The sequence below is a fragment of the Euprymna scolopes genome, chromosome 23 (genome assembly GCF_053919585.1).
Source record: "Euprymna scolopes isolate OS-2025 chromosome 23, ASM5391958v1, whole genome shotgun sequence".
Lineage (NCBI taxonomy): Eukaryota > Metazoa > Mollusca > Cephalopoda > Sepiida > Sepiolidae > Euprymna > Euprymna scolopes.
In genome coordinates, this window is record NC_136504.1 from 44443642 (window position 1) to 44515730 (window position 72089).

Here is a 72089-nt window from a genome sequence, read left to right on the forward strand (position 1 = left end):
TTATTATTATTATTATTATCATTATCATTATCATTATCATTATTATTATTATTATTAGTAGTAGTAGTAGTAGTAGTAGTAGTAGTAGTAGTGGGGGGGACTTACAAGGAGCTTTCACACAGGTCTTCAGAGATCTTTCCTTGAAAACAGCCTGTGGTGCTCCCTGGAAGCTGAGTGACAACAAGTCTCCCCAGGTTTCCAGTACTCTCCACCTCTTTCGATAACATTTACAAATAAATTTGCATTGTCGCAATAGCTGCCTGCCATTGATTTCTTGTTGGCAGCAGCTTATTGGTCTTTGCTGGGATTTGAGTGGCAATAAGCCTCCCCAAGGTCCCAGTTCTTTTCGTACTTATTCGGCTGAGGTCTGGTCAGTTCCTCGGTCTTTCCTTCCTCCGTGACTATTTGGTTATTTGGTCTCGCTCTTTTTATTTGGGGGGGGGGAATGATGTGTCAATAGGGGTAGGGTTGGGTTAGAGAACTTATTGATATGCAATTTTACATTGTTTTTATTTATATTATTTATATTAGAATTCTTAAAAATGTAGCATGCAGAAATGTAAAAAAAAAAAAAAAAAAAAAAAACTGAAATACGAAAAGGACCCTTCGTAAAATGCCGATAGATTATTTGTGAGTTTTATTATTTGAAATGAAGAAAAAAGTAAAACACTTAAGCGGCACGATTTTATTTATTTGTGACGCAAACTAATTTTTTTTTAAATTATTTTCAGTTTTATTTATTTATATTCGTTTTGTTTATGAAAGTAGTGTAGAAAAATAAAATGTATAAATCTATTTAAAAAATAAATAAAATAAGAAAAAAGACAATCTCTAAATTGCCGCTTAAAAAGGGCATTTATGGCTTTGTTTTTATTTATTTACGCATGCGCAGAATTTTTCAAACCGGAAGCTGTAAACTGGATGGATAGTTTCAACGCCCAAACAAGACGATTTGAGTTTTGTATTATTGTAATACGTGTATACATATATATATATATATATATATATATATATATATATATATATATATATATATATATGTGTGTGTGTGTGTGTGTGTGTGTGTGTGTATATGTGTGTGTGTGCATGTATGTATATATATATATATATATATATATATATATATATATATATATATATATATATATATATATATATATATATATATAAGTACGTTTTACTTACAGAAGATTAAACAAGGCAACTTTATTATTACTGCATACTTGTGGGCCTAAAAGTCCTTCGGCATTCTTTTCTGGAAGATTCTAATATATATTTAATAAGTAATTTTTTTTTTTATGAATCGTATGACTTTTAACAATTCCATTTATTTCCACCAGCTTTTGTTCTATTTAATAATAAAAAAAATTAAACATTGATTTTTTTCTAAGAACATATATAAATTGTCTCTGATGAGTTGTTTGGTGTTTGTCTGCCATTCAACGAAACACGCGTACGACAGGATAAAATATTATTAAAGAAAAAATGTACATGTATATTTGGCTTTGGAATGCTTAAAAATTACACTTCACAGCGGCGTTTCTTTTGGTTATCCTTCAATTCGTGAAGCACCCATTTATCAAGTTTTTTTTTTCCAAACTCTCTCGGGTAGTTGGAAATCGTTGTATACGTTACATCTAATTCAGAAGCAAGTTATTGAACTGTTGTGCGTGGATGAGCTTCAACTATGGCTTTTAATTGATTGTTGTCAACATCCGATGGCCGACCACTACGCTCATCATCTTCAAGACACTCGTTGCGCTCACGAAATTTCTTAAACCACCATTGCGCTTTGCATTCATTAGTGGTTCCTGTGCCAAACACTTCGTTGATATCACGAGTAGTTTAAGGAGCTTTTCGGCCTAGCTTGAATTGAAATTTTAAAAAAATGTGCGAATTTGCTTTTTCCCACCTTGTATTCAATGTTCTTAAAAGAAAATATAATTGTTTTACAACGATTGTAATTTAAACGATCAGATAGAGCGAAAGACGATTGGGTGACTATCAACAAGTGTTCCACCGTAAATAAGATTTACATGCCTTCCCGCAATGACTTAGTTCACAATACATTGTAGTCTACGTTGCACTGTTGAGAATCTACTGTTGATTTTATGAAATTATCTGTAAATAATGGCTTCACTAAAAGTTTAAAATGCAAAAGTCAAGTATCACGGTTCAGTTGTGGTCTAATGAGAAACATGCATTTCGAACGCGCCCATGTCTTATCAAAGAACCAATTGTTTATTTTGTGAAGTGTTTTTTTTTTCACATAATCACTTGAATTAAACTTAAACGTACAAAAGTCAAGTCTCATGGCTGAATTGTGCTTTGAAAAGACACATTCATTTTGAACGCCCTCCTGTCTTATAAAATAATTTACAGTTGATTTAATTGGATGATCCTTTCTACTTCTGCGATGAAAAAACCTCTCTAATGCACTCATATGGTTAGGTTGTATAAAAATGTTAATTTTGGTCAAAATCGGACTTCCTTCTTTAATCGACTTTCGATACTTATCAGATGCATTCCGATACAAAATCTAGGTAAGAAAATTCGAAGACACATCATGTACATTCGTGTTTTTTTTTTTTTTAAATCGACCCAGCTGTTTCGGAGTCAATCTCTCTCTCTCTCTCTCTCTCTCTCTCTCTCTCTCTCTCTCTCTCTCTCTCTCTCTCTCTCTCTCTCTTTCACCACTCCCCACACAAAGTTCGTTTTATATAATAGATAGATAGATAGATAGATAGACATAGTCGGATGAGCGAGCTTTTCATAATCATAAAGAGGTCTCTCTCTCTCTCTCTCTCTCTCTATATATATATATATATATATATATATATATATATAGAGAGAGAGAGAGAGAGAGAGATAGATAAATATAAATGTTATCTTTTTTTGTTTTTGTTCGCAATGCGTTTTGCATGTGAATGAATTCAATTATTTATACGTAAGTGCATTTTTTACCTAAATGCGAATTGGGAATAATTTTTCCCCTTTTTACCAATATATATATATATATATATATATATATATATATATATATATATATATATATATACTCCTATAAATTTTTTTGTGTATATTGATATTCATATTTATAATACTTTTTCCTATTTTGTTGTTGTTGTTGTTGTTGTTGTTGTTGTTGTTGTTTACTTGCCTCTCCATGAGGGCAGAGTTAGACATGAGATCGGTTTTTAATGCTCCCCAAAAAGGGGAACTCTGGTTAGTAACAAAAATAAAAAATATACATTGTATTTTGATTTTAGACAAAAAAAAAAAATAAATAAATGTTAAGGCGTCGAATTTAAAAAAAAAAATGACCTCTGCGGTCTCAACGAAATTTCACAGACAATTTTTGGTCTAAACATTTGAAAATCTTACATAAAGTGTATTCACGCGTAGGGCAAGTTATGAACAGTACATAGGGCCCGAGCAAAGCTGAGCTGAACTGCTAGTATCGACAAGTCTCCTAGACCTGCCAAAAACGCTGAGAACCCGAGTTCAAGAACGACCTTAGATCTAAATTGATTCTTTCAGAAAGTGAGTAAATATTCGGAATAATTCGTGCTATTTTATTTTTCCTCTTTTTTTTTTCTTGTAAGTCGTCAATTCAGGATTGTTTATATAATAAATCTGCGTAACACAAACAGATCTGACAGTTTTCGAAAGTTCAATCCAAACTTGATACAAAATAAACTTTATATGTTTTATTTGTTTTTATTATTTCTGTCTGTCAACTACTTCATCAGCGGATTCCGGTTCTCTGCCTTCTTAGGCATGAGGCCGCGTTTATCCCAACCCATTCCCGAACTAAGCCGTATTAAATAATAAAATGATATAAAATATCTACATACTAGCAGGAGGACACAACGTTGTCCTGGATTCAAGGAGGAACCCTTTAGCATAACATTACATTTTTTATTCTTATTTTTTTTTAATATACTTATTCTACATGATAAAGTAAAGTCAATCGGGATCTCAATTTTTGTCGTCGACGTTTCTTCCTGCAAAATCGATATTTCATTTTAAATAGCCAATTTTTCTTGTGAATCGTGTCACCATGTTCTTCAAAACAATAACATGAAATTCAGTTTTACTCTTTTTAGAAAATACGTTAACTGCCTAGGAAAATTCTCAAAATGTTCTAATAATAACCTAATCAATAGCATTTTCTTGCAAATGAAAAAAATAAAAATAAACGTGCTATATCTATTTCCGTTTTGTGCTGTTTTTATTTTCTAAGTCCCGTTCAGATTTTATTTTCGTTCTTATTTTTAATTTAATTTCAGTTTTTATTTGTGTTCCGTTTTTAATTCAGTTCATGTTTTAGTGTTCAAGTGATGGGATAGGGAAAATATATAGACTATTTGTGCCGACCGTAACTATAAAAGAGGGTTTTTTTTTAAGGTTTGGGAATTTTCCAACTAAATTTCCAACCCTAAAAACGGTTATTTTATTTATTTTTATTTATTTTCATTTTATGTTTTTGTATATGTTTGAAATTTAATTTACTAATAAAAACTGGTAAAAATCATAAAATATTCATTGATTTTTAAATTACCAGTAAAACTAAAATCTACAGATCATAATACTGAAATTAGGTTAAAAAATGGTACGAATGGATGAATTGGAAAATAATGACACAATTAAAAAATACTGATGGAAATCTCCAAATTTGTTTATCAAAATCTTGAATGCAATACATAAAAAGAGAAAACGATTAACAAGTGTGTTTTATTAAACATAAAATTATATCGTCAAGAATGAGAGTTCATATAGAAACGCTGTTTTAATTTGAATAAAGTGCACTTGAAAGCCAAATCACAGCGTAATATAAGAAAAATAAACATATATTTCAAATTTTAAACAAGTAAAATATTTGTTTATTTTCCTTATATAACGTTGTGATTTGGCTTTCTCTCTCCTCTGATTTTGAGCACGTAGTACAATGGGGAAAGGCTGGTTACTTTTAATGCATCTAAAACCAAGCTTTTATCTTTACATCATCAATATTCTGATCCACATCTGGCATCAATTGAAATGAATGGCTCTCATCTTCAGGAGCCCTCAAGCTTTGACAAGCTTCTGGGCTTGACCATTACTCCTGATCTTAAATGGAACACGTACATCAAATCTGTTGCCAAGGCCGCTGGAAAAATGGTGGGATCTTTCTATCGATCCGGTAGATATCTCACTGCTGATGCAATTCTCTATCTATATAAGAGATAGGTACGTCCAAGGATGGAATACTGTTGCCACATCTGGGCAGGAGCTGCTAGAAAGGACTTGTCCTGCCTTGATAGAGTTCAAAATAGCCTCATAGGAGATGTCCTTTTCTCTTCCCTGCAACCTCTATCTCACAGAAGAGATGTTGCGAGTTTGTCTCTGATGTATCGTTATTTTCAGGGAAAGTGTTCGACTGAGCTTCAGTCTATGGTCCCCCTCGCCAAACTTTCACAAGAAACACTCGTCTAGCTGAAAACACTATCAATAATTCCCCCCACTCTTTATATGTGCCTAAACCTAAACGTAGATTCCATGAACAAAGCTTCTTTCTTAGAACTGCACGTCTGTGGAATTGTCTTCCGTTTTCCTGCTTTCCGGCTGACTACAATATGGTTGTGTTCAAGTCTAACGTAAATAGGTTCTTGATTCCATATAAGATATCAAATCTACCGAATTTTAATTACTAATGATCACTATATTGTCCAATTTCTACTGTACACTCTTTAACCCTTATCCTTGAGTGGCCTCTTGGCCTTGATAATGTGGTGATGCCTACGTAAAAAAAGAAAGAAAAAAAGCGCACTTGATGCTTATTTTATTTTATATAAAATTATATCTACATTTGAGAATAGACGATCACACTCAGTTATCCCCTTCCTGATAAATAATCTGGTACGGCATTTTTAAGCAATGAAAAATCTGAGAAAAAAAAAATTATTTAAGAATTTCGTGTAAAATGATCACTCATTTCCTGGCCAATATCTAATAATATAGCATTTAAGAGTATATAACCAGATTTTATTTTTGGCAAAGATATAAATAGTGTGTATGAGAAGGGGGATAAAAATTCGCCCTTAAACGTACTACTAGGTGTGTCAGAAACTTCGTGAAAAATATTGAATAATTCCACCCCGTCTTTCCAAGCTTATAACTCCACGAAAAATGTAATTCAAGCCCTAATTTTTTTTCAATTAAAGGAGCAATGACCAAGGTTGCATAAAAAAAAAACAACGTGGATTTAAAAAAAAAAAAAGGTTTTAAACTTCGAACTTTACAGGTAAATTTCTAAAAAAACACTACTTTTTTGTTTTAAATTTGAATATATTATTTATTGACCTTTTATCTTCAATTTGTGATACATAAAACTTTGGTGAGTAAATTAATTATTTACATTTTAAATAGACATTTCAAAATGGGATGCGTGAATTAATTCGACCCCCTGTCTTTCCAAGTTTATAACTACTCGAAAAATATAATTCAAACCCTAATTTTCTTTTTCAATTAAAGGAGCAAGGACCAAGGTTTCATTTAAAAAAAAAAACAAAAGAAAAAACAAACAATGTGTTTTTTTTGTTGTTTTGTTTTTAAAAAAAAGGTTTTAAACTTCGGACTTTACTGGTAAATTTATAAAAAACACTACTTTTTTGTTTTAAATTTGAATATATTATTTATTGATCTTTTATCTTCAATTTGTGATATATAAAACTTTGGGGAGTAAATTAATTATTTACTTTTTAATAGACACTTGAAAATGGGGGGGCGTGAATTAAAAAAAACGTTTGTCTAAAATATTATATTCGCTTTATTGGAAAGAGCATAAAATTTCCCATTGACCCTGAAAATATAAAATTTGAATCAATAAAAAACTTTTGATAGATTTTTAAAGTTTAAAAATTGAAAAATACTGAGCTCGTAAAATTCAATTAATTTCATAACTGTTTTTTTTTTTTTAAATAAAAAAAAATATATTTCTATTATTTTAAAACAACTTTAATAGTTTATTTTGGAAGTATAATCCATAAAGAAAATAAAAAACCCACTTTTAAAAGAGAAATTACGATTTTTTTTTATATTTTATTCGCAGTTTCATGTTAGGGGTGTCAAAAATTCCTACAAAAATTCTGATACACCTAACGTACTACTAATCATGAATTCGGGCGGAAGTAGTCCTTCCTCCAAATCTTTTTTTTTTAAAGCACAACATTCTTCTCTTAACTTTACCAAGTTTGTCGCTTCAGCGGCTACTGTTGCTGCTAATTCGAAAAGAGAAGTAACAAGTGAAACAGAGAGTATGAAAGCATGAAAAGGAGATAATTGGGGAATTTTATTTAAAGCAGACGAGTGTCGTACATTGTTATTAAATATATGTTTATGAGGGCAACAAAATAAGACTGAAATTAAACAAAGAATAAGTGAATTTACTGGAAGCCTGGAAAAATCATTGATTATAATAAAAGAAATGCGAGCATGAAAAGAAATATGGTTAAACTTAAACATGGAAAAGTAAAGGACTAGTTGTTAAAAATGGAAAAGAAAAGGATCAGATATTCAAGTAAAAAATATAATAAATTTATAACTTAAAACATTGCAGCATTCAGAATTTTTTTAAATTCAATTTATAACGTGATATAATCAATTCTTAATGATGCGATATGTTAAGTTATAAATTTATTATATTTTTTACTGGAATATCTTGCCATTTCCTTTTTCGGTTTTAACAACTAGTCCTTTACTTTTCCATGTTTAAGCTCTACCATATTACTTTTTATGCTCACATTTTTCTATTATAATATATTATATTCCATAATTCATAAGTTGAAAAGTTTAAGATATTACCAAGCGAATAGATATTATTGACGTGCGTGCACCAATTCTCTTAAAAATATAATTCGTCATTTAGAACCATTTTTGCGGCAAACCTGACTCAAATTTAGCAGCAAACTCTCAGATGTAATTCTTGATAAATAATTCCTGTATTTCGTCGTTCACTCTTCTAGTTTATTATTTTTGTACCCAACCTTCCCAGAAGGTACATACAGCGCCTAGCCTTCCCAAATGGTCACCCATTTGTGACTGGCCAGGCTCAACGTTGCTTAACTTCGGTGATCTGGTGAGAAGCGGTGTGTCAATGTGATCGTGCCGTACAAAATTAATGATGATTAGTTCATAAAAAATGAAACTAAACGGAAAAAAAAATAGTAATGGGATGATTCTGTACTAATTTCCCGATTCCGATACAATTACCGATTCCGATTCTTTATATATCTGTAAATATTTAAGTATGAAGTTATTTTTCCCGATGATCGTAAAAACACGTGTTAAATGTGGATATATTTTCTCAAACTTGTGTGGTGGAGTGATCTATAGATTTTAGTTTTACTGGTAATTTAAAATAAAAAAATATTTATTATTTCATTATTATAATCAGCAGTGGAAGATTCTGTTTTAAGTAAAATATATATAAATCATTACTATAATAATTTTTACATACCTACAGACACTAGTGCTTCATCCTTTCGGAAACAATTAGTGCAGAGTGATACGATTACTGTCGGTCTGAATATTCCAACATGGTCACGAAGCTATCTCTGACTTCGTTAGCAAAGAACAAACTACACGGCTTATATATATATATATATATATATATATATATATATATATGTATGTATGTATGTATGTATGTATGTATGTATAGATAGATAGATAGACCAGACCTTTTAGCAATTTTATAAATTCCAAATCTCAGCGACTATTGATCAGAATTTAACAAATGAAGGCTGGTTGGAAAGGTAATAACCTAAATTGTGTAACGGGCTATGTGACATTTGCTCTTAAGGTCGCACATTAAGGGGATCATTCATCATCCATAGCCTATTTTGAGCACTTTTTTTTTTTAATGTATCAGACATTTGTTTTCCTAGTTTTGCATATGAATTACAAAATATGTGATATTTCCTCAAAACCTCTGGCCTTGATGGAGGAAGACTAAAACTTGCTGCTATGGTTTCAAATGATCTGAAATAACAGCAAGGGAAGACTTGATTCCAAATATTTCTCATTTGTTATATCTCCCCTCTTTTGGAAATAGGGTATAATTATTAATATCTCCAGTATCAAATAATCCTTATACACTGAAATTTTATTTATGTGTAAAAACAAAAGAGGGGAGGTATTACATATGAGAAATATTTGGAATCAAGTCTCCCCTTGCTGTTATTTCCGATCATTTGAAAGCATTAATGCAAGAGATTTTGGGTATATATATATATATATATATATATATATATATATATATATATATATATATATATATAAGATTAAATTAAAAGCCAAGAACAATGCGAGATTTTTTTTTATATAGAGTAAAATTAAATGCAAACAAAAGAAATAAATTTCTTTTCTTTTGTTGTTTGTTTTTTCTTTTTCACACAAATTTTAACTCTAAACAACAGTAATATATATAAGATTAAATTAAAAGCCAAGAACAATGCGAGATTTTTTTTTATATAGAGTAAAATTAAATGCAAACAAAAGAAATAAATTTCTTTTCTTTTGTTGTTTGTTTTTTCTTTTTCACACAAATTTTAACTCTAAACAACAGTAATTTGTTCTTCTCTTGAAAATGGACTAATAAGTCTGAAATATATTGAGATTTACAACACCATTGAATACAACAGAAAAAACAAATTACTGTTGTTTAGAGTTAAAATTTGTGTGAAAAAGAAAAAACAAACAACAAAAGAAAAGAAATTTATTTCTTTTGTTTGTATTTAATTTTACTCTATATAAAAAAAAAAATCTCGCATTGTTCTTGGCTTTTAATTTTATCTTATAATTTTCTTCAACAATGCTTCAAGCAAACTACAACCTAATATATATATATATATATATATATATATATATATATATATATATATATATATATATAAAGCTTAATGTGTGTGTGTGTGTGTGTGTGTTCACGAATAGGCTCCTATATGGTTGACTATTTTAAAAAAACTGATTACATATATTGATAGAAAATGTATCGAGACACGGGAATGGGTATGTTTGATCTGGCATAACGGTGGTTCATTAAAATTGTGGGGTCTGCGTTCGCGCCTGGTCCACAAAGTATGGAAATAAAAAATTGAAAAATTGAAAAAAAAAACGCTTACAAGTATTTTTTATATAGATGTACTTTGATAAGTATGTTTTAACTTAAATAGGGATAGTATAATAAAATTGTGGGATCTGCGTTTGCGCCTGGCCTCCATAGAATGGAAATAGGCACACACTTTAATAAAGACTTTTCATATCTATCTGCGTAAGTATACTTTAATAATCATGTTTCAGTTTGAAGAAATATGGTATAATAAAATTATGGGGTGTTCGTTCTCACCTGACCTCCATAGAATGGAAATATGTCACATAGTTTCACAAGGTTTTTTAATATAGATCCACAGAATATTGTGATAAGTGTTTCAGTGTGAACAGGTATGGTATAATAAATTATGGGATTTATCTATTTTATTTTTACTTTCATCATACTTTGCTTTGGTTTTGATACCCCCAAATTCGAAGCTATCTCTTTATAACCCTTCCTTTTCATAACCTATCATACTTTCATAGGAAGACGAATGAACACATTTCTAAAGAAATGGCAGAAACACTAGAGGAAGACCTCCAATCTGTAGTGGAATGGGGACAAAAGTGGTTGGTCGCGTTCAATGCTGCCAAGACTAAACTAGTTTCATTCAATAATTACAAGAAACCCTCTCTACCACCAATAGCAATGGCCAACGACTCTTTATCTGAGAGTCCATCTTTCAAACTCCTTGGCCTAAAGTTCACAGGAAACATGAGTTGGAACAATTACATTGAAGGCATTGCCAGGGCCGCTGCAAGAAAGGTAGGCTCTCTCTACCGTGCTAGAAAACTACTAACACCCGAAAGTATCCTGTACCTCTATAAGGCCACCATTCGCCCATGTATGGAGTATTGCTGCCACATCTGGGCTGGTGCATCTGCTACTAGTCTCTCGCTCCTTGACAAGGTTCAAAAGAGAGTCGCAAATCTGATAGGCCCTGAACTGGCATCTAAGCTTCAGCCTCTGTCCCATCGACGAAATGTTGCATCCCTCTGCCTGTTCTACAAGTATTTTAGTGGTGAATGCTCTGATGAACTGCAATCACTTGTGCCCCCACGACGCGAGCACCCTCGACAAACCCGACAGGCTACTAGATCCCACCCCCACACTGTAGAGGTCCCTAGATGTAAAAGATCTTTTTACTCCAATAGTTTCTTCCCCAGAACCGCAAGACTCTGGAATTCCATTCCAGGTCCCTGCTTCCCCAACAGTACTGACGTGCAGAAGTTCAAGTGTAACGTGAACCGACACCTTGCTGCCCAAATCCCTACATAGTACCCCAGTAGTTGTTGCCCCTGATAGTAGCCCCCTACACCAAAGTGGCAATTTGCCTTGTTTGGGGTGAAAATGTAATAAAAAAAAAAAATAAATAAATAAATAAATAAATAAATAAATAAATCAGAGTCCATTTTCTGTAGGCTGTTTTTGAACCTAGTCAACGACGGATACGTTTGTTAGTATGTATATATATATATATATATATATATATATATATATATATATATATATATCTGTATATTGGTTCGTTCCATATCGACTACAAAACGGCTGAGCCGATTTTTGGAAATTTCATACAAATTTTCTTCATGTGTCTGGAAGTGTTATTAGATAAGTTTTGTATCGCAATAATCCAGATAAATATAGAACATCAATAATCGAGAAAATCCGATTAAAGAAGGAACAGTGCGATTTTGACGAACGTGAACATTTTTATGCTGAAGGGTCCGGTGTGTAAGATCAACAGTAGGTTTTTTGATACAATAGGGGCGCGTTTGATATGAATATCTATGTTTAGAGCATAACTGAACTATGATACGATACTTGACTTTTGCATTTTAAACCTTACGAAGTGCCATCAATATGTTTCCAGACTTGTTTTATTCAGGTATTTAAAATTGTCGTAGACTCTTGAAAATTCATTATGTTATTGCTATACATCTTATGAGATGACTGACCAATCTTTATGATTTCAGGTTCAAATGAACAGCTACAGCAGGAATTGGAGTACACTCTACTAAAGCCTGATTGTCCCGGGTCGTGAATTTCAAAAATGCAATCTGGGCGTGAGGATACTTTACAAGAACGATATGCAATAAAATTCTGTTTTAAACTTGGAAAATTATGCCAGAGAAACCTATGGAATGCTTCAGATTGCTTTTGGACCATCTTTCATGTTCTTGAGTGGCTTAAGAGATTCAAAGAAGACAGGGAGTCTTTGGGGGATGGTGAGAGATGTGAGAGGAGTAAAGAATCCGAAACACCAGAGTTGATTGGCCAAATAAAGAATTTCATGGATAGGGACTGTTGTGTCTCTAGAGACAATAAGTGCACAGTTTTGATGCCAGTGTGGGAACTGTACGCCCAATTATTCGCGAGAAACTGAAGATGCGGTACATTTGCGCGAAGTTTGTCCCAAGGGTGCTCAGAGAAAATCAGAAAGAAAGGCGTTGTCATGACAGCAGGGAGATGGTCGAGCTGATCAATTCAAACCCCGCAGTTCTTAATGCTTTGGTGACCTGCGATACAAGTTGGATCTACTGCAGAGTTCCCAGTGGAAGCATGCTGGCTCTCCCAGACCTAAAAAGGCCAGACAGAGTAATCCACTCTGAAACTTATGATGATCTGTTTTTCTTCATTTTATTTTTATTTTTATTTATTTATTTCATCACGGGCATGATCTACACGCACTGGATTCCCACTGGACAGGCAATCAATAAAGAATACTCTGTTGAGGTTTTAAAGGAGCTCAGAAAGAAATTCCGTCGAAAGAGATGAACACTCTTCAAATCGGATGAGTGGCATTTCAATCAGAATAATGCACCCATCCACAACTCCATCCTTGTCACCAAGATGAGCATCAACAAATATCCAGTGAACTGTTTTTGAAATATATTTATTTCCTTTTATGAATGTATTGCATATACATTTTTTTCAAATTAATATTTATTTAGGTATTTTTTTATTTTTTTACATAAATTAATTAAAAAATATGAATATTTCACATATCTATATATATAAGCGAAAATTATGTATGTATGTATGTTTGTGTGTCTGCTAAAAACTTTTGACTGACGGAACAAAAATTCGTAAACTTGGTATCATATTAAAGCCCCACCCTTCGGACGACAAATATCGAAAAATTAGCCCAAAAAAAACCATCAGAAGTGTGTCAACTGATCGATTTTTTGCAGGGGGGGGTCCCAAAAAAAGTGACATTTTAATGTTAAAAATTACATATTTTTAAATCGATTTATAACTGCCCCAAAAAATACGGGCGCCAACTCTTCTACATAAAGTATACACGGGCCGTTTATTTTGGGTCAACTTGTATTTAAAACCCGCTGAGTCATGTCACGTGATCTTGACGTCAGCAAGCTCCAATGGCAGTCTGAATTTAAAAAAACATGTTATCGGTAACAAAAAATTTAACCCTTACACAAGCTAAACTATGAACTTCTACGCTATGGCAACGTTACCAAAGTTATTAGCACATTAAAAATAGTTAGATACGATAGTTAAACGAAAAATAACAAGCCAAAAATGTGAAGTGAAAAAAATACGCTTACAAAAAATATTAACGATCGAAGTTTTTACAAAAAAAAAACAGCCAGACGCCATTTTCTTTTTTAGTAACAGTCTTTAGAGTAAGGAAGACAAAATGAGAGAGAGAGAGAGAAATAGAGAGAAAGAGACATACAGAAACTCAAATATATATATATATATAGAGAGAGAGAGAGACAGAAAGACAGACAGACAGACAGACAGACAGATAGAGAGAGATGTCTAGACAGGAAACGAAATACGTAATTTAATAAACGCTAATGTGAAGTAAAACAAAAGAAATAAAATACTGCTACGTTATCTCGTAACGCTCCCGCGATGACCTCATTTAGTGGCTATCTGTCAATCAAACCTCTTTCACTCGCTTTATAAGCCTTATTTTAACACTATAATCAATTCCTCTTACTCTTGGCCTACACGGTTAAGTGGTTGGAGTTTGTTTTGCCTCCGCGTCAAGGCTCCCGGGTTCAATCCAGCCTTACGACCAAAACTATTTTTTTCTTTTACATCTTTAGACACGTGGGCAACGTTTCTTTCTTTTTTTTTTTTACTTCGCTTATTCTTTACTTTACTCCCCCCCTATACACACAGCGGTTGTTTTTTTTCGCTGTTTTTTTTTGTTTTTTTTTTTTGGTTTTTCCGATTTTTTTAACATCGTTTCAGGGTTATTACTTATCCCCCCCATACACACACCTACAAACACCCGGGCAACGCCGGGTACCCCCCCCCCCGCTAGTATTAAATAAAATTGAATTTAAACTACATAATAAATACGAATGCATAGTTGACATTGCCGATTCTTTTTTAATTGTCAGCGCCCAAAAAATCCATCTAAAGTTTACGAATATTCTTATTTATTATATTTACAAGCAATATTTTTCATGAAAAAATTGTGGGGAAATAAACATATTCATTTTGAAAAAAAATGTTTTATTAAATATATTTATTAAAAAAAAATGATATGTGATACATTCATAAAAGTAAATAAATGGGTACTTTTATTTATTCTACTGAAATGAAAAAATAATAACTAGTGGCACTTTTTTCCTATATGTATATCACGGAGCAAAGGCCCTGGGACTTGTAAGCATGCCTTTTCACAAGCAGTCACTGCTTACAACAACACGTTTGTCAAGGTCAAATAAATATCTGACGAAGAGATCTTTCTCGAAATATTATATTACACGGACATACCACCAAACCGACTTTCCCAGGTAACCACTGTGCAAATATAAATATACTGCGTATATGAAATATGAATATGTACACATGTATTTATAAGTTGTATTAATAAATTTCTCACCTGCTTCAGCTTGTGTTTTTCCGTTACTTCTGCATTGTACCGCCTTCTACAATTCCATTTAACTAAATAAAAATAAGTTTGAGAATTGAAAAATTATAGGGAATTAACAGCGCGTAAGTCACCATTTTCCGGAGTGACAAACATAAACAGAGGCTGATGAGAGTCCATCACAAAAGACCAATTATGGGTCTCCATTTGTTTAGCCTTGATACCGACGGTACCGATATTGCCCTGATCTCCAGTAACGCGCACGCGCGCACACACATATGTGTATGTATGTATGTATGTATGTATATATATTAACTGCCACTGCCTGAGAGATGTAGATAACGAACCCGCCGTTTGAACCTGGGCATATCAGGTTTTCAGCACCAGAATAAATGATGTATAGGCAAGACTTGATATATACTCCCACATCTGCTTAAATTTATCTGCGTTTTTTTTTTTTAAATTTTTTTTTTTATACGGTTTTATTGCCAAGACCGACTGGTGTGACGCGTCGAATGCAAATGAAAATCGTTTCTAAATTTGGGAAGAAATTTGGTAACATTTCACCGTTTCAAAACCAATTCATTTTGATAGCGCCCAAAAAAATGTGTGCATGCACCTTCTTGATAAGGAAAGAAAAAAGAAAAGCCTGACTTTCGACTATTCATTTACTAGCAAGCACACTCGACGTTGCCGGGGATCGAATGACGATAAGCGAATGTTCCACACTCCCAATAGTTTTACTGTCATCTAAATCTGTGAAATCGTCCATTTTCCAATCAAATCGATTGATTGACTGATCTAGTCAGGGACTCATCACGGTACATTGGGAGTAATCCTCACATGCCTGTCCGTAATGACTTAGTTCAAAATACATTATAGTCTATATTACATTGCAGAGAACCTAATGTTGATTTTATAAAATTATTTTTATACAACGGCTTGAATTAAAGTTTAAAATGCAAAAGTCAAACTTCATGCTTCAATTGTTCTCTAAACAAGAATATTCATTTAGAACGCACCCCTGTCTTATCAAAGAACCTACTGTTTATTTTATACACCGAGCCCTTTTTTCTTGTGCGACGATAAAACTTCTCAAATGCACCTGTGATGTTAGGCTGTATAAGGGTGTTAACTTTGGTTTGAATCAGACTGTTCTTTCTTAAATCGGATTTTCTCGATTATCGATTTTTGATATTTATCGGAAGCATTCCGATGCAAACCCCATCTAAGAACACTTTCAGACACATCAAGTACATTTGTGTGAAAATTTTAAAAAATCAGCCCAGCTGTTTCGTAGTTCTTAGGGAACGAACTGGCACACACACACACAAACACACACACACACACACACACACACACACGCACACACAAGTGCTTTTTATGTATTAATATAAATTTATTAAAAACAATGCGCATTAATGCGCATTATCCGGCGTTGCCCGGGTCCTAATTTCCGTAAAATATGTAGATAACAGAGAAAATAAAAGTAAAACAAAATAACCAACTTGCAATTTAAAAGTATTGTAGGTCCATATCAGAGTACAAATATTATGAAACATCATAGGAGTTGACTCCTATAAGTTGACGATAAAGGTAGTCTGTTGTATGATTTTGGAAACTTCAAAATAACGTTTTTCAAGGTTTTAATAGTTTTTTTTTTGTTTTTTTTACACAGTAATCACCACTTATCAAGGCCCGGAAGCCACTCAGGGATAAGGGTTATTGCAAGTACATTACGTTAGTGTGGAGATTTGATGAAGTGTTTACTTAAGGGGGCGGTTAATTAGGAGTTTGTTAACATTGGACTTGAAGACATCCAAGTTGTAGTTCGGTGGGAAGCAGGCGGACGGAACAGAGTTCCACAGGCGTGCAGTTCTAAGAAAGAAGCTTTGTTCATGGAATCCGCGTTTTGATTTAGGCACAGATATAGAGTGGGGGAAATTTTTCACAGTGGATTCAACTAGACGGGTGTTTTTCGTGAAAGATTGGCGAGGGGGGACCAGAGATTGGAGTTCAGACGAGCACCTGCCATGGAAATAACGATAAAACAAGGAAAGCCTCGCAACGTCTCTTCTGTGGGAGAGAGGTTGCAGGGTAGAGAAAATGGCATCCCCCACTAAGCCACGAAGTCTATTTTGTACTCTGTCAAGGCAGGATAGGCTGTTTTTAGCAGCTCCTGCCCAGATATGGCAACAGTATTCCATCCTTGGACGTACTTGGCTTTTATATAGATAGAGAATTGCATCAGTAGTGAGATATCTTCTGGAGCGGTAGAAGGATCCCACCATCTTTCCAGCGACCTTGGCAACAGACTTGATGTACGTGTTCCATTTCAGATCAGGAGTAAAGGTCAAACCCAGAAGCTTGTCAAAACACAGGGCCTCACCCAGACGAGAGCCATCCATCACAATTGATGCCAGATGGGGATCAGAGCGTTGATGATGTAAGGATAGCAGTTTGGTTTTGGATGCATTAAAGGTAACCAGCCACATCTTCCCCACTGAACCACGCGCTCGAGATCAGAGGAGAGAGAATCAGAGAGAACTTTGTCATTTACAGCCTTTGATGTGTTACCGTAGATGGTCGTGTCATCAGCATAGATGTCAACGAATGATTTAAGTATGTGTTTAGGGAGGTCATTGATGTAGATCAGGAAGAGAGTTGGGCCCAGGATTGACCCCTGAGGGACTTCAGCATTTATATTGCAGGCCTCCGATTTTTGTCCATCTACCACTACTCTTATGAGCCTATCGGAGAGAAATGATTTAATGATTGAGAAAACATTTCTAGTTATACCGTAGCTGGAAATCTTGTGAAGTAGACCCTTATGCCATACCTTGTCGAAGGCCTTTGATATGTCAAGAGCAATTGCCCTAGAAAGGAAGCCTTTTCAAGTGATTCACTAATCCTGTGGGATATAACCGTCAGCACATCTGCGGTAGATCTTGCAGAGCGGAAACCATATTGTGTGTCACTAAGAAGGTTATTCCTGCTGAGGTGGTTGACTATTTCTCTATTTAATATGGATTCCAGCAACTTACTCATAACACACAGGAGACTTATTGGTCTGTACTGTAGGGTTAGCCGTATTAATCCCTCCCATAATTGCCGTATTGATTTTCACGAATCGTTTGTGCTTACGGGTTCTCTTAAAAGAGTCCCCATTTACTTGCCTCCTCACAAGGGCAAAGTTAAACACAGGGTCGGGTTTTTTTTATGTACAGGGTGGAACGATAAAGTTGTCACCCTAAAGAAAACAACACTATCGCTTTATTTTTAAAATTTTATTCAATCAATTCAGGTAACTTAATTATGTAGTAGAGCTGACATTTATTCAATGTAGCCGCCTTCAAACTCAATCATTTTCTTGATACGGGTTCGGGTCTAGGAACATGCATTTTCCACAAGCGGCGGCAGGAGCTCGGCGAATACTCGGCGAATGGCGGCGATCAGGCTGGCTTTGGTGTTGTAGGAGATCATGTTGGTGATGTTCTCAACGTATGACCAAACGAAGTAGTCGAACGGGTCCAGGTCGCTGGAGGAGGGGGCAGTGAGAGAAGCGTGCAAATTCGTAACACTCTTTCTGAGGAGCCTGCCCCTCTTTGGACTAGTGGGCCGGCGCCGAGTCCTACTGCCACACCCAGGGTCTGCCAGCGGCCACCTGATTGCACCAGGGGATCACCACCCTCTTCACCACATCTAGGTACACTTTAATGTTGACTTTCAAGCCGACTTCGAAGATGTGAGGTAGTATGATGTAGCCCTCACTTGAAACCACATCAAAGACCATAACCGTGGCCGGAAACTTGTTCTCATCACCATGGCCTCGTCCCTGTTATTCGTGGCAATCCAGCGATGCAGTTTAGGATGCTGACACTGTCTACAGCGGTGCATCTCCAATCTCGCTCGTTGAAAATTACGCCACTTTCATACGTGATAGAAGGCTCTAATGCTCTTGGGATTTGTACACAACTGGCCAACTGCAACTAAAAAAGAAAAACAGTTTTCATCAAACGGAAATGGAATCATGTCGTCTTTTCTATTGCGACAATTTTATCGTTCCACGCTGTAGAAAAAAAATCCAGCTCCTCACAAAAGAACACTCTGGATTGGAACAAAAATTTAAAAAAAACAAAAAAAAACGAAGAAATTACTCATTCTAGAAGAATTTCCTTTTCATCGAGAACAGTACTTATTAAGCGTAGCATCAGAACGGATGTAAAATTTATTCATTTCAAAAAATATACATTCATCGAAATAAATTAGGCACAAGGCCATTCAAAAGTGTTGGGGACGGGGATCTATGGTCATCCTTGTAATTGTACCTAATATTTGTTTATCATTTTCCTAGCTAGAATCTTTAATCACCATAATACCACATTCACTTCAGAGATCGCCCTATTAAAGATTCCCAAATCGATATTGTGCAAAATAGCTATATACATAAATAAATAGATTGTTACATTTTGTTCCTAGCCAAAAGGTCATTATTTGAAAGGTTATATTATAAAACACATATGAGGATGTCGACTGTGGAAGATCTGTAAGGATGGGGGAACTAGATGATGGGATATGTGACAGTTATCTTCAGCATTTATATATTTTGGAGTTAACCCGCTTTCATTTACGCTTAGGAAATTGTTGCTTCGATTGGTCAGCCTTTAGATCACGAAGAACCGATGGACATTCTTAACAAAAGATTCTCATTCTCTGTTAAAATAAATTTAGCCTGGAAAATGAAGTCACACATTAGTGACCTATGACCCTAGTTATGTAGTTACATATTAGTGATCTATGTCAATAACGCTTAGGTCAGCTAGTATAAAGTTTGACATAAGCACATTGGACACGTGTTATGATGATCAAATTCTGCAAAACAGAATTATTCTCGAGTTGATTTTTATTAATTATTTGTTTTCGTTTTTTTTTTTTTTTTTTAAATCAAGCATTGTTTTAAAGCTAAGAAAAAACCAAATAACTTTTATTCGTGCATTTATTCTTTTGCGAAATGTTATCCTTCGGAGTCCGTGGAACAATGGATATAAGCGTTGAGTTTACAGTTGGAGGCGAACATTGTCTGAAGATAGCAGTTTCAATCCTACCCAAATGTCGTGAGACAACAACTATGGAAGGCAGTAATTACTGGGGATAAGTTACAAGACTCAAGATTCTTATCCTGTCGCGGTTAATCATCTGAAGAAGACCAGAAAATACGTTGGCCGAAACGTGATGAAACAACAACAACTTTAAAGATAAGGATAACAGTTCACAAAAAAAAAAAAAAAAAATGAATGCATAAATTATGAAGTCTCATCTTTAAGGATTCTAATAAAAAAAAATGAATAAAAAATAAATATGCAAAATAGAAAAAGTAAATAACTTTCACTTTCATTGTCTGCCGCCGCCCAAGGTCTTTTTTTTTTTTTTTTACTCACGTTATTATGTATGGCATAATACCTTCCCTCATACCTTCATACCTTCTCTTTCTTTCTCTCTCTCTCTCTCTCTCTCTCTCTCTCTATATATATATATATATATATATATATATATATATATATATATATATATATATATATATATATACTCTGTTTCTCCATCTCCTTCGTCCCCTCTCTTTCTCTCACTCTCTCCTCCTCTTCTCTCTTTCCTTCTCATTTCTCTGCTCCTCTTTTTCTCTCGCACTTCCCCTCTCTTTTATTCCTCTTCTTATTTTACTCTCGCTCCCACTCTCCTTTTTCTCTTTCTCTCTTCTTTCCCTCTAATTCTTCCCCTCTTTCTAACATCTTCTTTCTCCTCTTTGTCTTTTCCCTCCCTGTTTTCTTGCTTCCCTCTCTCTTCCTACGCAATGTTTCCCCATCACACTCTTCCTGCTTTGCTTTTCCTCTCTCTCTCTCTCTCTCTCTCTTTACCTCTACCTCTCTCATTCTCTTTTCTTCCTCTTCTCTTTCTATATCGCTCCCTCTCTCTCTTCCTTCCCTCCCTTTACTATATTCTCTCCAACATTTTCAGTTCTATCTTTGCCATCGTAAAAAAGGTGAGATAAAATGGCGGTTCGCGCGTCGACGCTGTCAGCCTCAAAGTAACGACATTGACGAGATTACGCGTGAAAGACGAAAGTTTGTGTTAAAGAAGCTGCGTTTCTTTTGCTATTCTTTTCTTTCAACTTTTCTAGAACAGATTGTGTGAACAGATTCATTCAAACAAATCCCGATTAGATAGACATTTCCATTTGATCATTTATTTGTCTTTGTGGCGGACAAAATGGGCCCCAAATAAGATATTTAAAAAAAGTATAATTGATTGAAAAGTTGGAATGAGAAAGGTACTTTAATCATCGAGTTCGCGAAAGGTGAGAATACAATGATACTGGGTTAATTATATATATATATATATATATATATATATATATATATATATATATATATATATATATATATATATAGAGAGAGAGAGAGAGAGAGAGAGAGAGAGAGAGAGAGAGGGGAAGAGAAAGCGAGAGAGAGAGAAAGAGAGAGACAGACAGATATATATGTATACATATATATATGTATATATATATATGTGTATATGTGTATATATATGCGTGTATATATATATATATATATATATATATATATATATATATATTAGTGTTAGGTGGATTAATCGAAATCAGAATCGGAAATCAGAAGAATCGGAATTTTGGGGGGTATCGGAATCGGAAAAAAAAATTGTGTCTATTTTCCGATGCCAAAAACGATTCCTTAAATTATCTGTTTTATTTGATTTTGTTTAATGCAAAATCTTCTACTCTTGGTAGTAATGATAAAATAATAAATATTTATTAATTTTAAACAATCAGTAAAAGTAAAATCTATAGATCATCCCCTACAAGTGTGTGTTTTACGTTTGAGAAAATATGTGTTCCTGAGGTGATCGGAAAAATAACTCTATAGTCAAATATTTAGATATTTATAAAGAATCTGAATGGGAATCGGGAATTGTGTGGAAATCAGAAAAAATATTGGATACATACATGATGATTGCGACGTCTTGTCAGACGAGTGCCACTCCCTCAGACATTTAAAATCCATGAGCCCAAATGCCTGAGGGAGTATCTATACAAAGATGATGTTACAGAGTCTTAGCTTTGTACGACAGCTAAGTCTCTCTCTCGGTTCAAAATGTTGAGATCCAGCAACAAGCAAGAGCAAGATAGCCAGCAACAAATTAAACTGCAGACCAGCTTAATGCGGGTACTGGTCTCCCGCTTTATGGTTTTTTAAATCAGAGATTTGCTTGGCAAAGGGCGAATGAACTCTTTTTCTGGGTCAACAGCCAACTAGCACCGTGTATATTTGTGTGTGTGTATATGTGTATTGTGGTGGAGAGGGCTCCCGTAAGCCGTGGTGAAGGCAACCTTTCTAGGATACATACATACATACATACATACATACAGGAACTTTCAGTTTTTGACAGACTATGGATACCCACGAAGGCGTGCCTTTACGGGAAATTTTCGTGGCAGGAGGTGCGCAATCTTCAACCACACCTCTCCGGAGTCGACATTGTTAAATACCAGTGGCAGGTGAAAAGTATGTACAGGACGACTGGAAACAAATACCAAGATAAGCAAAGAGCAGATACAGCGCCTAGGATTCCCAAATGGTCACCCATCTGGTACTTACCAGGCTCAACATTGCTTAACTTCTGTGATCTGACGAGAATCTGTGTGTCATCGCAATTGACACGAGAACCGGTGTGTCAACGCACACACACACACACACACACACACACACACACACACATACATACATACATATATATATATATATATATATATATATATATATATAACTTATAGACACACACATATAGGAGATGATGGAGGCTAAATAGTTAACGAAACAGATTGACAACTTGGGTGTTCCAAGTTAGAATCCAGTTTGTCCCACAGAAATACTTTCACTTTATGTTGCCAAATTACACGGGCTCTCTCCTTTAAGTATCTGATGACTTTCTAACATTTTTCTAACTGGAAAGATATCTGGGAAACAAATGCCAACAAAATCATCTAATTCATTCGAAATGAATCAATGCAGCTCAACAACAACAACAACTACTACTACTACTACTACTACTACTACTACTACTACAAAACACAGAGAAAGAGGGCAATGGATAAATTGCTGTTTGTTTTTCGGATCTAACCATACTGATAAATAATAAACAAAGAAACAGCCGTCTGAAGATAATTCTATTCTTGCATGTACATATGACAGGTAAAATTCTCTGGTAGATGACCTGTTTCCATTTAGCGTAAAGCAATAATCTAAGAAGAATAAATTTATTTCGGTTTATAGTAGTATCATGTAAACAAAGAATATGCACATATAACGTTATAGTTTCTTCTACTGTTAGTGTTTGGTCTGTTAATGCATGGTTGCTGATCATATTTGATTATAATTGCCCGTTCGGGTTTCGAATTTCAGCATTGATACGCTTGCTACGTTTAGCCACACTGATGAGTTAAAAACTACGAAACAGCTCCCCGTGTTTGACTATATAGGAAAGGATTTGTTCCCCACTAGGTGGTTAGCTCTTTAGTCAAAGAAGTACAGCTTTCTCTTTAGCGCAAAACATAACTCTTTGTAATTTGAATAGAGTTCTTTCGGTAATCGGTTATGTAAATAAATCCAAGAACAAAATTTCTCTTACTTTCCTGTTGAGTGAGAAATATACTGGAGAGAACGCTAACTATTCTACAAGAGATCGGGTTTCGAATCTCAGCTTTAAAAACACATAATCTCTTGCCACGCTGGGGAGCCGTGATTCGACTATACTAGCAAAGACACCCGCGTTTCGCGGGTATACAAGCATACAGCAAAGTCCCGATCTTAACCTTTGACATTGGTCTTGAAAAATAGTGTGCATCATCCTTATGTCGGAGATCATCATCATGTCAGGTCTGGCGATGATCGGTTCAGTGGTATGGGATGTAAGGAGTACATATACATAGGCTTTGACCGTAAACTTGAAAAATGGTGTGCACCATCCCTAGGTTAGGGGGCTATCACATCATCATGCAAGGTTTAGTTATGGTCGGTCCACTAATGTGGGCTTTAGGAGAGTATAAATACATAAACTATGACCTTGACTTTTGACTTTAACTTTGAAAATTGGTGTGCACCATTCCTAGGTAAGGGAACCATCATCATGCCAGGTTTCGTCATGATACGTCCAGTGGTGTGGAATGTAAAAAGAGTCGTACTTACACACACACGAACGTTACTATATATATATATATATATATATATATATATATATATATATATATATATATATATATATAGCCAGTAGAGTTTAGTTTCCTAGAAGTACATCCAATGAAACAACATGTGTCTACCAAAGAGTGCTCAATGAGTGAACAGAGCAGGTATATTTAAATTTATTTATACAAACATTAATGGCTACATATGTGCATACATGTTTCTGTAATCACCAGCGTTGGGGGATTACGTCTTCAGGCCATGAATTACCGTCAAAAACTGATATTTCAATCAATTTTTTTTTTTTTTATTGAAATATCAGTTTTCGACGGTAATTCTTGGCCTGAAGACGTAATCCCCCAACGCGGGTGATTACAGAAACATGTATGCACATATGTAGCCATTAATGTTTGTATAAATAAATTTAAATATATATATATATATATATATATATATATATATATATATATATATATATATATATGTATAATATTTTTGCAAAAATCAACAAAATAAGAACATCATATGGTGTATTATGTTTCGTAATCATTTGGACAATTTTAAACATTATATTATTTAAAACTATTCCAAAAATAGCTATTCTTCAGGCACCAAAATACATTTGTCATATATATATATATATATATATATATATATATATATATATATATATATATATATATATATATATATATATATATTCACAATCCCTATTTTAAGGGGACAAACAGTTTGGACTCACCTTGTTCATCCTCATTTTATTTTTATTATATTTATTTATTTTTTAAGATTCCTTTCGAATTGATTAAGTATCCCACTTTCGTATTTCTTATTTTTATATTTATTTAATCTTTTAATGTTTTCTCAGTTTTTACAATTATTTTTTTCTCTCTGATTTACTTATTTATTATTACTCCTAAACTACACTTTTACATATTTTAGTCTCTATTTATATATCAATTTGCCTTAGTTTCGTATAAATTTTTATTTACACATTACAATATATTTGTTTTCCATTTTCTTTTCCATCTGCAATGTTTTAAGAAAAGGCTTTAAATTAAAAAGGGTTATTTAAATATGTTTTGTTAATATTTATCTTCACCTCATACATTATATATAATTGTTAAGAACTTCCCCTCAAAGAATAGATTAAGTAAAATAATTCATAAGAACACAGTTAAACTTTCATTCTCAACCTTAGCCAATCTACGCAATACTATAATAGGTTCTAATAATGGTAAAATAAACAAAATAGTGAATAACAATAGGACCGAACCAGGTGAACTAAATTTGGAGAGAAAATGTAACTGTAGAATACCTTACAACTGTCCATTGGAGGACAATTGCTTAAATCTGAAATTGTGTACGAATGTGAAGTTAGGATGGATTATAGTAAAAACATATACCTAGGGGGTATGATGTTTTTTAAGGCAGATACAGAAACCATGTTGCGTCATTTATCATTGGACTTGAGAACGAACAAAATCGGGATGATGATAATAACAGAAGTAAGAATAGAAAAAAAATAATTATAAAAAATAAGAAGAGGAACACAACTTCATTAGGTGATTGGGGTAGGGAACTGCGTAAAAATAAAAATAAAAGTTTGAATTAAAATGGTCAATAGTAGATATAGGTAGAAAGTATAAACCGAATAAATAAAAAGGTGTAATCTGTGCTTACTTGAAGGACATCTTTAAGTTTAGATGCTATATAAAGCTGTCTTCATGGAAGTACATTCGTGTTATCATGCCTAAAACCTGATTGCAATAAATTTAGAAAAGAAAATGAACAGAATATATTGCGGGTGGAATGTAAGTGTGCAAAGAGAATTCTTAAATTACACAGATTTTAAAATGTTGTAATAAATAAATAAATTAGTAGATCTTCAATAAACACATACTAGATAAAATAATTGTAACCTAAATAGAAGAAATGGTAGCAGTTTTGGCTTTAATAATCATTATAGATGATAAAATTACACCCGACTAATTGCAGCAGCATAAGAATGGAAAAAATTTGCTATTAAATAACTGCAAAATATTGAAACGCGCAGGTTAAGAGGGATAAATTTAATTAAAATATAAAATTCAAAATAAATGAGAAATTAAACTGGGATTAGCTTAAACAAGTTAATGTTAGAATTATGAGTTTAAAATCAAACGAATGTAATTAATAAATTCTAAAGTCAAAATATCAAAATTTAAATGCCTAAAAACTTAAAGAAATTGGAAAATTGATAAAAATTTTATAAAAATCTTCCTCACAACATGAAGATTTTAAGAAGTTATTCAAGAGGAAAATAAAAGACATTACAAGTTATTCAAGAGGAAAATAAAAGACATTAAAATAGAATACTTATATATGGATAAAAATTAACAGATAAATTTAAAATTTAAATAATAATAATAATAATAATAATAATAATAATAATAATAATAATAATAATAATAATAATAATAATAAGTTAGGGATGAAAATAATTTCAATCAATATTTTATTAAATTCACCATTAATAAGAATTCCTTAAGAAATAAAATATTAAGCAAAGTCGATTATGAGATCGTAGATGAAAAGAAAACTTATACGAAACTATCGTAGATTGAAGAGGTTATCGTTGGCACAATAAATATAAACTAAAATCTGAGGGTGTAGTTTAATATTTAGAAAATAAAATAGTTAAATAATTTAGAGAAGAAAAATAATTACTTAAATAAAAATAAAACACACACACACAGAGGTTCAGTGCAATATTAATATAGGCAATTGATTGAAATATAATATGATAATAGAAATACGAAAATTGGGCAGTTTATAGATTCCATTGCTAACATAAAATAATTAAACAATAAACAATAGATAAGTGGGTGGAGTTAAGTCAAAATTCTTTTTCTCTTAAATAGAGATTAGAAGTATGTTCATATATGTGTAAGTAGTGTATTTTGCCGTCTGAGGAGTGGCTATTTTGGAATATTTTTAAATAACATAATGTTTGAAATAGTCGGAATGTTCACGAAACAATTGTAACGAATATGAAAATACACAATATGATGCTATCGTTTATATATATATATATATATATATATATATATATATATATATATATATATATATATATATATATATATAATCGTAGCCCTGACGCGCCCGCGTCAAATCTACTCAAAACAAAATAATGGCGCGCTGCCTCAACAGTAAAACCCAGTTGCGCTCGCGTGGATGTATAAACATCGTTTCAGCTGTGCGTACATTACCTTTCCCCACCCACACAAATTCGGTGGGTCTTAAAGGAAACTTCAGTTGTTTGTGCAGACGTCACTTAAAGCATCTTACGTCATAAGAATGTTATTCTTTTCATCCAATCGGATTACAAGGAAAAAAAATCCAAAAAATGTTGTTTTCCGAAGGTCTCCGTCGGGTCGATTGGAGAGGTATAAAAAGGGCATTTTTGCGCCCAAACGGGCAGTCAACACCAGCACACACAGCTCGCCGTAAGCAGACCGTTTGACTCCGTCACCGCATGACGTTGACCTCGTGTGCACACCACACCATCATTCGTTCTCGACAGACTTTTTATCTTAATGGATATTTTTTATCCTTTTCTACCTCTTGGCTAAAGCAAGCGATGGACTTTTATATTGTTATTCCTTCCTAAAAAAAGACTGGTTATTTCTAACCAAGAACTCTTACTTGTCTCCTTCAGAACATTCAATTAATTCAGTCGAAGGACGTTCCTTGATTATTTCAATAAATAAAAAAAACATTCAATTAATTCAGTCGAAGGACTTTCCTTGATTATTTCAATACATAAAAACATTCAATTAATTCAGTCGAAGGACTTTCCTTGATTATTTCAATACATAATTCCATTAATTCAGTCGAAGGACTTTCCTTGATTATTTCAATACATAAAAAACATTCAATTAATTCAGTCGAACTTTCCTTGATTATTTCAATACATAATTCCATTAATTCAGTCGAAGGACTTTCCTTGATTATTTCAATACATAAAAAACATTCAATTAATTCAGTCGAAGAACTTTCCTTGATTATTTCAATACATAATTCCATTAATTCAGTCGAAGGACTTTCCTTGATTATTTCAATACATAAAAAACATTCAATTAATTCAGTCGAAGAACTTTCCTTGATTATTTCAATACATAATTCCATTAATTCAGTCGAAGGACTTTCCTTGATTATTTCAATAAATAAAAAAACATTCAATTAATTAAGTCGAAGAACTTTCCTTGATTATTTCAATACATAATTCCATTAATTCAGTCGAAGGACTTTCCTTGATTATTTCAATACATAAAAAATATTCAATTAATTCAGTCGAAGGACTTTCCTTGATTATTTCAATACATAAAAAAAAACATTCAATTAATTCAGTCGAAGGATTTTTCTACTTCATCACATATAGATCTTTTTATACCTCAGTTGAGGAACTGTCTTTTTCATTACATGGAAAAACATTCAATTATCTCAGTCACAGGAAGAGACTTTCGACCAAGAAGAAACTTTCTTATCTCCACTTTCATTCATTTACAATTTTTAAAAAATAAATTTTGTATTTTATTTATCCATTCTCGTCTCAGTCATCTTTGCTTGATTGTTCAACTCCATTTTACACTTGATTTTATTATCATTATTATTTTGAGTTTGTGGGATTTACATCGACACCCGTTAGCCCCGCAACAATATATACTGCTAGTATATATATATATATATATATATATATATATATATATATATATATATATATATATATATATATATATATATCATCAGTAAAAAGTGAATGTTTTTCGAGCTGAATAAACATGTTAGATTAAATAAAAACACTAGAAAATTATCCAGTTAGGTAGAAAAGTAACTTATCTTGACTATGATAACATTTATTTTTTATATATTTGTTTTTTTTTTCTGGGCAACATTTTCGAATCCATGTGTACAGTAATACAAATCCGAGATCCCTAGATGTAAGAAAACATTCTACTGTAATAGTTTCTTCCTCAGAACTTCTAGACTTTGAAATTCCCTTCCGAGCTCCTGCTTCCCCAACTGTACTGACATGCAAAAGTTGAAGTGTAATGTGAACAGAAATCTTGCTGCTCAACTCCCTACATAGTATCCCTACAACGTATATCCTTGATAGTAGCCCCCTGCATTAAAGTGGCACTGTGTCGTGTTTGGGATGAAAATGTAATAAAAAATAAATAAATAAAAGGGAAAGGAGGAAAACAATAACATCAACATTTGACGTATTTAAGTCAGGAGGCCAGTATCTTCAGACAGCCTTATCTGGTAGCACCAGAAAGAATAAATAAGAAGAAAACTGTGAGACGTTGCTTGTAAACAATGTCTTTCTCGCTTTAAGATATAAAAAAAACGGAAATCCAAGTCATAAATGAACAAAGATCGCCAACAACAACGTTGTCTTCTCGTCAGCTGAGACGTGATCACGTCAGCTCATCCGAACATACGATCGCCTACACTAAATCAAACCAACCCCGTTATGGACACAATAAACATGTTGTCACCAGCTCCAAATCCTGTCACCTAACATATGTAACGGCCTTCTCAGGACAGTTGACTAGAAACAAATGTCTTGTCACCGCCATCTAACTGCGAAATACAACCACCCACCCCAAAAACCGACGACAGGCAATTCGCTTTACAACAACTGTGCCAGAACAGATATCGGTCTTTGTTTCGACCTCCAGATATGTGAGACGCACAGATATCGCTCTGGGGGAGTTTGTGGACGAATTCGGGCGACACCCATTACTCGGTGCTATTTTCGGTTGATATATACCATCAAAAAAGTATCTACATTTTCCTTTGGTTTGATTTTTTTTGTTGTTTTTTTTTCTTTTACAATACATGAATCTTCACATTAGAAACGCAATTATTCCAATATTTTTCTCGATTCCGATGAAATTTCCGATTACGATTCTTTCAAACCATCTAAATATTTAATTAAAGAGTTATTATTATTTTTTATTTTTATTTGCATTTTTTTTTTCGGATTACCGTAAAACCCATGTAATGGCAAGTGTTTTTGCTAGCGTAAATAATACATTTATGGTATATTGATTTTTGTTTTACTGGTAGTTTAAAATCAATAAATATTTCTTATTTTATCATCAGTACCAGCAATGGAAAATTAAATCTTAAAAAAAAAAAAAAAAAAAAAAAAACATAAAAAAGAATAAGAAAAATATTGGCAGTTTGAAAACATAGTTTCGTATTTGATATATATTGTAGAAATAGAAAGTCAAATAACGTGTTTCTCCAAAACATAATTATTTATCTTAAAGAATAAACAAGCATTCGATTCTTTAAAAAGGTCTTTATCAGTCTCTGATTTTTATGTTCATTTTGTAAATCATCTTTCCAATCGATATTATTAAATCTTTCGTGGATAGTAGTCCGTGGATGTGTTAGTCACGATTGGTTTAAATGTTTTTTTTTAAATTACTTACAAAAGATAAAATGTCAGAACCTGATGAAGACTTTTTCAAAAGTCGAAAACGATGTTTATTAAATTATGAAAACAATTTCAATTAAAAATGAATTGAAAAATGAAAACAATTTCAATTAAAAATTAATTAAAAAATGAAATCAATTTAAATGAAAAATTAATTGAAAAACGACAAACTATATTCTTGAATAATTATTAATAATTATTGGGCAATTTTTAGAAAACTTTCAGAAAATTAAAATTAAAATCAAGAAAAAGAAATGCTTGTTGTAAGGTGAGTTTTATGAATAAGAATTTATTATTTTGAATAACAAACAATTTATAGCAAAAACATTTTAATATATTTTTATAAAAAAATTTATTTTATCGACGAGAGGGTTTTAAATCAAGATAAATTAATCTTATTAACATATTTTTTATAATAAACCGATGATAGCAAACGAATATTGTCTTTATGGATTTTTTTTATAGTAATCTAACAAAGCGCATATGGGAAAATATAAGCAGCAGTCGAAGGATGAATAGCAAACGATTATATTAACATCGGCGCGTATGAAAATTAGGAAGTATGGGCGAGCTGGCGTGTAAATAAAAAGGGGAAAAGCAAGGACACCACGAGAACAGATAAACAATGTCAGCGCCGAAGGAGACTGACGTGTAAAGTGACGGCGAGAATAGGCCGGTTGTGGCGAACGTGTGGTCCGAAGAAAGAGAAATGGACCAGATAAAATGGGCATGTGGCAGCGAGAGACTTTTTAAGGGATAGTCGCGACGGGGATAAAGAAAAACGGTAATAAACGACTTGTGCTAAAAAAAGAAAAAGAAACCTAATCGGATTTATTTATTTGTAATTGCTTTGTTTGCTTGTTCCTGCAATGTTACAGTAAGATTAAGACCTTCAGCGTTTCGGTACTTTCCTGCGTTTTCCGTAAACTACCCGGATGATTCGATGATGGCATAGTCCTTATACTTCATAACTACCCATTTTTGTCCATACATTTTTGTTATGCAATGGATGTCTGGGACCATCCGATACATAACGGTTAAAAGAAACCTTTTTAAGAAACTCGAAAGGAGGGCATCGAATATCGATTGTCCACCAGACAAAGTGACAAAAGTAATTACGGCGTAAACAGAAAAATCGGACGACGATTTTTTGTTTACAAAGTAAAGTGATTGTGGGGGAGATCGCATATTTTGCTGGAATGGGACATTCCTTTGCGAGAACAAAGAAAGATTAGAATGTCCTGGAAAAAAACAATTATGGTCAAGGCTGGAACGTGTTGTAAAGACACGTGCAATAAACAAAAACAATAGTCGCCCGACTAAGAAAAAATGGGTTACTGGAGAACTGGGTCAAATGCAAGCAATGCATTTGTAAACAGAGCTAAAACTTGCCTGGAAATTGAAGAATCAATTAACGACAATAAATTAATTAATCAATCAAATGCAAGCCAGCGGAGACCGTAATAGTGGAAAATACGGGAACAAAAAAATCCTGTGAATATAACGATGTGATTTTTGGAGTCAGAGAGGAGAAGTAGGTCTGAGGACCGCCGAAGGACGTGCGATTGTCGAAGTGAAATCGCGTTCTCCCCCCCCCTCCGATCGCTCAATGAAAGGAAAGCCAAGCCACAGAAATGAACTATTTGATAAAATGCATGTAAGGCTTTAGTTAAAAATACATTTTATACGAAAAGCAATCGTGACTTACGTCTTTCCTTTATGTTCTGAGTTACGCCTGATCGTTATGTGCATGTCAAAACTTTGTTTCAGATATCGTCGTTGTTATGACAAGGATGGACAATTGATAAGTCAGCTCGAATGAAAAATGCCCAGTCAAGGGGGAAATAACCATGCTGTCTTAGCAGTTGCCATGACAACCGTTTAGCTCGGATCGTAAACAAGACACTAGCGGACGATCAAGGAAATTGACGGCTACTACGTTTTTGTTACAAACCTACTAACTACGACCGTTCCCAACCTGGGGTCCTGCGCAACGTAACATTTTGAACTAAGCCAGTTTTTTTGTTTTTGTTTTTAATAGGATTTTCAAAGTTTTTTTTTTTCATTTACATTGTTATATATTATATGAAAGTTATAAAAGTTATAAATTGATCTGTTTATACAGTATTAGCTGGATACCCGGTATTGCCCGGTCGTACAATACGTTTAAACATGATATTTCAATTCATGCAGATTGTGTATTATGATAGAATCAACCCTCTATTGAATATTATATATTACGAGGAATAATTTGCCCAATGGACTAATTCGCAAAAATCAAAAAATAAAAACAATAATAATGATAATCTCGTTCATCAAATTCCGTCTGTGCTTGTTTACAATATCACGTCAGCTGATATTTTGGCCTGACGATGAATGCACTGGAAAAGTACCTTCTGATTAATAATTAGTTTTAAAATATTCAAACGAAGAAATGATTTGCAGCGATTTTAAATGGTACCTCTTCTTTTATTGTAAACTGAACTTATTAATAAGAAAAAAATAAAATAAAATGGTGAGGTACACCCGAGCTTGAACAGGGGGATCATTCGTATCTGTGCCTAAAACTAAACTATCTAAAACATTCCATGAACAAAGTTTCTTTTCTAGAGCAGCATGTGGGATTTTATACCGCAGGGCTGCTTTCTAACTGACTACAGTATGGTTGTCTTCAAGTCCAATGTAAACAATTTTTTATAGCTGCCCTTTTAAATAACTAAACTTTACCTAATTTCCACTATTACGGATAAGAGGGGACTGAAAATTGCATTGTTATGATGATTAAACTTATGCATTCATGACTTGAGAATTTCATCTCTCAGTTGCAGATATTGACGGTGTGAGTCACACCGACCGCTTTACACTGTTTAATCTTTATTTTCGAGTAGCTTTCATGCCTTGATAAGTGATGAATACTATGTTGAAGAACGTTCGTTTTAGTACATACTTGATGATTATTAATTTCAATAAATATTAAAAAGGAATAAAAAATTAATGAATGTACAATTATCAAAGTTACGCTGGCGCGAGAAGCAATAAACAGACACACACACGTGGAGTTACCTCATGATATCATTCATATACGAGGGGCATTCCAAAGGTAATGCCTCCTATTTTTTATTTCACCCAAATGGATCAGAGATGATTGCAAATTGCATTATGATGAGTAAACATTTTTATGCTGCCGAATGGATAAGAGTGGTGTAAAATTGCACTGTTATGGTGATTAAACTAATGCATTCATGACACGAAAGTTTCATCTCTCAGTTGCAGATATTGACGGTGTGAGACTCAAAGAAAGCAACCTCTGTCATGAACGTGCGTTAGACGTGCGTCAGACGCAGAGATGCGTAATTGAATTCCTTCACGCAAAAAAAAAAATTAAACCAATCAACATTCACCGGCACTTGTGGAACTTTATGAAACCGATTCACTTGATGTCAGCACAGCTAGGAGATGAGTTCGTCGATTTCAGAGCAACAACAGAGATGTGAGAGACAAAGCGCGGTCTAGACTTTTACGACCGAGTCATGAAAAGAGGTTGACAAAAGGGCATTGAGTATGGTGATGACTACGCAGAAAAATAAATTCTGGAGCACAAAAGGTCACTCGTTTTAATGGTACCACTATCGTCTTCGTAGCTCTTCAACGTTTTAGATTTTGAGTTTAAAAAAATGCAAGGTCTTACTTTTGGAACAGCCCTCGTAGATTCTTACGGTTTTCATCACACTTTTATTAATAAACGATGTGACACACCATCAAAACGTTGTCTAAGTAGATTTCCACCTTTAATAAATAATTATATATTATATCGACACTTTTTAAGATTTCATAAAGTTGAATTTCCTTGGACAAAGCAATTTCTACTTATATATAAAAAGCACTGTCTGTATCAGTGTGTGTATGTGAGAGATAGAGAGAGAGATAGATAGATAGATAGATAGAGCGAGAGAGAAAGAGAGAAAGAGAGAGAGAGAGTTAGTTCCCTATGGACTCCGAAATGGCAGAGCTGATTTTCATGAAATTACTTCATATGTCTGGGAGTGCATTAGGTTTTATATTGGAATGCCTCGGATAAGTATTAAAACTCGATAATCGAAAAATCTGATTAAAAAAGGAACAGTCCGATTTTGAACAAAATTAACATCCTATAAAGCCTCACCTTGCAAGTGCATTTGAGAAGTATCATCATCACACAAACAGAAGGGCCCGGCGTATACAATAAGCAATAGGTTCTTTGATAATACAGGGGCGCGTTCGAAATGAATGTTTCTGTTTAGAGCAGTACGGGGCCATAATACTTGACTTTTACATTTTCAACTTTAATTCAATCCTTTATATAAAACTAGCGGGGGTGCCTGGCGTTGCCCGAGTGTTTGGAGAGAAAAAAAGTGTTAGTTGGCAGGCAAGGTTGAACCCTCGACGCGAAGGTGGAAAAGAAAGTGAAAGAAAAGCTGACATCTTACCGCTACGCGATGATGCGAGAGAAAGTGAAAAGCGTTCAAATTTATTGATCCCAATCAAAAAGTTGGCGAGTTCACGCAGACGCAGTAATTAAGGTCTGGCTGCAGGCCAGTTAAGTTTCCGCTTTCTGCCGTTCCCCACGATGTTGGAGAAAATCAGCTCCCCACAAAAAGTGGGGGGGGCTCTGGCAGTAATCCAAATGAATAGCAATTGTCTGATATGAAGGATCCACATGGATCAAAGCTAATTGACGACCAGCGAACACCTTCGACTAAATTAGTTTCGCTTTATTTATACAAAAAAGACCAACAAACACGTGAAAGGACGGAATAGAGGGAATTTTAAAAAAGTTTTTCAAAATAAATGTAGAGATGACGTCCGTTCGTAAATCGTAGATATTATGATCTAGCAAGTATAAGGACAGTTCTAAATAAATGTAACGTAGTCGAATAAAAAACAGCCTTTCTTGGGCACAAAAAAACGCGCGCGGCCGTTTGGCCATTTTTATATATAGATAATTTTCTAAAATCTATAGTAGTTTCTCTACAGTGCAGTAGTACAGTGTCGTAGACAACAATGTATTATGGACTAAGTCACTGCGAGAAGGTATGTGAAGTTTACTAACGTGCACCACAGTGGATCGCCAACGAGAACATGCAATCAATTGATTTGATTGAAAAATTTGAAATTTCACCGACTTCGATGACAATAAAAATATGGTATGAAACATTCGTTGATCATTATTTAATACCGGACAACGTCGGGTCTTCCTGCTAGTGTTGCATATATGTAAAAAAAAAAAAAATCTGTATGGTCGATGTAAGAATGTTTGAAATTTTACCAGGAAAGCATTTTCACTCTGACTTGAATGAAACCGTTAAAGAAAACTTTCGCTAAATTAAATGAAAATATGCCTTTTGACTCAATCAAAAATAATGCGGTTCGGAGTTTTCCTTTAGGCCAAAAGCCACTAGATTCTTGCCCATTGTTGAGATGGTGTGTTCTCTCTTAGTTGAGCTATGGTCCATATAATTCTGTAGAGTTCTAGGAGGTTCACTTTCTCAGACTTTATCTTCTTACTCTTTTAAAAGGGGTTAAAAGAGATTGGACCTAATAATTCACTCCCGTTCGTCCGTTTGTTCACATTTTTCTCAATAACCACGGCTTGAATTTTTTTGAAATTGTGCACAAACATTAGTCATGGTAAATATTAATTTTCCTAGAACGGAGTTTTCGAGATAACTCTGGTTGTCGCCCTAGGCGGGCATTATAGGGATAAAATTGTCCCAAATCGTTTATCCGTTCATCGGTTCATTTGTTCCAACTTTTCTCAATAACAATGCCTTGGAAATTGGATTCTTTGGAAATTTTGCAGAAACATAAATCAGAATGCGATTCAAATTCCATCCTTTACTACTGCCTGCTTCTCGGACTTCCACTCACAACCTGTCACTCTAATTCTTGCACCTGCTTCGACTCCAGCAGATTCCTTCAACTCTAGCGGTTCCACGCACTCTTATAGTTTCCAGAAACTCCCGCAGCTGTCAGCTCAATCTTGCATCCACCAGCGATACTAGCCATCAGCTTCAGCGGCCCTTGACATCCAGCCTCCAGTTCCAGTGCTCACTGACATCCAGCTACCCGTTTCCAGTGCCCACTGATATCAAGCTACCCATTTTCAGTGCCCATTGACGTCCGGCTACCCGCTTCCAGTGTCCACTGACGTCCTGCTACATGTTCCAGAGCCCAATGATGTCCAGCCATCAGTTCTAACGCCTGGTTACGTTTCCAGCACCAGATCCCGTTTATACGACCTGGACCTACATGAGGCACGTCATCCTACCTCAGGGACACGCGAATTTCAAATCCGTGAAACGCCGAACCAGATACACGGGTTTTATTGCCTCACAATTTACCGTTTTCTCTTGTTAAATAAAATATACATATCATCTTTATCCAATATCTGTGTTTGTCATCTCTTTGCCATTGCCGATAATGTAACGTAGTACACACGTTTACACACGTGTTAATATGTAGACACTCGGGACCCAACACGTTGTAGACTGTCGCAAAGGAGACATATATAAAGAACACAAAAGAAATTCAACTCGCTGTTTCAGGTTTTATGAAAATAACTTTATTCCACATTCTCGCTCTACGCGGGACTTCTCGCTACGGCTGTGACGACACCCATGTCTCTAATGTTATCGTGATCCTTTCGAATGCGTATCCTCGGTCTGCGTTCTTTATATCTTTCTTTACCTCTTCGTCGTGACGTCACTTCATACACAGCTCGACACTTGCATACAGTCGCCATACGCCCGTCGGTGCTCTGTTACCGTTACCTTCTTCGTCGTACGACCAATTGACACTATCACCTTTCACTAGACATAACTTACTATTAAAAAACAATAACAGAAAAAAAACAAATCTATTTCTGTTTATTGAATTCCAAATTAAAGATGAGAAAACAGGCGGACAGACACAGAAAACAGTTGTTCTCGGCAATCCGGGACAAGATCAAAGTGTAGTATCTGATCCGGCAGATACTGCAAGCTATGACTAGCTATGACTAGCAAAGACCAGATGTGGGGGCAACCCCACATGCCTGACCTTTAACCAGCTCCCATTTCCCACCTCTCGGGAGCTGGTCCCCTTTTTCCCTTCCCCCTCCCTTCACTCCTCACATTAAAAATTGGCCTTGTGCCTAATTTGCTCGGTGGGGGAGCAAATAAATACCATCTGTTCCGGCAGATGCTGCAAGCAAAGACCAGCTATGACTAGCAAAGACCATATGTGGGGGTAACCCCACATATCTGAACTTGGTCAAAGTAGGGATCACCCTACAGACCACAGTTACTATCCAGCTCCCATTTCCCACCTTTCGGGAGCTGGATCTCCCTTTCCCTCCCCCTCCCTCTCTCTCCACATTAAAAAACGGCCTTGTGCCTAATTTACTCAGTGGGGAAGCAAATAAATAAAAAGATCAAAGTGTAGTATCTGTTCCGGCAGATGCTGCAAAGCTAAGACTAGCTATGACTAGCAAAGACCAGCTATGACTAGCAAAGACCATATGTGGGGGTAACCCCACATATCTAAACTTCGTCACTGAAGGGGCAACCCTTCATACTAACAGTTTCTAATCCAGCTCCCATTTCCCACCTCTCGGGCGCTGGTACCCCCTTTCCCTCCCCTCCATCTCCACATTAAAAAACGGCCCTGTGCCTAATTTGCTACGTGGGGAAGCAAATAAATACAAAGATCAAAGTGTAGTATCTGTTCCGGCAGATACTGCAAGCAAAGACCATATGTGGAGGCAACCCCACATATAAGACCTTGGTCAATGTAGGGGCAACCCTTCATACCAATTGTCACTATCCAGCTCCCCTACTCCCCGGGGAGCTGGTCCCCATTTCCCCATCACTCCTCACTTTAAAAATCGGCCTTGTGCCTAATTTGCTCGGTGGGTGAGCAAATAAATACTCCTTGGTCAATGTAGGGGCAACCCTTCATACCAATTGTCACTATCCAGCCCCCCTACTCCCCCGGGAGTTGGTCCCCATTTCCCCTTCACTCCTCAATTTAAAAATCGGCCTTGTGCCTAATTTGCTCAGTGGGGGAGCAAATAAATACCTTAAAGGGTAGTATCTGTTCTTCACATGCTGCACTTCAATTTCTTGTTCTCTTTCGGTGACGGTGATATCCTTCACGACTGAGACAATTTTTTATTTTTGTTCCTTTTCTCCACGTTAAAAAACGACCCTGGTGTCTAACTCTGTCCCGTGGGGAGGCATTGTAAATAGGAACACAGAAAACAGTGTCATTTGTAAGAACAGAAAATACTCCTTACTAGAATTCGAAGTCAATTTTGTACTTTGTTAAGGCAGAAAGAATGCGCGCCGTGCCACCTCTCCAGATGTGGTAAAAGTCAAGTAGATTATGAAGCGTTAAAATGATCTAAGCATTTTCCCATAAACTTAGGAGCTGTTTGGATATAAGCCTTCTATTTTAGATCTGGTGCGAAAGTCAATCCTAAGAGCTTACCATTGCACAAGTTAAAATTTCATTTAGATCAGACAACTGGAAGTGGTTCAGGGTCATTACTTATTGAACGTCCCTCGTAAACGTCTGATATACATGGATTGATTCGATTTATGTACGCAGGAAACGTCAACCTCAAAAAAAGTCATTAACCTACAGAATATTTAAGTATAGGGGAAAAAAGCACTCTCCAAAACGAAGTACACACATAACGAAGGCGCCAGAGATTTGATCGGGCAGAAATCAATCGAAATATTAATGTTTCCTCAACTGAAGAACATTACTTTTAATAAGTATGGTATGCTCATTTATTTTCAGCTCAAACATCATAAATAATAAAAATTACAAGATTTAAAACAACTGGCAGCGGTGGGATTCGAACCCACGCCTCCGAAGAGACTGGTGCCTTAAACCAGCGCCTTAGACCGCTCGGCCACGCTACCTTAGACAGACTCAATACGAGTAGTATTTTTTATTAACAGCTACATAGACTGCGTTTTGTCGTATATGAATTAATAGAAACATCACGCAATCCTCAATGAAGACTTGTCGCAGTCGCACCTGCTTGTTTTGCATAGATTTATTGTTTACTTTTTCACTTTTTTCTTTCATTTTTTGTCTGTTTGTTATCTATCTGGTTTTATTTTACTGTCTTACGATCATACCAGCATGCAATATATTTTAAATAGGTCATCCATTAGAGTGAAATAGTCATAAAGAAGCTCAGTATATTTATCTAATAAGCATGTTTTATATATATATATATATATATATATATATATTATGTTTATTGTTATCAAATACTAGAAGGCCATCCGGCGTTGCCCAGTCGAAAGATACGCTTAAATACATTTTAATTCATGCAGATTACGTTTTTATTATTATATAAAGACAATTCTCTTTCGATTTTTGCATTGAACTTAAATAGTAATGGGATCAAAACTATATATATATATATATATGTATGTGTGTGTGTAGATAGATAGATAGATAGATAGATAGATAGATAGATAGATAGATAGATAGATAGATAGATAGATAGATAGATAGATAGATAGATAGATAGATAGATAGATAGATAGATAGATAGATAGATAGATAGATAGATAGATAGATAGATAGATAGATAGATAGATAGATAGATAGATAGATAGATAGATAGATAGATAGATAGATAGATAGATAGATAGATAGATAGATAGATAGATAGATAGATAGATAGATAGATAGATAGATAGATAGATAGATAGATAGATAGATAGATAGATAGATAGATAGATAGATAGATAGATAGATAGATAGATAGATAGATAGATAGATAGATAGATAGATAGATAGATAGATAGATAGATAGATAGATAGATAGATAGATAGATAGATAGATAGATAGATAGATAGATAGATAGATAGATAGATAGATAGATAGATAGATAGATAGATAGATAGATAGATAGATAGATAGATAGATAGATAGATAGATAGATAGATAGATAGATAGATAGATAGATAGATAGATAGATAGATAGATAGATAGATAGATAGATAGATAGATAGATAGATAGATAGATAGATAGATAGATAGATAGATAGATAGATAGATAGATAGATAGATAGATAGATAGATAGATAGATAGATAGATAGATAGATAGATAGATAGATAGATAGATAGATAGATAGATAGATAGATAGATAGATAGATAGATAGATAGATAGATAGATAGATAGATAGATAGATAGATAGATAGATAGATAGATAGATAGATAGATAGATAGATAGATAGATAGATAGATAGATAGATAGATAGATAGATAGATAGATAGATAGATAGATAGATAGATAGATAGATAGATAGATAGATAGATAGATAGATAGATAGATAGATAGATAGATAGATAGATAGATAGATAGATAGATAGATAGATAGATAGATAGATAGATAGATAGATAGATAGATAGATAGATAGATAGATAGATAGATAGATAGATAGATAGATAGATAGATAGATAGATAGATAGATAGATAGATAGATAGATAGATAGATAGATAGATAGATAGATAGATAGATAGATAGATAGATAGATAGATAGATAGATAGATAGATAGATAGATAGATAGATAGATAGATAGATAGATAGATAGATAGATAGATAGATAGATAGATAGATAGATAGATAGATAGATAGATAGATAGATAGATAGATAGATAGATAGATAGATAGATAGATAGATAGATAGATAGATAGATAGATAGATAGATAGATAGATAGATAGATAGATAGATAGATAGATAGATAGATAGATAGATAGATAGATAGATAGATAGATAGATAGATAGATAGATAGATAGATAGATAGATAGATAGATAGATAGATAGATAGATAGATAGATAGATAGATAGATAGATAGATAGATAGATAGATAGATAGATAGATAGATAGATAGATAGATAGATAGATAGATAGATAGATAGATAGATAGATAGATAGATAGATAGATAGATAGATAGATAGATAGATAGATAGATAGATAGATAGATAGATAGATAGATAGATAGATAGATAGATAGATAGATAGATAGATAGATAGATAGATAGATAGATAGATAGATAGATAGATAGATAGATAGATAGATAGATAGATAGATAGATAGATAGATAGATAGATAGATAGATAGATAGATAGATAGATAGATAGATAGATAGATAGATAGATAGATAGATAGATAGATAGATAGATAGATAGATAGATAGATAGATAGATAGATAGATAGATAGATAGATAGATAGATAGATAGATAGATAGATAGATAGATAGATAGATAGATAGATAGATAGATAGATAGATAGATAGATAGATAGATAGATAGATAGATAGATAGATAGATAGATAGATAGATAGATAGATAGATAGATAGATAGATAGATAGATAGATAGATAGATAGATAGATAGATAGATAGATAGATAGATAGATAGATAGATAGATAGATAGATAGATAGATAGATAGATAGATAGATAGATAGATAGATAGATAGATAGATAGATAGATAGATAGATAGATAGATAGATAGATAGATAGATAGATAGATAGATAGATAGATAGATAGATAGATAGATAGATAGATAGATAGATAGATAGATAGATAGATAGATAGATAGATAGATAGATAGATAGATAGATAGATAGATAGATAGATAGATAGATAGATAGATAGATAGATAGATAGATAGATAGATAGATAGATAGATAGATAGATAGATAGATAGATAGATAGATAGATAGATAGATAGATAGATAGATAGATAGATAGATAGATAGATAGATAGATAGATAGATAGATAGATAGATAGATAGATAGATAGATAGATAGATAGATAGATAGATAGATAGATAGATAGATAGATAGATAGATAGATAGATAGATAGATAGATAGATAGATAGATAGATAGATAGATAGATAGATAGATAGATAGATAGATAGATAGATAGATAGATAGATAGATAGATAGATAGATAGATAGATAGATAGATAGATAGATAGATAGATAGATAGATAGATAGATAGATAGATAGATAGATAGATAGATAGATAGATAGATAGATAGATAGATAGATAGATAGATAGATAGATAGATAGATAGATAGATAGATAGATAGATAGATAGATAGATAGATAGATAGATAGATAGATAGATAGATAGATAGATAGATAGATAGATAGATAGATAGATAGATAGATAGATAGATAGATAGATAGATAGATAGATAGATAGATAGATAGATAGATAGATAGATAGATAGATAGATAGATAGATAGATAGATAGATAGATAGATAGATAGATAGATAGATAGATAGATAGATAGATAGATAGATAGATAGATAGATAGATAGATAGATAGATAGATAGATAGATAGATAGATAGATAGATAGATAGATAGATAGATAGATAGATAGATAGATAGATAGATAGATAGATAGATAGATAGATAGATAGATAGATAGATAGATAGATAGATAGATAGATAGATAGATAGATAGATAGATAGATAGATAGATAGATAGATAGATAGATAGATAGATAGATAGATAGATAGATAGATAGATAGATAGATAGATAGATAGATAGATAGATAGATAGATAGATAGATAGATAGATAGATAGATAGATAGATAGATAGATAGATAGATAGATAGATAGATAGATAGATAGATAGATAGATAGATAGATAGATAGATAGATAGATAGATAGATAGATAGATAGATAGATAGATAGATAGATAGATAGATAGATAGATAGATAGATAGATAGATAGATAGATAGATAGATAGATAGATAGATAGATAGATAGATAGATAGATAGATAGATAGATAGATAGATAGATAGATAGATAGATAGATATATGATTGGTGCCATGATCAGCATCAGCTAGAATAAAAACTAAAACAAACTAAAACGTACAACTCTACACCCTCATTCATTAGTCTATGAGCCACGCCATTACGCATATATATATATATATATATATATATATACTTAATTTACTCACATAAAATTAATATACCAAAATATAGATTTATGCGTAAACTTAAAGTATTTACTTCAAAAGTGCTCACTACGTAGGTAGAGCTAGTTAGTAATTTATAAAATATACATGGCGATTAAGCTACACTGAATATTCCGCGTTTCATCCACTCTAGGATTCGTCAGGCTTATGCGCATAAGCCTGAAGAGTCCTAGAGTGGATTAAACGCGGAATATTTAGTGTAGCTTAATCACCGTATATATTTTATAAATTACTATATATATATATATTTTTCTATATATATATATATATATATATAGGTCTAGATATGTGGTAAACACTTTGTAATATATATGTGTGTGTGTGTGTGTGTGTGTGTACTTGAATCTTGTCTACAACGATTGGTCGATTCCATCTTATATATATATATATATATATTTTTCTATATATATATATATATATATATATAAGATGGAATCGACCGATCGTTGTAGACAAGATTCAAGTATTCAAGTACACACACACACACACACATATATATTACAAAGTGTTTACCACACATCTAGACCCAGAGGCCACTCGAGGATAAGGGTTAATGTGTATATTGTAGTCATTATTAGAGTAGCGTAGTAATAATTTGTGGTGAAATTTTGGTATAATTAGATTATTTACGAGGACGGTTCAATAAGAATTTGTTTAACTTGAACTTGTAGACAGCTTGAAAGCAGACCAACGGAACCGAGGAAAAAAGCTTTTTTCATGGAATCCACGTGTAGGTTTAGGTGGGTGGGGAAATTTATTAGTAGTGGTTTTGCCTAAAAGAGTGTCTTTGTGATTGGAGTTGAGTCCCTGCTAGCTTAGATGAATTCTTTTGCAGTTTTAACAAAAGAGCTACAATAATGTCAGAGCGTCTCCATTTACGCTTAACATCCACAGAATGCCGACATAAATACATTGCATATGAATGAGTCCCCTGTGAAATTTCCGCAGGTCCCGCTAGTTATTATTATTATTATTATTATTATTATTATATTTGACTTAAGTAGTGCGAAGTTCTTTGATGAGATTGCACATTCCTATGACGTCACGTGCAAGAGCTGAAGCCGCACAAGACATGCTAAGTGGTCGCTCCTGACGAACCTCACCTCACTTGGCGCTGTGGAGGTTTTCTGTATGTAGTGACCATCTATAGAGGAGCTTTTTCAAAGAGTCATTAACAGAGACGTGCCCAGCGTGAGGAAAACAGTTTCCGGCCACGGTTATGATCTTTGGTGGGGTTTCAATTGAGGTCCACATCATGCCACCTCACATCTTCGAAGTTGGATTGAAAGTGTAGCTAGATATGCTGAATAGTGTGGTGATCTGGTGTAATCGGGTGGCCGCTAACAGACCTGGATGTGGCAACAGGACTCATCGCCGGCCCATATGTTCAAGGAGACCCAGGTTTGGCTTAAGAAGGGGTGCTATGACTTTGTACTCTTTTCTCACTGTTATATCGTAGATTATATGAATAACAAGCCATTACTGGGGTTGTACAGAAAAGGTTTATTTAGGTAAAAAGGTACACACATTTCTAAGCGTCCATTGACAGCTTAGTACTAAATTCTGTCTCCCACGTGAGGAGAGTTTGCTTGTCTTTTTATAGACGTAACAGTCCATTCATTTGAGGGGTGTTGGATCAGTCCATTATATCACCTTCCTCCCAAGCTAAATTCTTCCCTAGAATTTAGCTTCACCATTTTTTTATTTTTTGACTTTGTCCAAAAAATTCAGTTCTTTTTCTTTTTCTTTCACTTCTCCTTAAAATTTGCGTTTGCAAATTTTTTGATTTTGGAGAGTGACTTGTATTTTCAGTTACTGGTGCTTCCTTTTTTGGAGGCTCTGTGAAAAAATGTCATACAGTCCTTCCATCGGTACTTCATTGTTTTTAACTATTTCAATATATCGGGGTCTGAGTTGGTTTATATGTTTTTTGTGGGAAAATGTTTTTAACTTTTTATAATGTAGACCATTCTTCCAATTCTTTTTGAGATTATGCCTTCTTCCCAAAAACTCTTCCCTGCCCGATAATTGTTGAAAAAAAACTTTATCCCCGTCCTTATATATCTTGTATCGTACATTATCTTTTACACTTTTTTTACTTTTTTACTCGGAATTAACCGGTCGAACACAGAGCGCACTTTTCTGGCAAACATTATTTCCGCTGGGGATAAATTTGCATTTGTATTCGGATTAGGCGTTATCCTGTACACTGCTAAAAATTTCTGAAGACTTTTTTCTTCAGTGTCGATGTTATCGTTCTTTTTTAACGCTCGTTTAAAAGTATCGACAAATCTTTCAGCTTTCGAGGGCTAAAAGTTGGTGTTGTGATATGCTCTATGGCCAGTGACTCACAGTAGATCTTAAATTCTTGACCTTTGAACATGGTGCCATTATCACTAACAATTGTTTTTGGTACGCCAAAACGCCCAAATACCTCGTCCAACGCCTTTATTGTGTTTGCCGCTGTAGGATGTTTGAATTTAAAAATTTCTGTCCATTTCGACATGCTATCTACTATTACCAGGTAATAATATCCTTTTAGAGGTCCTGCGTAATCTATATGGATCCGCGTCCATGGTATATCTGTTTTAGGCCAAGGTTGCGTCTTAGTGGGCGGCGCTTTTGCTGCTAATTGGCAACCCTTACATAATTTTATCATTTTTTCTATGTCCTGATCCATTCCAGGCCAGTACGTATATGCTCTCATTAGTGCTTTCATTCTGGAGATTCCAGGATGTCCCATGTGGAATTCTTTTAAAATTCTCTTCTGTAATACTTGAGGTATTACCACTATCTGCGTACATTAGAGTTTCATCGCACTTTGAAAATGGAAAAACTGTTAATCCTTTCCTCTTTTCTTTTTGTACCACTTGTTTTTTTTATCTTATCAATGTATTCATCTGTTCTTGCTGCTTTCTTTATTTCCTCAAGTGTTACCGGAAGTTCCCTAACAGTATTTATTAATATATCTGTTAGTTCATTTTCTTCTTTTAGTGCAGCTATAACAGTTTCTTCAAGTAATTCAGTTTTATTTGGGATCAACCTGGACAAACCATCTGCGTGTGCAATTTTGCTGGATGCTAGGTGTTTCATTTTAAAATTGTAGTTTAACAGAATCATGCTCCATCTTTGTAACCTATTAGCCGTATGAGTAGGAACTCCTTTTTTGAAACCAAAAATCGATAACAAAGGTTTGTGGTCCGTTTCCAAGATAAAAAATCTTCCATGGATGAACCTATGAAATTTCCTCATGGCGTATACAATTGCCAGACCTTCTTTTTCTATCTGACTATAATTTTTTTCTGCGGGTAGCAAAACCCCTGAGGCATGAATAATTGGTTTAGTCGATCCATCTTTGAGTCTGTGTAGTAGCACAGCACCTAAACCGTATTCGCTCGCATCTGCTGCTACAATTAATTCTTTTTTCGGATCGTAGTGAGCTAGTGCTAAATCCGATAACAGACATTTTTTAATCTTTAGGAATGCTTCATCACATTCTTTTGTCCAGAGCCATTTTTTATTCTTTTTCAATAATTCGTTTAAAGGTGCTCTTAGTTCATGCATATTTGGGATATAATAATTTGCTAGTCCCAAAAATGACTGTAGCTGCACTATATTTTCTGGTCTAGGCATGTTTTTGATTGCTTCAGTCCTATTAGGATTAGGTTTTCTACCATTTCGATCAATCACTTGTCCCAAATATTCAATTTTGTCCATCCCAAAATTACATTTTTCGAGAGCCACTTTCAATCCATAGTTTGATATTCTCTCGAATACTTTGCCAATGTGGATCTTATGCTCTTCCATATTTTTACTTCTTATAAGGATGTCATCTAGATAAGCCATAGCAAAATCCAAACCTGCTAGCATTGTATCCATAATTTGCTGAAACAAATTTGGGGCTACTTTTAAACCAAAAGGCAAACGTTTTAGTGAAAATAGTCCTTTATGGGTATTTAATGTCAGATACTTAGCACAATCTTCCTGGACTTTTACTTGCCAATACGCTTCAAACAAATCAATTTTTGTAAAAAATTTTCCTCCGCTTAACTTCGAAAAAATTTCCTCTGGGGTAGGAAGTTATGCTCCTTGAGACAATCATTTAGACCTGTCGAAAAGTCCGCGCATACCCTGATTTTATTATTTTTCTTAACGTAAACCGTGGGTGAAGCCCATTCAGAGTAGTCCACTTTTTCTATTACTCCAATATCTTGAAGTCTCTTTAATTCTTTCTCTATAGTTTCTAATGCTGAATATGGAACCTTTCTTTTGGGTTTGAAAACTGGTTTAGCTTCGTCCTTTAGTTCAAATTTCACCTCCGTTTTCGTGCAACAACCAAACCTTCAGAGAATACCTCTTTAAAGTCTTTTTAATTCGTCAAAAAACTTTCCTGGTAGTTTAGAATTTTCTAAACCCGCCAGACTTACTTTATTGCAAAATGAGCTTATGGGTTTTCCCCATAAATTAAAAAGAATCATTAAGTCTATACCAAACAAATTAGAATTTTTCCCCGGTACGACATATAACTTGGTTTTCACAGCATTCTCCTTTAGAGACACATTGGTAAAAAATTCACCCTTAAATTTTAGTTTATTTCCAGACACACTTCAGGCAATTTTTTTTGTATTTTGTAATTTTGGAAACCCAATTTTCTTCCAAGTTACTTCGTCAATTATACTTATGTCGCTTCCTGTATCTAGAAGATAATTCACATTACAGCCATTAGTTTTAATTTCAATATATTTTCTTTTATCACACCTAGACTCATTTTTAGAACCAATGGTCTTTATTTCTGCTTTTCGGTATTTTCCTTTCCTGCATACCGTGGATTTATGGCCTTTTTTATTACATTTGTTACATATTTTGTATTTAAAGTAACAATCTTTAGTGAAGTGGTTTTTTCCCCCCACATGTCTTACAGGATTTTTCGTGTGCACATTTCATCACCCTTTCCATTTTTTTTTCCCATATTTTTTTCTTCAAAATTTTTTCCTTCGATGCTTGTATTGTCCTGCTTTAAATTTAACAGTTTCTGACACTCTTCCGTAACTTTTTGTAACGTTATTTCTGTGTCTTGGTTCATAATGAAAATTCCTTGAACGAATATCCTTATCTTTAGAGGCTGTTAAACCTTGCACAAAGATTAGACTTTTAAACATATCCTCGTTGAGGTCTTTTAATTTAAAGGATTCACAATGAGCATTCACTTTCCCTGCATAAGTAATAAAATCTTCGTCCTCCTGCTTCGTGATATTTAAACATTTATAACGTGTATAGAATAGACTATCTCGTTCACTGAAAATGTTTGACAATATTTTTATTGTTTCACTAAAAGAAATCTCTTCAGGTTTCTTTGTCAGGATAAAATTCGTATACTTTGTATTTTCCTGAGATCCAAGTTTTTGAAGAAGGATAATCTTCTCTTCGTCTGTCCAAGACTGACATCTCTTAGCAAAAATATTTTCGTATCTCCGAAAATATGCCGGAAAAGTTAACCCATTTGTCGGCTCGTATACAAATTCGGATAAAGAATTTGCTATTCCTTCAGGAGTGAAACGACAGTCTTTCTGCTGCGTTAAAATACTCTGTAGTATTTCGCTTTGCTTCAATTGTTGTTGCTGAAGTAATTCCATTTCTTTGTTGTGCGAACAATGCCGATTGCATAGTTCTAGTGAATTCCGCTAATTGCTCCATGTTAAAAAAAATTTTTTTTACAAAACCACACAATTAAACAAAAGATTCACTCAAATGTCCTATAAATTCAATGAAATAAAAGCACAAATTCCGAGAGAACAAAAAAAAAAACACTTCCAGCTGAATAAAACTTGAAATGGACACTTATGTTCTTTTCAAAAAAATGTTCGCTTCAAAATGTCAATTTCTCTTTTTTTTTAGGACCGTAACCGACTGAAACACTTACTTTTTAAATGTTGGCTCTGTCGAAGTTTTTTTTTTTCTTCTTCCTTCTTTAGATTTCTTTTGTTTTCTGCTCGTTAATCTTCTTGTGTGCTTTTTCCTTCACTTTGTTTTTTTTAGTGAGTTTCGTTTGAATTCTCCGTCGGCAGTTGTTATATCGTAGATTATATGAATAACAAGTCATTACTGGGGTTGTACAGAAAAGGTTTATTTAGGTAAAAAGGTACACACATTTCTAAGCGTTCATTGACAGCTTAGTATTAAATTCTGTCTCCCACGTGAGGAGAGTTTGCTTGTCATTTTATAGACGTAACAGTCCATTCATTTGAGGGGTGTTGGATCAGTCCATTATATCACTCACTCACTGACCTCCTCCTCCTCCTCCTCCTCCTCCTCCTTCGATCTGAATCCGCTGGATCATTTCGTTTGGTTATACGTCAAGAACATCACCAACATAACCTCCCAAAATAGTAAAGCCAGCCTGATCGCCGCCATCCACCGAGTATCTGTCGAGTTTTCGCCGGCGCTTGTGGAAAAGGCATACTCCCGGTTCCGGACCAGTATCGAGGCGATGATTGAAGCTGAAAGCGGATACATTGAATAGATGTCAGCTCTACTACATACTCAAGTTACTTGAGTTGATTTTTGCAAATAAAAGTTTTAAAATAAAATGTAGTATTGTTTTCTTTGGTGCGACACTTTTATCGTTCCACCCTGTAAATATCCCCGGCTAACCCGAACAGAATAAAATTTCACACTTTCACTGTAGAGGTTCCCCGGTACTGGAAAGCCTTCTACTCAAATAATTGCAGTCTTCAACCTGTTAGAATTTAGAATTTCTTCCCTGTTTCATGCTTCGCCAACTGTACTAAGATGCAGACATTTAAATGTAATGTGAAAAAACATCTAGTACATCAAATTCCTACTTACAGTTTCCCCTTTATATTATGAAAACTACTCGTCTGCGACAATTGTAAATGTGATATTTGTTCAAAACAGATCCGGATAGCTCTAAAATTAACTTTCCTTTTTTTTTTTTAAGGCATGTTTTTAGTTGGTAGTTTAGGGCACGTTGAGCGAATTTAATTCCATATTTATAATGTTAGAAAGTTCACATAATAAACATCAAAAGTAATTGGCAGCGGTGGGATTCGAACCCACGCCTCCGAAGAGACTGGTGCCTTAAACCAGCGCCTTAGACCGCTTGGCCACGCTACCTAGTTATTTCTGACAGGCCATATACGTATTATTTACAGCTGCATAGTCATATTTTCTAGGCGACGCGTGAAATAACTGAAAGGTAACGTACTTACTACACTGCTAACAATTGTTGTGGTGGTGGTGGTGGTGGAGTCTCGTAACATCTCCTGTTGATTTCACATATATTGCTTAATTTTGTTGTTTTTTGTTCAACAGTTTCAAGTATAACAGTAGGTGTGTCAGAAATTTCGTGAAAAATATTGAATAATTCCACCTCGTATTTCCAAGCTTATAACTCCTCGAAAAATGTAATTCAAGCCCTAATGTTTTTTTTTTTTCAATTAAAGGTGCAAGGACTAAGGTTTCATAAAAACAACGTGTTTTTTTTTTAAAGGTTTTAAATTTCGGACTTTACGGGTAAATTTCTAAAAAAAAAAAACACTACTTTTTTGTTGTTTTAAATTTGAATATATTATTTATTGATCTTTTATCTTCAATTTGTGATATATAACACTTTGGTGAGTAAATTAATTATTTACTTTTTAATAGACATTTCAAAATGGGAGGCGTGAATTAATTCGACCCCCTGTCTTTCCAAGCTTATAACTACTCGAAAAATGTAATTCAAGCCCTAATTTATTTTTCAATTAAAGGAGCAAGGACCAAGGTATCATCTAAAAACGTATGATCTATTAAACAATTTTAGTTAAGATTTCTTTTTTGCCTCTGTATATCGTTGAATTCTCTTTTGTAATTGTAGACATTTTAGAATCGGGTTATGAAAGTGCTAAGTCTGCGATAGGTTAATTTTTTTTTTTCGGGAACTCAAATTGCACTCTTTATTTTTATTTTTACATTTTTTTTTACTCAAAGCTTCTTTAGACTTTATATATATATATATATATATATATATATATATATATATATGTGTGTGTGTGTGTGTGTGTGTGTGTGTGTGTGTGTGTGTGTGTGTGTGACAGAACGATAAAGCTGTCGCACTGAAGAAAAAACACTACAGCATTTAAAAAGTGTTTTGAAAAAAATCAATTCATGTAACTTGATTATGTAGTAGAGCTGAAATCTATTCAATGTAGCCGCCTTCAGACTCCACCACGACTACCGCCTCGATACAGGTCCAGAACTGGGAGAATGCCTTTTTCACAAGCGCCGTGAGTAATCGGCGAATGGTGGCGATCAGGCTGGCTTTGGTGCTTTGGGAGGTCACGTTGGTGATGTTCTTGACGTATGACATAACGAAGTAGTTCAGCTGATTATGGTCAGAGAGGGAGGGGGGCTAGTGAGAGAAGGGTAGAAAGTCGTAGTACTCCTCCTGAAGCCAAGCCTGGGTTCTTTTAACTTTTAGGCTGGCGCCGAGTCCTGCTGCAACACATAGGGTCTGCCAACAGCCACCTGAATACACTAGATGGCCACCATACTCTGCAGCACATTCAGGTACAATTTAGTGTTGACTTTCAAGCAGACTTCGAAGATGTGAGGTTGCAAGACATGGCCCTCACTTGAAACCACACCAAAAACCATAACCGTGACGGGAAACTTTGTTTTCATCATCCTACGCACGTCCCTGTTATTCGTGGCAATCCACTAATACATTTTGATGGTGCTGGCAATGGTCCTGTTTTATAACTTATAATCGGTAGAGAGCATGAGTTGTACAGCGGCGCATCTCTGATCTCGCTAGTTGAACATTGTGTTACTTTCAGACATAATAGAAGGCTCCTACCGGCGACCGTTCTTGGGATTTGTACACAGCTGGCGAACTAGCAGATGGTCCGAAAAAAAAAAAAAAAAAAAAAAAAAAAAACGGTTTTCATTAAACGGAAAAGGAATAATATGTTTTTTTCTATGGCGACAATTTTATCGTTTCACTTTGTTTGGTGGTTTGCGACCGGTCTCATGCATTACAGTTTTTGTATGTAAACGAAACCATTACGGCGCAGAAGTACTTTCGACAAATGGATGAAATGCATCAGAAACCTCTACAACAACACCCATCATTAATCAACAGAAAATGCCAAATTCTTCTCCACAACAATGCCCGATCGCGCCTTGCTAAACCGACCCTGCAGAAGTTGAAAAAAAATCTTCCTCAGTCGCCGCCATACCCTCCAGACTTCGCACTTACCGACTATCACTTTTTCAAGCATCTCGACAACTTTCTAAATGTGAAATGCTTCAAAAATCTAAGCAAAATCACCAACGCCTTCAGTGACTTCGTCACCACCAGAACGCAAGCATTTTTCTTTGCTCTACTGGCATAAATACACTTGTTTTGTGTTGGCAAAAGTGCGTTGATTCTGGTGGCGCTTATTTCGATCAGTAAATTTTTGTTTGAGCCGAAATATGTTTATTTAAATTTAAAAGTTATAAACCGCAAAAACTTTCTTATCAACCTGATACAACTAGATTATTTCTATTACAGCCACGAGACGGCACAGCCATCCACACTTTTACAACGCTCCATCCAAGCTTAATCAAATATCTGGGCTTCGTGGATAAAGTAATTGGTAAAATTCAGTTGTAAATTACATTCTTCTGGAGGTTGAAGGTTCAATCCGAAGTGCGAGCGACACTCAAAATAGAATTGCGAATTACTTAGGACTTCTACGCAGTCATGGCTGACGGAACGAGAGCATGCTTCTCCCGTGGATTAAATTAAAGGTTTCATTCGAAATTTCGTGCAGATTACCGATAAGAAAGTCGGAGGTGACATCGACCGAACTGTTGCACGAATGAAACTCTGGATGGGAACAATAGTCCGAATTACTTTTCTGAAGTTTTCAGATGAGGATTGGTTATTTGTATTATGTTTTTTATTTTTATTTTTTTCAATACTGTTTTCATGTTGTTCACAACGTTTCGGACGATGTAACTTCCGACCTTCTTCATAGCGCAGTGGTTATAATACTTGAAAATAATCAATTGTAAAATTGATATTCTTCTGAAAGGTGAAGGTTCAATCCTCAGTGTGGGCGACCAAAACATACAATGGTGAATTACTTAGGACCGTTATCTAATCATGGCTAACGGAACAAGAGTATGCTGCCCCCGTGAAGTAAATAATGGATTCCATTCGAAATTCCCGAATTCGGCAGAAACATTACCGAGTTCCACAAGATAGAGCTGAAGAAGGAGGTTACCTCGACCGAAACGTTGTGAAAATTACACTCAAGATGAGCATATAAGTTCAAAGAATCCCGATAATACGAACCAATTTTATATGTGAATCTAGCTTAAATTAAAATAAATGGCAGCGGTGGGATTCGAACCCACGCCTCCGAAGAGACTGGTGCCTTAAACCAGCGCCTTAGACCGCTCGGCCACGCTACCTTGACGCTCACTCCTGCCAATGTATGTTTTATATACAATAGTATAGCTCCTAATGTATCTTATTTTTAGGCCACATGGGAATTAACCGAAACGTAACGTACTACTACGCTGCTAGCAATTGTGGTGGTAGTGGTGGTGGCGGTCTCGCAACATCACCTGCTGATTTCACGTGCATTCTTTGATTTATTGTTGTTGCCTTTTATTCAACAGTTTCAAGTGTCATAAAAGAAATTCTCGTACAAATTACAATCGGATTTTTACTTACTTCCCACCTTACCAATTGCCTTTTAAATGGCGACATTTGTTATGGTTGTCGAGTATGCTGGAAACGAATATCGCATTTAAATCTGCCGCAAACAAGTAGATTTCCGGATATTTAGCAATATAATTCCTTTATGTTAACGTCGGCAGGTATTGTATGCTGGAAAACGGATATCGCATTTAAAAAATATGCGTGTGCTTGCGCCTACAACAATGGCCACCGATGTTAACATAACGAATAACATTGCTTAATATACGGGCAACTACTTGTCTGTGACAGATTTAAATGCGATATTCGTTTTCAGCATAACCGAAACTTTAGAAAGTCATCATTTTAAAGGATATTATTAAGGCGGAAAGTAAATACAAATTATGATTCGTATTTTACGACCGGGCAACGCCGGACAGTCAATTAGTCATACAAAAAATTTCACTACCTACGTCATCAAATCCGAGTTTTAGGGCAAACCTCTGAAACTATTGAACGTTAGCGAAGTTTTAACGAACACAAGCCGAATATATCACTCGTGTTTTCTTTTTTTGAGAAGTTTTTAGACGGACCCCCAACACGAATGTATAAAAAATATGTCGTCATTATTATTATTATTATTATAAGCTTTATTTCTAAGTAAGTACTCTTTTTTCATTGAAAAGAAGCCGTCTGTCAAACGTTCCATAAAACATTTTTTTTTCAAATTTCTGTTAGCTTAAATTAAAACAGATGGCAGCGGTGGGATTCGAACCCACGCCTCCGAAGAGACTGGTGCCTAAAACCAGCGCCTTAGACCGCTCGGCCACGCTACCTGAACTGTGTTAAATGTAAACGCACGTCATTTTATTTGCGAACTGAAGCATAATGCACTGCATTAATCTCCGGCCACTCGAGAAATAATGAATACCCTCTTTAAGAGTGCATGCGAGTGTAATTGTGAAGCAAGTATTGCACAATCCACCAACCACACATCTTCTGGGTCGGTAGTTCCTGCTTCCAGTAGGAATCAATAGTAACAATGCCGAGATATGCGGAGAGCACATACAGCACCTGGTATTATCACGGCATAATTACGCTGACACATCAGTCGGATATATACTTGAGAGTCAAAAGAATGAAAAGAATATTCTGCTGTCACAGTCTTACTGATCACACTCGCGCATCTCCGTGAAGATGACAGCACACACACACACACACACACACACACACACACACACACACACACACACACATATATATATATATATATATATATATATATATATATATATATATATATATATATAACTCCTTCATTTACTCACATGAAATTAATATACGAAAGTATAGATTTATGCGTAAACTTTATGTATTTACTTCAAAAGTGCTCAATACGTAGGTAGAGCTAGTTAGTAATTTATAAAATATATATGGCGATTAAGCTACACTGAATATTCAGTGTAGCTTAATCGCCATATATATTTTATAAATTACTATATATATATATATATATATATATATATATATATATATATATATATATATATATATATATATATATTAAAACACTTAACAAAATCTAATTCATAAAAATCACTATGTCTGTGTGTCTGTCTCTATTTTTTCAAGCTGCATCTCCTCCTAAGGTCTCAAACTGGTACAAGGCGAGTCAAATGGTTCCAATTTTTGCGGACCGTTCTTTTCTGGGTTTTAGCCGGTAAAAATAGCTGCGAAGGAGGTCAAAAATGAAAAATATTGGAACCTGGAAGCGTAAGTGGACTAAACCCCTTATTTCTACGCATGTGCAAAAATTCACATTTATACGTTGAAGTAGATTAACTTTTAACTATTCCTTATCCATCGGACGATTGCTCAAAGGCCAACGACTAAGGCTAGAACGCTGTATGTTTTGGCTTCGATTGAAGTCGATTTTCTTTTTTTTCTTTTTTTTTTTTACTTTTGAAATCACTACTCTATATTGGGTACAATATAATAATCGATAGAGAATTGGCTTTGTAATAATATATACAAAATCTGCATGAATTAAAATATCGTATTTAAGCGTATTTTACGACCGGGCAACGCCGGCGCCGGACAGTCAATTAGTTATACATATTTTTAATGTCATGTTTTCCCAAGATATGACGTCTGGTTCATATTTTCTTTCAATGTTTCCGTTTTCCTTTCTTTATTTATTTATTTTTTTATTTTATTTCTTTATTTTTTTTTTTTTTTGTCGTTTTTTTTTTTTTTTGGCCTTCTTTTCACGTTTTATGTTTACTTTTCTCTTTTCTTTTCCATATTTCTTTTTTATTTTTGGTTTTTATTTTTCTATATTCTGTTTCAATTTTTCTGAAGGAATTAAAGGGCGATAATTTATTTAATTATTTCGTCTTTTTCCTTCTTTGCCGTATTTTAATGATTATTATGAACGGTTTCATTTTACTTTTTAATTTTCATTCATTTTTCATGCTATTTATTTCCATCCTCTATATTTTCATCGTATTCTTAATTTTTTTTCATTTTCTTTCTAATTGTCTTTTTCCTTTTTCATATTTCTTTGTATTTTTCATTTATAATTCTTTTTCTTTTTTATCATATGTATTTATATTTTAGATATTTTTCATTTTTCTTTTGCTGAATCATATTTCTGGTAGATTGTGCTTCCTCTTTTCTCATTATATTTCTTTGTATTTTCTTCGCTATAATATACTTTATAGTTTGCATTTTCTCTTTTTTCATCTTTTTCTTTTATTTCGTTATATATTTTTTTCTTTTATTTCTTTATATTTTCTTACGTTTTCTCATATTTTTTATTATTTCTTTTATTTCGTTATATTTTTCTTATTTTTTAATTCGTTATATTTTTCTTACATTTTCTGATATTTTTCTTTTTTATTTTATTATATGTATATTTTTTAATTTGTTATATTTTTTTATATTTTCTCATATTTTTTTCTTTTTTCTTTTATTTCGTTATATTTTTTGTTATATTTTTCTTACATTTTCTCATATTTTTTTTCTTTATAATCATTATATATTTTTCTTATTTTTTATCTCGTTATATTTTTCTTACATTGTCTTATATTTTCGTTTTTCTCTTTATTTTATTATATATTTTTTATTTTGTTATATTTTATTAAATTTTCTTATATTTTTTACTTTTTCTTTTTTTTTTCGTTATATATTACTTTTTTGTCATATTTTTCTTACATTTTCTCGTATTTTTCTTTTTTTCTTTGAATGCATTATATTTTTCGTTTTTCTTCTCTTTCTTTTCTCATATTTATTTATTCCTCTTTTTCTTTTTTTTGCCATATTTTAATGGTTTTCTATACTGTTTCTTTTTTGTCATCCTTTCTATTTTTACTCATTCATTTTTCATTCTATTTATTTACCTCAATTGTATATATTACTATTTATTTTTTTAATTTTTCTTTTTATTTTCCTACTTTCCTTCTTTTTTTTCTTTCTTATATTTCTTTATATTTTTCATATTTTATTTTATATTCGTTATCAAATTTTTATATTTTTATATTTTTCGTATTTTCCGTATTTTTCTTGCGTTTCCTTTTTTCTATTTTTGTTTCTTTTTTACGTTTTCTTTAAGTTTTACATTTTTCTTTCTTTATTAAATTTCTTGATATTTTTCATTTTGTTCTTTACCTTATTTATTATTTCATTCTTTATCGTGTGATTTCATATTCTCGTTTTTTTTTTCTTCTTTATCGTATTTTTATATTGTCGATTTTTTTTTCTTTTTTCGTTTTGATTTTTCCTTCTGTTTAACAAGTTATTAATAGTTTTCTTTCTTTTGCAATTTTTCATATTTTCTTTGTATCTTTTTGCTTTCATTTCTTTCATTCTTTTTCATTTTTCATACGTTTTCATATTTCCATTTTCTATTTTTATTTCATTTTCTTATAGTTTTATAAATTCCAGCCATTTTTTCCTTTTCTTTTTTTCGTGTTATTTTCTTTTCGTTTCGCTTTCATTCGTATTTTTAAACTTTCTTCTGTTTATTTTTTAATTTTCTTGTTCTTGTATTTATTTATTTCCCTCTCTATCTATTAGTTTTTACTTATTTTCTTCTTTTTACTTTTTTATATTCTCTCATTCCGTTTTTTATTTATTTATTTATTTATTTATTAGTAGGCCGCCCGGCGTTGCCCAATCGTAAAATACGCATAGCTATTATATTTTAATTAATGCAACATTCTTATTTATTATAAACAGAAATACCGTAGGTATTAAACCTAACGTTGAATTCCTTTAAAAAATGAATTTTAAAAAATGTACAGAAACTGAGACATGTGCATGCAAATACAGGTTGACCCCCCCCCCCCAAAAAAAAAAAAAACAGAGGACATTCAATTGTTTCTGAGCATTTTACAGTCAACGGAGAAAAAAAAAGGCCAAAGACCCTAGTGCTTTGATGTGATGTTTTGAATATAATAAACTAGTTATGACCAAAGTTTCATTTCATTCGGAAAAAAGACTAAACGGGGCCTAATTAGAGTTGGGGCCCGTTTATTTGGGTCACCCTGTATTATGCTTTTTTCTAAACAGTTCACTTCTTGTAAGTAAAAAAAAAATACCCGAGCTGAGATCGAAATCAAAATCTAAAGACAGTGAGTCACGTACGCTAAACATTAGGCCAGCTTGACACGATTTAAATGGTGTTTTTCAAACCTACTTATTGTATTTATTTGCTTCCCCACCAAGTTAGGCACAAGGCCGTTTTTAATGTGGGGTAAAAACCAGCTCTCCTAAAAGTAGGCAAAAAGGGGGCACTCTGGTTACCAAAAATAATAATTGTCCCAGTATAGAGGGTTTCCCCTCCATTGACAGGTACAAATTATCTTTAGTGCAGCATCCGCAAAACAGATACTACTCTTTGATCCCGACGCGAAGGCCAAGAACAACAGAAAAAAGGCAAGCCTCTTACCTACTTATTCTTAACATAAGTAATCTGTCATATGAACGATTCACGCATGCGCATTCGTGAAACAGTTGACAAACAGATATGAATCCGATGACCCGCACGTACCAAGTTTTCAATTCTTACCCCTTTACATAACTTTTCTGGGTGAAAACCGATTAAAAAGTTTTCCATAAATATGGATACCCTATATACCAAATTTCAAGTCTGTAGATCAAATATTCGTTGAGTATATAGGTTAAGAAGTGTCTTCACACACATATACATTCTCACTTTATATAGATATATAGATTTTGCTTTCTATCAATCTATTTCGTTTCCTCTATAGATTTTTTTCCTTTTTAGTTATTTATCTTCCCTTTTTTTCTTTTCTCTCATATATTTTGCCTTGTTTAAATTTTATTTTCGGTGAAGCCATTTTCTCCTCCACTCTATTTCTTTCCTTTTTCCACTTCCTTTCACAACAGACAAAAAAGAAATTCTTCGAGTATTTGTCTTACTCACTAGCTCTATTTGCCCACCAAGACTCGAACCGAAAGATTCCAAGAACTCTTCCGAAAAATAAAAACACCATCAAAATAACTTCGTCTGGATAAAACACACCTGTGTACCTGGAAAGCCCGTTTTTATCATGGCCGTCTTATTGAAACATTACGTTAGTCAATTTGGCCCGGGAATAACATGACTTCACCAAATGACATCTTCACCATGTTTGGGTGCAAAGTATATAGGTTGAGAAGTGTCTTCACACACATATACATTCTCACTTTCATAGATATATACATTTTGCTTTAAGTGGAGGTGTATGTGTGAAGACACTTCTCAACCTTTGCATCCAAACATGGTGAATACGATAAATGTGTCGAACTCTATATAATGACCGGCGTTTAAAACAAAATAAATACATACGACGTAGACTATAAAGAAATACATACACCATTTAAAAAAGAAAGAAAATGAACGCGTTATTTCACTGTCTGTCAACATAGGTTAAATGTAGAGATAATAGTACATATATATATATATATATATATATATATATATATATATATATATATATATATATATATGAGCAAAAAAGAAGGTCAATTTTTTTAACTTGGACTCCTATTATAACCCCTTAAAATGTATTGTTTTGGGCTCTGATATATATATATATATATATATATATATATATATATATATATATATATATATATATATATATATATATAGCGGTCAATAAAGAAAGAAAATGACAATATAAACTATATACTAATATATATATATATATATATGTGTGTGTGTGTGTGTGTGTGTGTGTGTGTATATATATATATATATATATATATATATATATATATATATATTTTGTATACAAAAAGTTGAGATGAGATAAGTCATTGGTACCGTCGGTTTCAAGCCCGATAATTAGGGCCGTTTAAGATATCCTTATCAAGCTCTCTTCAGACGAATATTGGCTGAAGAAAGTTTGATAAGGATATCTTAAACGGTCCTAATTATCGGGCTTGAAACCGACGGTACCAATGGCTTGTCTCATCTAACACCTTTCTGTACAGAATATATATATATATATATATATATATATATATATATAGTCATCTATATAGAGTACTGTTTCGCTGTTTCACAAACGACAGTCGGAGCTTCTAACCGTTGCGCTATACGTCTGCTGCTATGCGGGGAGTGAATTAACAATGTTTTGACATTGTCCAAATACCTAATCTCAATTTGTTTACACAAAGAGCATCGCTTAATATTCTAATGGTAATTTGTATATCACTTACCTAAGCTCAATTTGTTTACACATAGAGCATCGCTTATGCGCTAATGGTAATTGTTTATCACTTCCCAATATGCTCAACCCAGTTTTATGTCGTCATTTTTTGTTTATTGACACCTACATAAGCTCCAAAACAATTTGTTGAGCTTTGCATTATCCCGATAATCTCCTCTTAAAGAATTAATCTCTTCATTTAACTCCCCTATATATATATATATATATATATATATATATATATATATATATATATATATATATATATATATATATATGAACAAATGATTAATAAAACATGTTAAAAGACATCTTGAAAAAGAGTTAAAAACATATTTAATTTTAAAAAAGGAAGCACAAGATAAGTGGATAGTCCTTAATCCGCGGAGTTTCGAAGAAATACTGTCCTTCTCATCAGAGGGCAGGAATTAGCAAAATGCAGGATATTATAAGCTCTATTTCCTTTTCGGTTTTATTGAGCTTTTTACATCTGGCTGGGTTTATTTTACTTGTAACTATTAACTCTTTAATATTTATAATATATTTTAAGTTTACCATTTTGATTACCTTAGTAAACTTATTGTAACTTTTATTTTATATATATATGTATCTATCTATCTATCTATCTATATATATATATATATATATATATATATATATATATATATATAGAGAGAGAGAGAGAGAGAGAGAGAGAGAGAGAGATAGGATGAGGGGATAAAGTGTATCAAAAAGATAAACAGAAAGACTATTTTGCATCCGGTCAGTTCTCGATGATGTTTCTTATAGAACAGCTGGCAAAAGCAATCCTTTTCTTCTTTAACGGCAAAATTTGTTTGAATAAAAATAAAAAAGAAATAAAGAATAATGCCTTCCCACCCGCGGATATTGACGTAGCTGTGTTTTGTCGACACCCATGCTATTCCGGGGTGCTATATCTCATCATTGTTTTCCACGTATATTTTTTTCTAACTATCTACAAGTCAGGGCGGTTTGAGTAAATAAAAAGAAATCGAATTAAATGCTCTAGAATTGTAAATCTCTACAATTATATAAATGCAACTTTGTGTGTGTGTGTGTGTGTGTGTGTGTGTGTGTGTGTGTGTGTGTGTGTGTGTGTGTGTGTGTGTGTGTGTGTGTGTTCCTTATAGACTCCGAAACGGCTGAACAGATTTTCTTTAAAATTTACATAACTTTAGTGTATAAGTCTGGGAGTGATCTCAGTTAAGTTGTATCTCAGAATGCCCTCGATAATTACCGATAATCGATAATCATAACCGTTATTTTAATTTATCTATCATAAGTAAAGCCATTTTTTGCAGGTCGTCGTCTAGCGACAATGATTGAACAACGAGCCGTGAAAATTCAAAACCCCGCACGTAAATTTCTTATTGTGTGTGTGTGTGTGTGTGTGTGTGTGTGTGTGTGTGTGTGTGTGTGTGTGTGTGTGTGTGTGTGTGTGTGTTTTGTTTGTTTGTTTTTTTCGTTAACTGGAAAGTAGTTTATATAAAATAATTTTATAAAAGAAACAGTAGATTCTCTACAGTGCAATGTAGAAAAACATATATTTTGGACTAAGTTACTGCATGGAGGCATTTGAAGCTTCCTCCCGAGCGATTTCAAAAGATTTCGATGACAATAAAAATATAGGAGTTTGAAATATTCGGGTCTCCTTGCTAGCACAGAAATAATTAAAACTCAAAAAATGTATACTTCGATGATTTAACGTTACTATCTTTTAATAAAACAATTTATACTTTTTTTACGAGAAAAATTATTTTAATAATGTATTTATTGGTGAAAAAGTTTGTCTGGATTTTTGTTGTTTTTTATTTATTTATTTACTTATTTTTATTTATTTATTTATTTATTTACTTATTTTTTTTATTCATTTATTTATTTATTGGTGAAAAAGTGTGTCTGGATTTTCATTGCTGTTGTTTTTCATAATTTATTTATTCTTATTTATTATTTATCCTTTATTTTTATTTATTTATTCATTTATTTATTTTTATCTATTTTTATTTATTTATTTATTTATTTATTTTGCATTTTCACTCCAAATAAGTCACATGGCCACTTGCTCATAAAGTGATACTACTTGAAACCATGTCTAACACGGGACGATGGGGATTTGAGTAGCAAGATGTCTGTTCATATTACATTTAAACTTTTGCATCTCTATACAGTCAGGGAAGCTGGAAATAGGGAGGGAATTTCAAAGTCTAATTCGGTTCGGGGAAATAACTAAATATATTTACTATATATATATATATATATATATATATATATATATATATATATATATATATATATATATATATATATATATATATAAAAGTCTGACTCATGTCCAGGTAATCTACATCTAAAATTGTTTAGACCCAAAATTGGCGGAGGAGTTTTAGAGTTTTCAAAGGTCAAATCGTTGAACTTTGACAGCCAAATTTCTGTCTGAAAACCAATTTAAAAGATTTTCCCAAAATCTCAATATCCCTTATATCAAATCTCGAGTCTCTAGACCGAAAATTGACAGTAGTTTAGTAGGGAACACACACAGATGCACACAAAATGTCACTTGTCTAGATATACATATAGATATATATAATGTTAATACTACAGATTAGGACTCGTATTGACCTGAATGATTGCCATTTACATAATAGAGCGGAAATGGCCCAGCTGAAGTACAGACATTAGATTCAACAAATGTGATTTTTCCCCGAACTTAAGGTTAGGGTCAATTACCCCCCCCTCCGTGTTAATTGGCTTTATTATTTTCGGTACTTGTGCAGAATACAGACCATGCTGTTTTCGGATAGGACTTAAGTTAAATTTTTAGGGTATCTTTCGTTTATTGTTAGGTGAAAGTACAGAATAGTTACCCCCCCCCATCATAAGATGGGGTTTCTAAATAAAGTACTTCTACACTTTATCGCCGAAACTGGAGACACCATTTTATTTCGTGCACCTGCCGCGTTAAAATCCAAGGGAGAAATCAGTATTTTAAACTATGGCAAAGGCATAAAATAAATAACAAAAAAAATAAACTGGAGAACGATTGCTTCGGGAAAGAAGCAATTAACCTAAAATTAAATGAAAAACTTTCCCGTTTTCATTTATTAAATCGAAACATTTCAAAGTAAACAATTATCGATATATGTTCTCTTTCACGTTATTTACTTTTTTTTTTCATAGTTCTTTCCAGAAGTAATTAATATCTAGTTTAATTTTTTTGTTATTTCTAACTTCGACCATTCTAATCGGCAGGTGCTCGAAATAAAATAGCGTCTCCAGTTTCGGCGATAAAGTGTAGAAGCACCCTAAATAACGTTAGCATTGCAACACGGTCCATATTCTGCATAGGTACATAATTTTCGTCACAGATCAACAAATGAATCCATTTATATTTTAAGGACGTCTTTTCAACTTTACTTTTTTGCGTATGTGATGGGGGGGGCAGTTTTTAAAACCATAACAACCAATCACCTACTTTTGTATTTGTATGCTGGTAATGTCCAAGATCAGTGCTCGGGAAAAAAAATCAAGCTACCGGAAGTGGATACGGAACTGAACGGAGTCAAGATACGAAAAAAAAAAAAATTGCTTTAATTTTAATACCGCTTGTGTTATAAAAAAAAAACCCCAAAAAACTCATAATATCAAATAAAACAAATATTTGGTGTTTTTACACTATTGGAACGAAATTTTGTAGTGGATAAAGAGTTTTCAGATAAAACAATAATTACTACTGTTTTTGGTCAATTCTAATAATTTACAATGGTAACTTCCAAATTATGTAGTCGGAATTACCTGAATATTACCGAATTATTACCCCCCCCCCAAAAAAAAAAACAACTTTAATCAGGTGAAAAATTTCGGCAATCTTGTTGAAATCGAAAATTACCTCCCTTTTGAACCGTATCTTACGATCGTTTTCATCAAATTCATTTTCTTTCATAAATTTTCTACCTTATCGATTTTCGTAATTTTTGGATATAATCATCTTAAAACACGAGGAATACGTAGATACCATTATCATGTGAAATTCAGTATTACGATTTCCGAAATTTAGTTTTAACACTTTTTTCCCCCCGAAACAAAAAATATTAAGAGACTAAATACATATATAATTAAATAAAATTTTATATATAATTTATATTAAATAATTTCTTTCGTCGTAAAGCGTTAAAATTATTTTTTGAATAAAATTTGTTTTAATACAAGAAGCGTTTTTTTTTATGCGAATGCACTTACTAATCTGCGCTATTTTTTAAAATCGTATTTCCAAGTTTAATTAAAGTTTTTTTTTATTCAATTGTAAGGTTAAAGTACAGAATAGGTACAAAACGCCCCCCTCCCCATGTTAAGAATGGCTTTTTAAATAATAACGCTATTATTTCAACACGGACCAATAAGTGCACGAGTACCTTTTTTTGTTTAAAAGTAATTTCTTTGTTTCGTAATACAAGTGTAAAAAAAAAAAAAAAAGAAGTATTTTTTCGTGTCTTGATTCCATGACTCCGTTCTATAACCAACCGTATCCTCTTCAGGTAGTTTGAATTTTCCGAGTACTGATCTTGGACATTACCCGTATGCAGCCAACCAAACAGAACAACGCAAAAAAAAAAAAACATAAAAAAAGAACACCAGTTGTAGCCAAAATTTGCAGGACGCGTTCTACATGAAATAGTTAATTAGTACCCAATCAGTGGTTATCCAGGGAATTAATAGAAATAAGAAACTGTGAAAAAAAAGTAAAGGGGAATGATGGTTTGGCAGGATTGGCAAATCATTTTGTACTGTACAAAAATAGTGGTAATGTTTTTGTTGTAAATAGCAAGCAGTCGAAAAGTATTAAAAATTGAAAAAAAAGAAGGAGTTTTGTTAGGAAAGATGATGTTATTGTTTGAAATTTAAAGATAATGTACTAAGTGAAAAAGTAAGTTTAAAAAAAGTATAATAAAAAAGGTGTATGTGATTGTAAAAGAACGTGTTGTTTAGTAGTGGTGTTGGATGGACAGTCGGCAATTATATTGGTGTAATTTAAGCTGTTCAAGGTTTATTATTGTGGTTTCCAGTTGGGTTTGTCTAATAGTAAGTTGTGTTATAAACGGGAACACACCAAAGTAATAAAATGAGAAAATGAAGAAAATCAGATTTAGTGTGTGTGTTTATGGTGTGAAAGTCAGCGGGCTTGGTTGCCGTAACAACGTGACGTACGCAAGGACGGTAGTGAACGTGTGTGCGCGTTTGCGCGTGTGCGCGTGTGCGCGTGTGCTGGGAATAGTAGTAGTACTAATAGTCTGTCCTTTGGAGGACAGCGTTTGTTTTCGTGTTGTGTGTACGTGTGTGCGGTTAGTGCCTGAGTGTGTGTGTGCGTGTGTGCGCGTGTGCTGGGAATAGTAGTAGTACTAATGAGGATGGTGTAGGTGTAATGGCGGACGTGGTGTCGGAGGTTGGATTGTGATGGCTGGTGTAAGTTTCGTAATTTTGTAATTTGTAAATGGCAAGTTAGGGAAAAAATAGACCCTCCCAAGATGGACAATAAATAAGGGCATACTATTTTATGGTAAAGTTAAGAACGTAGGAACCATAGTTTTTTAGGAGATGTGATCATTGGATTAACCAATCAGAAACCGTCTGTGGCACACACATCTCTGTTTTTATAGATATATAGAAGATTACATGTTTGCCGATTGCTCTTTAATTTCTACTATTATATAAACGTCACTTTGTGTGTGTATGCGAGTTCCTTCTTCAAATTGCAAATTTAACAAAAAGTAATTTATATGTCCGGCAGTGTTCTTAGATATGTTTTGTACAGAACTGCACCCAACAAGTATTCCTTTTTTTATCTATACGAGAAGAAAGACTATGTTTAAGATCGTCGAGCCCAAATATCAGCTGACGTGATATTGTAAACAAACGCAGACGGAATTTGATGAATTACATTACCATTACAATTATTTTAATTTTTTATAATTTTATTTATTTTTATTTTATTTTTATTTTCATTTTTATTCATATTTATTTATTTATTTATTTATTTATTTATTTATTCATTTTTGTGTGTGTGAATTAGTCCACCGGATAAATTATTCCTCTTAATATATAATAATTAGGGCTATGACAACAGAATATTCTTTTCATTGTTTTGACTCTCTGGTATATATCCGACACAGTTAGACACAGTTAATCAACCGAGAACCACATCACTCTATATAAAAGCATATAAGATGTCAACGGATACACACTCGAGAGTCAAAACAATGAAAAGAATATGATGTTGTCCTAGACCTAATAATAATCGATAGAGGATTTTCATTGGCCGTATTTTGAGTTGTCATGTAAGTATCTAGACTGAATAGTTAGGTCCAGTATTTTGCCATTACTTTCAAGACTTACACTGTCCGTCTCATGGACAGTTATCCCATCACGGCTGTCCCTTATATGGAATCATCTGATAAACACCGATGCTAGTACTCCAAATTCCAGGCTTTAATTTGATAAATTTGATGAGTGTGAATTACACCTTAGTTACCTGTACGCTTAAGTACATGAAGCCGGAGTGCTATTACCTGTCAGGCATCTAAACTTTAGAATTTGTCCAGATCAGTTTTCAACGTAATCTGTTCAAGTCGGCGCAGTCCGCATAGCAACTCCGAAACGTTGATTGTTGGCTGTTTTTCTTGTTTTCACGTAGATGTAAAGGTAGGCAGATTAAGTCTGGTAGGTTGTCACTGGTTTTCATAGAAAGTTAACCCCACTCTTATGTGGCAAGATGCCACCTGAATAATCCGTTTAAATGGGAGAATTAATCCAGCGTAAGGCTACATTTTTATCTCACTTTATTCCATTCCTTTGTTTCTTTAGTCTGCAGAGTAGTAAGTATTATGAGACGCTTGCCGCAGATTGGAGATAGCCATTTTAACATGGGCACGCAAGAGTGTAAAGCAAGTTGGTTCGGCAGGCAGGCTTTAGCTATAAAAAAGATAATTGATATCCAGAGTTCCATTTCCCACTGCCAAACCGTGACAAATTACGAGAAGATATTTTTAACGTCAAATCTCCAGGTCGTCTATTTAAAAAGACTGTTTGTATTTTAACATGAACCTAAGCCTGGGTGGAAATTAGGAAACTTTAGTATGCGCCAAAGTTTTCCAATTACCTTATGTATTTCTACGCGAGTTTTAACATGCCTGTTTTAGCCAACCGAACCACTGCGCAAGGGATTGCGTGTAAATACAAAATAAAGTACATCTCGGTCATGTAACTGCTACAGACTCTTTATCTAGATGATTCAAAGGGTCACGGGTCATTTACTAATGACGAATGGATGTTTAATCGTATATTGGTTCTCGGCCTTATTCTCGCTTCTTGTTATCCATAACGAGAAGCGAGAGGGAATGCTGCATAGGCTTCTCAACAGAAACTGACCAATTAGCACACTAAATTTAGGTTGGATGAAAATCGGAAAGCTGGGCATGCGCAGAAGTGTTAGAATCGCCTGCTGTATTTGTATACAAGTTTAGGTATGCTTATGTTAGTCAACCGAACCACAAACAAATCACTACGCAAGAGAGTGCGCATAAATACATAAAAAGAAAGTAGATCCAGTTATGTAACTGCTAACAAGATCATACATAATTGCTATTGTCACGAGTAGTTTACTATTGTTAGACTGGATAAATATTCAAGAGATCTGCAATAATTATAAGGTAACTACACTACCCGTGACCTGTCGGGTCAGTATTTGTGATATATATTAGCAAATATTTGTATTTCTTATATTAATGAAAGCTATAAACCATTATTTTTTTTTTTTTTTACGTGCCATTAAAACCTTTCAGAAACGATTATTTATTTCCGTCAGAGTTTTCTTTTTTACAGGGCGTCATCGCTGCCTGGTGCCTCATGTCTCGGGTCCACACAACAAAACGAACTTTAAAAGATGTCCATATATAAACTAACATAAAAATAATAAATCCCTGCAGTTACAAGTATTTTTTTAATGTCTTTGTATTTTAATACCTTTGTTTTCATTGTTTTATGATAGACAAATACTTGTGAACTCGTTTTTCTTTTTTTCTTGCACTCACCAGGCGACTTGGTTTCACGCGACCAGGGACCGGAAACTGCAGCATTTAACAGATGCGGTCGTGTCGATACGTCACTTCCGCTTCTGGACCTTTACAACAACAACGGGAGCAAGAATAATAGCCTCGAATTATCTCCCTAAAATGAGAACTCGTCATAAAACATGGATTCTCAGCAGTCACTTCCGTTGTTTTAGTCAAAGGATCAACGATAACAACACACACACACACGCACACACACACACACACACACACACACACACATACATATATATATATATATATATATATATATATATATATATATATATATATATATATATATATATATATTAGCATTTCAGCCCGGCGTTGTCCGGATGTTTGGTGGTGTATGTTGAGCAAAAAAAAAAAAAAATGGTAGTAGGAAGGCAGGCTCGAACCCGTACCGTGAAGGAGGAAAAGAACGGGAGAAAAAACCGTACGTCTTAGCAGTTACGACCACCGCCAAACCGGAAGTGACGTTGGTTTAAATTAAGGCTAGATAATGTTTTTAGCCAATTTTCGGTATTCGTTGTCTGAAAGGTCGAACTTCAAAAATACTGATCTTGTGAAAATCCGTCGTCTCTGTCGAAAGTTTTAGGCAGGCATGCAAACATACATACATACATTTATATATTGGTAGCTCAAATTTTCATCCATGTTCAAGGAACCTATATCTAAAATTTCAAGTGTGTAGACCCAAAATTGTTGGAGGAGTTTGGTAGAGTTCTCAAAGGTCAAATCGTTGAACTTTGATTCCTTAACAGCGAAATCTGTGGCCAAAAACGGATTCCAAAGATTTTCCCAAATCTGTCTACCCTGTATATCAAATTTCGAGTCTGTAGACTAAAAACTAACAGAGTTATTGCGTAGGGAAATGTACACAGACATACAGACACACATAGACACTTTCACTTTTATATATATATATATATATATATATATATATATATATTATATATATATAAGTCACTTTGTGTGTGGGAGTTCTTTCCTCATAGATTCCGAAACGGTTGAGCTTATCTTTTGCAAATTTCACACACAGGTAATTTATATGTCTCGAAGTGTTCTTATACATGTTTTGTACAGAAATTCAGTCAATAAATATAAAATATCGAAACAATCCGATCTTAAAAATAGTTTTTCTCACTTATAGATAAAAAAGACATTTTTACAGGGAATATTTTACGTTACACCGGCTAAGTAAAATAATAAAATCTCAGCAAATTATTGTTTCTTTAAAAAAAAAAAAAAACAGATTTATTGTCTGCTAAATATATAGTTTAGTGGTAGAGCATTCGACTATATATCCCTTGTTCAAGCCCGGATGTACCTTACCATTTTATTTTAATTTTTTCCATTAACGAGTTCAATTTACGATAAATTATTTACGATGCAAACGAAGAAATGATTTGAGGCGATATTAAATGGTAATTTAAAATCGCCTCAAATCATTTCTTCGTTTGCATATTTTAAAAATTAGCATTAATCAGAAGTGACTTTTCCAAGGCATTCATCGTCAAACCCAAATATACGCTGATGTGATATTGAAAACAAACACAAACTGAATTTAATGAACGACATTATTATTATTATTATTATCATTATTATTATTATTATCATTATTATTATTATTATTATTATTATCATTATCATTATTATTATCATCATTATTATTATCATTATTATTATTATTATTATTATTATTATTATTATTATTATTATTATTATTTATTTATTTATTTATTGTGAAGTAGTCCACCGCGCAAATTATTCCTCGTAATATATAATAATCAATAGAAGATTAATTCTATAATAGTACATACGCAATCTGCATAAATTAAAATATCATGTTTAAGCGTATTGTACGACCGGGCAGCGAGTATATATATATATATATATATATATATATATATATATATATATATATATATATCCCGTTAAAACGGGAAAACGTTATAGCCCGTTTATTTAGAAGGGGGCTTTATTTCAAAACAATAAATGTGAGTGTACCTCAATGATGGATTCTTGAACCTTTATTATTCCTGATCTTCATAAATGACCTTCCTGATAAAATTGTCTCTGTGATGAGTATATTTACAAACAACACCACAGTTTATAACAGACGCGAGGGGAAAACGAATGAACACGTATCAAAGACAATGGCAGAACCCGTAGAGGAAGACTTCCGGTCTGTGGTGGAATGGAGAAAAAAATGGATGGTCACATTCAATGCTGCCAACAAAGCTCATTTCCTTTTGTTGTATTGTTGGTATCATAAAAGGGGCACCGTTGTAGGGGAGGGGACGACCTGTTAAGCCGTCCGCTCTTCTTTAGATCCAAAACCCAACTCACTGACTCCAGCTAACCTGATCACATGACTCACACGCAGATCTGATCAGTTGACCCTCACTTCCGATAAAACGTGTCTACAATATGATTTACCATATTTCTTTCCGATGTTCGACCTAACACTTTAATAACTACAAGAAATCTTCTCACCCACTAATAGCCATGGATAATGAGATATTATTTCTCGGCTTAACGTCACGGGGAACATGAGTTGGAGCAGCTACACTGAGTGTATCACCAAGGCTGCTGCAAAGAAGGTGGACTCTCTCTACCGTGCGTAAATGTTACTTACGCCTAATAGTATCGTGTACTTTTACAAGGCCACCATTCGCCCATGTATTTGTGCTGGTGCATCTGCTACTAGTGTCTCCCCTTTGACAGGGTT

At 33.6% G+C, this 72089-nt stretch overlaps 4 non-coding genes across 4 annotated transcripts; all 4 read right to left on the reverse strand.

Annotated features, from left to right (window-relative positions):
- Positions 1 to 39603: 39603 nt before the first annotated feature.
- Positions 39604 to 39685, reverse strand: Trnal-aag (transfer RNA leucine (anticodon AAG)). The gene has a single exon. It is a non-coding gene; the product is annotated as a tRNA-Leu (tRNA).
- Positions 39686 to 50869: 11184 nt separating this feature from the next.
- On the reverse strand, positions 50870 to 50951 carry Trnal-aag (transfer RNA leucine (anticodon AAG)). Its single transcript has one exon. It is a non-coding gene; the product is annotated as a tRNA-Leu (tRNA).
- Positions 50952 to 54199: 3248 nt separating this feature from the next.
- Trnal-aag (transfer RNA leucine (anticodon AAG)) lies at positions 54200 to 54281 on the reverse strand. The gene has a single exon. It is a non-coding gene; the product is annotated as a tRNA-Leu (tRNA).
- A 983-nt stretch (positions 54282 to 55264) lies between these two features.
- On the reverse strand, positions 55265 to 55346 carry Trnal-uag (transfer RNA leucine (anticodon UAG)). The gene has a single exon. It is a non-coding gene; the product is annotated as a tRNA-Leu (tRNA).
- Positions 55347 to 72089: the final 16743 nt, after the last annotated feature.